Here is a 72,089-nt window from a genome sequence, read left to right as displayed (position 1 = left end):
CGGAGGGCACCACAACAGGTAAATAAATCATCTATCTATCTATATATAGAAGTATATAATAGCCGGTCTATAACGACACGTATACTTAAACTAAAGTCCGATCTCTAGTAGGGGATCGCTAACGTATAGCTATAATAATAGAAGATCGTCGCGTTAGATTATAAAATTATTGCGGATCGACTATACGTCGATAAAGCCTTATATATCCTAGCCTTTTAGAACCTCCGTACCCGGATAGTACGTAAATACTATAATAGTAGAGTAGCTAGCTACTAAGGTATAGCGAGGACTTTTAATCTACTATAACGGCAAAACCTCTTCTAGCCTAGTATAGTAAGTAACGTCGTAAGATATATACGATACTACCTAATATATAGGCGCTCGACTCTATTAAGACTAATAAAGTAAGGCACCCTATCCCTATACTATACGCCTAGTTACGAATAGAAGTATATCGTAGTAGACTTTATTGTCGACCTACCCGCTAGTAAAGATTCCGATACTAGACTAATCTATAAATATATTATAATAGTTACCGATATACTAACTAAACGCGTACGGCTACTCCCTACTAATGACTTAAATGCTAAGTACGCCGCTACCTTGTTCTATAAGTATATATTCCCCGTATATAGCCTACCGGAGATAGTCGTAAGCGATAGAGGTACGTAATTTGTTAGTACGCTCTTCCGTAGACTCTACGTAAGGCTTAGTATCTACTAAAATCTTTCTATAGCCTTCTATCTAGAAACGGACGGGCAATTAGAACGTACGAACTAAGTACTCGAATAGTATATCCGCGCCTATACTAACTATTAATAAGATAACTAGGTCGAGTTACTACTAGACGCCGAGTTCGCCCTTAATAATTACGAGTCTATAAGTACCGGAATGACTCTAGTCTCCGTCGACTCTAGCCGCTACCCGCGGATAGAGTTTAGTAGCCTAGCTAAACTATAAGTTATAGCTCGGGAACTACCTAACGTCGAGGCCGCTAACGCGTTAGTTAAAAATATATAAGACACTTAAGTATAAATACGGCGGGTACTCGAGTCTATACGCCGCGACCGCCTAGATAAGATACGCGACGTATATAGATAGATAGATAGATTTGTTATTCCCTTGTTCTAGGACCCTATCCGGCCTATATAGGTATATATCTATTGTTATGTACAAAGGGAAACCCGAATAGGTGAAAACCCTTCCCGCCCCCGACTACTCCTTATCTAGATTAGCTTTCCTCCTAAACGTACGTAGTCTATATCACTACCCCGTTAGCCCCCGCTCCTAGCCGGTCTTCTCGCGCTACGTCGTGTCCTCTCTTCCTATACTACTCCTACTAGGCGGTACTGTTCTAGCTAGCCCTTCTCTAGTATCTAGTTCGTAATACGCCGTAGGTCCTTAGCGTTGTTAAGAAGTGCCCTAATCGTCCGGTTCCTCGCCTTTACTATCTACTCCCCCCTTCCTAGCGACTACCTCGGACAGACGAGGAGTACGTGCCGTACGTTCTAGGAGCGATAGCCGTAGGGGTAGCTAGTATTCGTATATCCTAGAACCTTCCTCTATAATAGACGCGACGTATATACTTTTACGTAAGTACGAACGGCCGAAGCCGTAAATACTCGGCGAGCGCTAGCGCCTACCTACTAGCCTAACGATATAGTTCTACTAGATGCCCTAATATTAGGACTATACGCCTAAGTAAGAAACTCGATTATAAGTTCCTTAGGCCGTTTCGGGTCGTTAAGGCCGTAGGTAGATACTCGTATAAACTCGAACTTAGTAATAGGATACAAATTTATAACGTCTTCTATACGAGTAAGTTACGCCGCGTAGTAACCGAAGGGATGTCTAGATAACGTAAACTACTACTAGCGCCCGTAATTGTCGAACGCGAAGGTTAGGTATCGGAGGAGTACGAAGTAGAGGATCTAGTAGATTCTAAGATTAGGTATAATAATATATAGTATATAGTTATCTAGAAGGATCGTATACGGAGCTAGGCTAAGTAGTTAGCCGTACTACCTAGATATAAAGAACTCGCAATCGCGTTCTACTAGCAATACCTAGACAAACCTAAGCCTACCTTCGACGGACTCGATTAGCCGGTAACTTAATACGGGCTAGCGCTAATCCCCGGACCGTATATATAGACGCGGCATAACTATAGCTTCCTCGATAAAGCTCTTAAGACTAGTACCGGTATTAGTACTAGTAATAGCCCCCTATACGCTCCGAGTATTAAACGTAGAAGCGTCGTAGGAGCTCCTTATTTGAGGAGGGGGGGTACTATTACGAGACAGCTCTTTTCTACGAACTGCCTCGTAATATAGTATCGTCGGCTGTACGCCCGCGCGCTAGCGGCCGCTAGTACCCGCTAGCTCGATTAGCGCTACTTTATCTTCTCGCGCCTCTAGTGCTCTCTTAGATAGCTCGCGTAACTATATATGTCTTTGCCCGACCCTATTATAGTACTCTCGCCCGTAATACTTAAGGACGTAAAGAGGATATTATAAACAAGCTCCTCGACGAGAATAACTAGTACCGTAAGTAGTATAAGAAGGTGTTCGACTAACTTAAGGCGATTAGGAAAGAGGAGGTCGAGATAGAGCTAAACTTAGCTAACCTATATAGGGCGGAGTTTATCGAGGATAAGATAGAAGATAAGGGTACTAAGGTACTAAGGAAGAGGAGGGTTACTATTAATAACTTCTAGGAAGCCTTCGACTCGTTAAACGGGTTAAATATAGACAAGTTTAAGAAGACGGTCAATAACTATCCCTAGTAGATCTATAAGATCCTCGATAATATCGAGTCCGATTACTAACGTACGTATAAACTTAATACTACGCTCGATATAGCTAATTATATTAACCTCCGTAAGGCGTAAGATACTAAGGACTAGATAGACCGACTCGAGGATATAATCGATACGCAATAGGCGACTAGACAGTCCCTAGAAGAGGAGGTTACGCGACTAAAGGAGGAGATCGCTAAGCGCGATAATACTATCGTTATCGACCTAGACGAGCTTACGAGGGCTAAAGATATAAAGAAGGTATAATATACGTAGTATAAGGTAGCGGAGAGGAAGCTAGTAGAGACCGAGACTAAGCTCGTAGTAGCCGAGAAGCGTGTTACTAAGCTTAAGAAGTAAGAGAAGGACCGTAACTAGTCTAAGGAAAAGTAAGACCTACTACCTTAGCGGACCGAGTCTAAAGAGTTACTAGAGCGTCGGCAAAAAAGAGGTAAGCCTGATAAGAAGAAGTCGGACTAGGATTTATCGGACTTATTAGACGACGAGGACGACGGTAATAAGGGCCGTAAGAATAGCCGTAAGGACGGTAGTCGTAAGGGTAGGAAGAATCGCCCGAGTACCGACTTAGATAGCAACCCTATCTCCGTATATACGACTTACGACGCCGATATAACTACTAGTATCAAGTCCTCTAACGAGCCAAAGGCCCCTACTAAGTTCGATCTAAAGAGCGACGATATTAAGTTCTAAGAGTAGTAGCGTACTACCGAAGCTAAGCTCTAAGCCTCGAAGTACCGTACTATAAAGGACTCCCTTTAGAACGTCTAGAGCTAGTTAAAGAACGGTATATAGACCTATATCGACTTAAAGATCCTTAGTCTTACTAAGTCTATAGAAGGCACGACTACTTAGTACGCTTCTTTAGATAAGATAATAGAAGATCTAGCCCGGCGCTATAGTACCCGTAATACCTATACTAATACTATGACTAAGCTTAATAGTCTGTAGTAGGGTGACAAGAACAAGTTTAGTAACTTCTACCTATCCTTCCGTAAGAACGCCGATATCGTTAACCTTAATAACGGCGTAAAGGAAAAGAAACTCGAGAAGGACTTCCTACTCCGTAAGTTAAACTCGCGCTACGACAACCGTATTATAAACGAGGACATAGTCAATATAACCCTTAAGCAAGTCGTGTCTACGCTATATAACTACGAGGACAAGTTTGAGGCGTTCGACCTTAAGTACGGTAAGACCGGTAATAGTAATAAGACCTAAGGTAATAAGAAGACTACTAAGGGTAACGACGATAAGAAGGATACGGCTTCGGGTAGTAGCGGCAATAATACTAACCCGAACGCTAAGACTAAGTAGGCTAATCGACCTTAGGCATTTTAGTATATCTAACCTTTAGATACTACTCGCGCCTAGGGATATATCGATTAGAATTGGTACTTAAAATATAAATAAGAAGGTTACCGCCGTATCGATACTAATTAGTGCCCCCTTCGAGATGTCGCCCGCCGCCTATTTACGCTAGGCTATAACCTAAGTAATAACCGCCGTAACGGTAGTAATAGTAGTAACGCTAATAATACCGGCGGCGCGGGAAACGCCTAGTCTACTCCGTAAGCGTAATACGTAGTAGACTATACGAGTTAGAGTTACGAGAAAACGAGAAAAAGTATAAATATAAACATAGGCCTCCTAAGAGAGGCGAGGTTTTAAGTATATCGGTATACTCCCTACTAGCTATAAACTACTCTATAGATAAACACAATCCGGTAATAGCTTCTTATCTAGTTATACTATATATAGTGAGTAGAAAGATCCCTACTTAAACCCTTTATAATAATAGTACTAACTCTACGTACTTTAATATCGACTTTACGTATAAGAACAACCTTAATATAATATAGCTACCTAATCTATTAGGGCTAATATTAGTAGATAGCCGACCTACTAGTGACCTTATTACTTATAGAACAACGGTATAGATTTAGATCGGTAACTACGTAGAGACTAGGTCTAGCTACTACGTATTACTAGAATACGATATAGTCCTCGGCCGTCTCTAGTACGACGAGCATTAACCTACGTTCTACTATACGTTAGGAACTATAACCCTATTCTTACTATATTGTCGACAGAACTATATACTCGGAACTGAACTAGTATACGTATAGTCTATTAACGATAAGGGTATTATACTAAGAGGCGTTCTTTAGACCGAGATACTAGTACTAGAGAGTTCGCGACCTTAAGCTCTATCTAATTACGTCAAACCCTACGTAGAGGATAAAGACGAACCTATAGTAGTATAGGAGACGTACACGACGAAGGTAGTAATACGATATGCCGTCGACATCTACGATAAACCGGAACCGTCTTATTACGTCCGCTAGCTACTACCCGCCGATAGGGTTGAAATACTTAAGCGCCTAGCGCGTCGAACGAAGAAAAAACTAAAGGTCGAGACTAAGCCGGAGATCGATATCAAGCCTATTAATATAGAAGCACTTCGGCGTATTAGCCGGAGGAAGGGCTATAAAGTATATATAATATAGATGTTTAATCCGAAAGAAGATCTTAATAAGTAAGTCGCGCGAGACCCGCTATCCGCGTATATACTAAAGGCTTTCGGTATAAGAGCGAAGCTAGTACTAGGAGGTAGCGCGGCGATATTAGTAGATACTAACACTTAAGAAAACATAGTGTCATGGTCTCCCCACAGAGTGTACAGAAGGTGGGGACAGAAGAGCCTCAGAGTGCTCAGAAGTCGTCAAGAAGTGACAGTCCAGCTTGGTGTGTGAGCGCCAAGAATCACATGCCCCGCAACATTCGCTACGGGACCCTGGAAGAAGCACGTGGAAGACTCGGAACGTGGGGCAGGTTGGAATAAGGTTTTGAGCAAAGCTGCTGAGCGCGGCTTCGCACGGGTTAGCCCTGTTGATGCGGGGACACGCACTCGCGAGGGTCGCGTATAAATATCTGGCCTTCCCCAGGCCTCTCTTGCTTTCTTCGTCTTTTGTTTTGTGTAGCAATCATACCATACCCTTTTGCATCTGCACTTCGCACCTGCATTCTCGCTTTCACCCTTGCATCTCACAGGCCAGGCTCTCGCCCTGACATCACAAAAGACCAACAAACCGTCAACCACTCGAGTCATCCTCATGGGTGACCACGCCACCGATGGAGGTGTCAACCTCGACAACCAAGACACTCCATTCCACTTCAGTGAGTGGACTGACATCCCCTTCTCGAACGCCGCTGCCTTCGGTGCCTGGGCAAACGCCAACCCCGACACCGCCTACGCTCTCATCAACCGCACCGTCTCCTCTTTCCGCGAGACCGCCCAGCAGGTCGAGCAAGCAAACAACCAAGCAACATACCTTCAAGGTATTGTGAACACCTTCCAGAACCTCGCCCCGCACGCCGACGACAACCGCCGCCAGCACTTCTCCAAGAAGGTCAACGACCCAGACGAGTTCGACGGCAACAAGAGCAAGTTTGAGGCATTTGAGACACAGCTCACCATCAAGCTGTTGGCTAATGCCGACCACTTTCCGCAAGAGAAGGACAAAGTCACGTACGTCTTCTCCCTCCTTCGGGGAGACGCCGCGGCTCAGGTACAACACTACATCGACAACGCCACGCAGACTATCGGCTGCCCGGACGTCCTCACCTTGATGCAGGACCTCCGTGCTGCCTTTGGTGATCCAGACCGTAGAGCCACCGCCCAGAACGCCATCCACAACCTCCTCCAGAAGAACAAGAGCTTCGCCGAGTACCTCGCGGCCTTCAACCGCGACATCGGGTTCACCGGCTACAACGAAGAGACCAAGAAGAGCACTCTCCGCCGTGGTTTGTCAGCAGAGCTTCTTCGAGCCCTCGAGGACAAGGACGTCGGTGCTATGAGCTTCCGTGAGCTCGTCGAGACCTGCCAGCGCCTCGACTCCAACATGAAACACACCGCCTCTCTCCTCGCTTCCCGTTCTCAAGGTCGTCAGCCTCGTGGTCCCGGAAGCCACTTCGCTGCTCCACTAGGCGCCGCCGCTCCTACGGCTCTCCCTCCCGTCTCTGTAGGTGACGCTATGGATCTCAGCGCTGGTGCCGCCGTCCCTCGAGTCCAGGGCCTCGTCAACGGTAAGCTCACTCCCGAAGAGAAGCTTCGCCGTCGCCAGGCCGGACTCTGCACCTACTGCGGCGGTCCAGGCCACATCGCAGCCAACTGTCCGCAGCTCGCTGCCCGTAACGCCCGCAACCCGGTTCGCGGCGCTGTCGGCGCTATCGAGCCTGCTCCTGCTGCTCCCGCTGAGCAGGAAAAAGCCTAGGTCTTCCTCATCGACGCGATGAAGACCAAGAACAACGTTTACCGAAAGTGAAGAGAGGAAAGAAGTTGAGGATCAATACAGCACAGCTAGACCTGTACGACGAGACGGGCAAGGACCACGCTTGCAAACCGTTCGTCACGAATGCAAATATCGGCTCAAAGAAACTCTCTTCTTCCAATCTCACTCTCATGGACACTGGCGCACTAGGCGAGTCTTTTATGGACTATAAACTCGCGACCTCTCTCAACCTCGAACCCCAGGAACTGAAGTACCCTCGCACCCTTGAACTCTTTGACGGCACGGAGACTACCACTGGTAAGATTACTCATGTTGTACACACGTCAATCACCCTCGGAGGCAAGCGTATGTCGATCACCAGCTTCCTTACGTCCCTACCGCATCAGAAGTTTATCCTCGGCCTCCCCTGGTTCAGACGACACCGACCTATCATCGACTGGACTTCCCTTACTGTCAGCTTCCCTCCAGAAGTTCCTCCGGCACCTCCGCCTTCTCCGCCGCCTCAGCGCGGTCCTGAGTATACCAAGATCTTCCAGGTGAACGCCGCTGCCTTCACCACTGCTGCTAAGCAGCCCAAAGCTCAAGTCTTCGCCGCCTCTCTCCGCGATATCGACATCGCCCTCGAGAAGCTCGACAAGAAGCGTACACCTACCGACCCTGCTACGAAGGTCCCTCCTTGGGCACACCACATCCTCCACGTATTCGATGCTAAAGCCGCAGACGAGCTACCTCCTCATCGCCCTCACGACCACAAGATTGAGCTAGAAGAAGGTGCAGAGACACCGTTCGGACCGTTATATTCCATGTCCCGAGAAGAGCTTATCGTCCTCAAGAGATACCTCGAAGAGAACCTAAAGAAGGGGTTCATTCGAGCGAGCCGTTCCAGCGCTGGCAGTCCCGTCATGTTCGTCAAGAAGCCCGGCGGTGGTCTACGCTTCTGCGTAGACTACCGAGGCTTGAACGCTGTTACAAAGAAGAACCGCTACCCAATACCGTTGATTCAGGAGACGCTCGAGCGCCTCTCTAAGGCCAAGTACTTCACCAAGCTCGATGTCATCGCTGCGTTCAACAAGTTACGAATGGCAGAAGGACACGAGTATCTCACAGCCTTCCGTACTCGCTACGGGCTGTTCGAGTCGCTCGTTATGCCCTTCGGCGTTTGTAACGGGCCTAGTACCTTCCAGAACTTCATTAACGACATCCTTCAGGAGTTCCTCGATCAGTTCTGCACTGCCTACATCGACGACATCCTAGTCTACAGCGAGACCAAGGAGGAGCACCGCGAGCACGTCTGTAAGGTCCTTCAGAAGCTCGCAGACGCCGGCTTGCAGCTCGACATCGACAAGTGCGAGTTTGAGAAGACCGAAGTCAAGTTCCTTGGTTTGATCATTACCGCAGACGGCATCAAGATGGACCAAGAGAAGATCGACGCTATCGTCGAATGGGATGCTCCTACGAACGTCAAAGAGGTCCAGGGTTTCCTAGGCTTTGCCAACTTCTACCGCCGCTTCATCCACGCATTTTCGGGCGTGGTACGCCCTTTGACGAAGCTCACGCGCAAGGGTGAGAAGTTCGCCTGGACCGACGAATGCCAGGAGGCTTTTGACTTGCTCAAAGCGAAGTTTGTTGAGAACCCGCTTCTACGGCACTTCGATTTCGAACTGGAGACCCGTGTAGAGACCGACGCATCCGACGGCGTGGTGGGCGGTGTCCTGCTACAACGCCGCTCGCCTGAATCCCCCTGGTTACCTGTCGCCTTCCTCTCCAAGAAGATGACCGCCACGGAGTGTAACTACGAGATCTACGACAAGGAGCTTCTCGCCATCGTCAAAGCTTTCGAAGAGTGGCGCCCCGAGCTCGAAGGCTCTGCTATGCCCGTCCAAGTAAGCTCCGACCATAAGAACCTCGTCTACTTTATGAAGAGCAAGCTGCTCAATCGTCGCCAGGCCCGCTGGAGCGAGTTCCTCTCCCGGTTCAACTTCGTGATCTCGTACACGCCCGGCAAGGCCAACTCGATGGCCGACGCCCTTACCCGCCGCCCTGGTGACTCTCCAGTTGATCGAAGAGGGGGCCGGCAAATCGCAGGGCAACAAGTCATCAAAGAGCACAACCTCTCTTCCGAGCTTCGAGAGTACCTATCGAACGGCCAGCCTACGCTCGCCGCTTCCTTTGCTACTCTCGTGCTCGCTCCTGCCTACCTTGACGAGAGTGACGATGAATCCGAGCCTGAAGAATACGCCTCGGACGCTGAGGACTTGAACGACGATGAAGAGGGCTCAGTAACGACCGACGGCTCATCCGAATCAGACTTTGAGGGGTTTGATAATGAGGAGCAGCCCGAAGGCATCATGGCACGAGTACGAACAGCGTACGATGCCGACATAGACGCCCAAGAGTTAGTTCAGGCCCTTGAATCTGGCGCGAGGACATTCCCGGGCTTCTCGCTGTCCGAGTGCGAGCTCCAGGGAGGTGTCGTCTACTTCCGTAAGAAGCTTTACGTACCGCAGCCCGAAGGCTCTAATATCCGAGCTGAGATTCTTCAAATCATCCACGACTCCGCCTCTGGGGGTCACCCAGGCGTAGCCAAGACCCACAAGCTCCTCGCTAGGTATTACTGGTGGCCGCATTCCTGGAAGGACGTCCGCCGCTACGTGCTGAACTGCGCTGCTTGCCGAAGAGCCAAAGCTAACCGCCACCGTCCCCACGGTCTCTTGCACCCTCTCCCGGCTCCTGATCGTCCGTGGAAGCACATCACTATGGACTTTATCACCGATCTTCCTCACGGCAAGACCTTCAGCGGCGTGAAAGCAAAGGCCCTTCTAGTGATCGTGGACCGTCACTCCAAGGACCGGTACATGATCCCGTGCTGGAGCATGACCGCAAAGGAGACTGCTCGCTTGTTCTACGAATTCGTCTGGCGCTTTCAAGGCCTCCCGGATAGCATCACCTCTGACAGAGGCACCCAGTTCATCTCGCACTTCTGGAAGCGTCTGTGTGCTATCCTAGGCATCAAGCATAACCTCTCGACCAGTTTTCAGCCACAGACCGACGGCCAGACCGAAATTACGAACGCTATCCTCGAGCAGGTCCTTCGTTGCTTCGTCGACTACCACCAGAAGGATTGGCCTCAGCATATCCCTGCGGTGGAGTTCGCTACTCGTAACTGGGACTCGGAGACTACTGGCTACTCTCCCTTCTATACTACGAGAGGTTACCACCCTCGTACAGGCATGGAACCAGAAGAACCTCTCCCGCCTACCGAAGACGCAAACGAGCAAGCAGCAGACGAGTTCGCTACTATGCTCTCACAGATCCATGAAGAAGTTCACGACGAGATGGTGTACGCACAAGCAATCTACGAGGATCAAGCCAATCGTCGTCGCCAGCCAGCTCCCGACTACCAAGTAGGCGATATGGTCTACCTCAACTCCAAGAACATCAAGACAGACCGCCCCTCCAAGAAGCTGAACTGGAAGAACCTAGGTCCTTTTGAGATCACCGAGCGTATCAGTTCACACGCCTACCGTCTAGCTCTTCCTGCGAACATAAAGATCCACGACGTCTTCCATCCCGTACGCCTTCGGCCGTCGGCTGAGGACCCATTCCCGAACCAAAACCAAGACATGCCAGGTCCTCCCGATGAAGTAGAAGTCGACGAGCCTGTTAACCTACCTTCTGACGACTATGCCGTCCGCAAGATCCGGGGAATCCGCGTAGAGCCCAACGACGTTGAAGGACTACCGCCGATCAAGTATGAAGTCGAATGGCAAGGTTGCCCTGAGTGGGATACCTCATGGGAACCTATCCAACATATCATCTTCAATCGTCAAGCAATCGAAGAATACCACGCCCGCGCAGACGGCCCAGAAGTCAACATCGGCAGGCTCTTCGAATCTGAGCTTTTCGACGGGGCTTACCAATGGTGTATCGACCATGACATCAGGCCTAGGCCTGGTACTGAAGCTGAACATCCTCGATATGTGGAACTACTACGGCTTCGTAGGAACTCAGCTTTGTTCGGGGGGGCTACTGTCATGGTCTCCCCACAGAGTGTACAGAAGGTGGGGACAGAAGAGCCTCAGAGTGCTCAGAAGTCGTCAAGAAGTGACAGTCCAGCTTGGTGTGTGAGCGCCAAGAATCACATGCCCCGCAACATTCGCTACGGGACCCTGGAAGAAGCACGTGGAAGACTCGGAACGTGGGGCAGGTTGGAATAAGGTTTTGAGCAAAGCTGCTGAGCGCGGCTTCGCACGGGTTAGCCCTGTTGATGCGGGGACACGCACTCGCGAGGGTCGCGTATAAATATCTGGCCTTCCCCAGGCCTCTCTTGCTTTCTTCGTCTTTTGTTTTGTGTAGCAATCATACCATACCCTTTTGCATCTGCACTTCGCACCTGCATTCTCGCTTTCACCCTTGCATCTCACAGGCCAGGCTCTCGCCCTGACACATAGATAGATAGGAGGAGCCCTAGGGTAACTATACCTAGCGGTAACTTAACGCCTCTACTATATTAGCTAACGACTATTAACGTTTTATAAACGGTAAGGACAAAGACTAGGATCCTATCCCTTTATTACTAGTAAAGTTTAGGGAAATTGCTAGGCTGTTTAGCCGTAAGGAAGGAGATAAGGTCCTACCGCGACGGCCTAGCGTAGACTATAAGATCAAGCTAAAGAATAGTTAGATACCGCTATTTCGAAGACTATACTCCTTCTCTATACGAGAGAACGAGGTGATTAAGAAGTAGATCGACGACCAACTTAAGAAAGGTTTTATTTAGAGAAGCGTATTACTAGTAGTAGTACCTATTCTAATAGTTAAAAAGCCGGGTAGAGGGCTACGATTATACGTAGACTATAGAGCTCTAAACGCGCTTACGACAAAGAGTCGCTACCCGATTCCACTATTCTAAGAGACCTTAGATCGTATTACTAGCGCGTAATAGTTCACTAAGCTAGATGTCATCGCTACGTTTAATCGTATCCGTATTATAGTAGGAGACGAGTAGAAAACGGCCTTTACTACTAGATATAGGTAGTTTAAGTACGTAGTTATACCCTTTAGACTATATAATATACTAGGAACGTTTTAGTTATTTCTAAACAATATACTAAGGGAGTTTCTAGATAACTTTGTGTTATGTTACCTTAATAACGTACTTGTCTTTAGTAAGACAAGAGAAGAGTATGTCTAATATATTCTAAAGGTTCTACGAAAGCTATATACCGCCGGGCTCTAGTTAGATATTAACAAATACGAGTTCTTTAGACACGAGACTACTTATCTAGGTATTATCATTATAAATAAGGGCATTAAGATAGACCTAGCTAAGATTAAATACGTTAAGAATTAGCCTATACCCGTAAATATTATCGACATCTTATCGTTTATAGGGTTTACTAACTTCTACCGTAGGTTTATTAGAAATTTTAGTAAGATCTACTTGCCTATAACGAAGCTTACGAGGAAGAATGTCCTATAGGACTATTCTCTAGTATATTAATAGGCGTTCGAAGTATTAAAGTAAGCATTTATCGATACGCCTACCTTAAAACACTTCTACCTAGGGCGAGAGACTATTCTAGAAACAGATGCCTTAGATTACGTAATAGTAGTAGTACTTTTATAATGTAACGAGCGAGGAGTATTACATCCTATTGCTTATATATCTAAGAAGATAGATCCCTAGTAATATAACTATAATATCTATAATAAGGAGCTCCTAGCCGTTATATAAGCTTTCGAGGAATAGCGACCGGAGCTAACTATTAACGAATACGGTACCGACGATTATAAGAATCTACTAGACCCGGAATCTAAGGACAAGCCGACGCTTATATACTTCGATTATAAGAACCTCGAATAGTTTATAAGTACGAAGCAATTGAACCGTAGATAAGCTCGCTAGGCCGAGTTTCTCTCGTAGTTCTTCTTTAAGATTGTCTATAGGCTAGGAGTTTAAGGTACTAAGCTAGATAGCTTAACCCGACGTTTATAGGACTTACCGAAGCCTAGACACCTAGATAACCTACAAAACTAACAGTAGTATTAGGTATTACTAGGCCTAGATTATATCCTAAACCTATCGTCTACTAGAGTGTTATCGTTATATACTAATAACGTTATAACCCCGCTTACGACCGCTATTCGAGGACTCTATATATGTCTAGAGGCTACGGAAGCCGTTTAATAGCTAGAACTAGATGAACTATATACCTTACTAAGGAAGTACCGTATCGATAATCGTTATATAGTCTTAGTCGGAGGCATAATATATATTAAGAATATATATAGTAGTTATAGCCTATTCGTTCCTCCGGAGTTAGAAGACAATCTAGATAAGGGTGAAATCCCGGTACGTACTCGTATCGTATAGGCTTTCTACGACTATATAGATAGATAGATATTTCATTAAGCTGTTATAGTGCCCTTTGGCCTATATAGCTATACTATCTTGTTTTCGTATATATAGAGGGGAAACCGTATTAGTAAAAACCCCTCCTCCTTCCCGCCTATCTTTTCCTCCTAGTTATTGTCTTAATTTTCTCTTATTAGGGGTACGCTAGTGTTATAGGCCTGCCCTAATGACTGCCCTATCTACAACCCCCCTAGCTTCCGCCTCTTGTCTATCTACTCCTCCGTCTCGCTAGCGAGGCTAAACTACTAGAGGTATCCCTACTATAGTATCTACCGAGAGATTCGGCGAATGTTACCTTTGTCCCTAATAATTAACTTATAGTCTCTCCTTCCCGCTTAGTACCTCTAATTTCCCCTACCTTTCGCCTACTACGGGTATTGTAGTAGCATATGTTCTAGGTTTTACGATAGGTAGCTACACTAGTAGGCTAGGCTATAGATCTCTAGTACGCGTCTTCTAAATAGGTAGGCCCTTAACCTAATATGTTCGGACCTAATTTGGATCGCTATGCTTGCCTCGGCCCTTGTCAGGTCCCTATATAGCTAGTAATTGTGTCTCTAGAAGGCTCGGAGCGCTATCGGGCCTGTTGTCTTAGGGGGCTTCCTTTTCCAGTCCTGCTCCCATAGGCAGCTCGCTATCTGTTCCGCTAGGTTTTGGGTCTTAGCCTTGCTCCCGCCGGCCTGGCGAGTCCTACGCTCCTCCTCCTTTCGTGCTAGCCATTCGGTGCTTGTCTGTACGGCCGTAAAGGTCGTAAGGTCATCCTCTTTTTGGCTTGTCCTATATCCTGCCCCTCTCCGGTAGCGGCTTTCTATCTTATTCTTTGCCTCCTGGATCGTGGTTTGTGCTAGGTAACCTGTCGTCTTTGCCGCGTATTGAATTCTCATTCCCCGGATATACTGGCCGATTGGTGGTATTCCTGTCTCCATTTCTACCGTGCTTGTTGACGTTGTCTTGTATGCGCCTAGTACCCTACGTAGGTTGCCTGCCTGTGTCCTGTTTAGGGGTTGCTCTATCCGTTTCGGGATCGGCTTGCCTGCGCCTCCTGTTCCCCAAATCTGTGCCCCGTACAACATAGCTGGTCTGACGATCGCCTTATACATTACTCTTGCCTTGTCGAATGTTGCTCCCCATGTAGATGCCGTAAGCCTCTTTATCGAGGCTTCATTGACTTGCGCTCGACTCTGGGCTTTCTTAATCTGTACATTCCAGCTTAGCTTCGGGTCGAGCCAGATCCCTAGTACTCGTAGCTCCGCTGATGGCTTGGTCTCGTAGCCTTGGATTCTTACCGCCGCCTTCATATTATGGTGTGTTCTCGCTTTACTGAAGTGTATAAGTTGGTACTTTTCAGGGGCGAACCGGGCACCATGCTTCTTTGCCCACTCCTCGCATTTCTTGTGCCTATCTTCAAGGAGGCGACAGTTCTCTTCTGTCGAGTCTGACCAGGCTAGGATGTTTGTATCGTCTACGAACCCCGATGCTGAGGTTTGCGGAGAGGTGAGTAGGGGGATTAGATCCGACATAAATATTAGAAACAGGATAGGGGAGAGAGTAGATCCCTGAGGTATTCCAGTCTCTGCCTTCACCGGGTCGGACGTGTACCTTCCTAGGACTAGGTATGTCGTCCGTTCCTAGAGAAAGGAGTAGACGAACGTCGTTACCTACTAGGGGATGCCTTTCTACTATAGGATATATATTAGCCTTTAGTATAAGACGTTGTCGAAGGCTCCTACGATGTCGAGGGATAGTAAGAACGCCGCTCGGTTCCTACCGTAGTACTAGAGGGTCTGAATTTACTCCGTAATTAGCTCTATTACTATTAGTGTCGATCGCTAGCTTCTTCCCCCTATCTATATTACTAGGAGTACGTAGTTGTCCTCGGCTAGCTACGTAAGTCTCTAGGCTACTATCTTTTCTAGGACCTTCCCTATCGTGTTTAGAAGTACGATTAGTCTATACGACTTGGGCTAAGTATAGTCCTCCTTCTATAGCTTACGTAGCACTACTGTTATAGACTCTCTATACGGCTTCGGGTGATACCCTAGCCGTAGGCGCGCGGTAAATAGGTTTACTAGGCTCGGCGTAATCTCTTCTCTTTACTCTTTTAGCAGTATGTTTAGTATCCTATCTAGGCCTAGGGCTTTCCGACCTTTTAGCTTACTTATAACTCCTATTACTATATTAGAGCTAACCGCCCAATCTATGTCTAGGGGTTCCGGGTATATACTCGGGTCGGTATCCGTAAGGTCTACCTCTACTTACGTCGAGAAGAAATAGTCGGCCAATAGTATATTAGATTATATAGTTTAGTAGACCTTAATAGCGATCCGCCTAATATTAGAGGTAGATACTATCTAAATTTAGGGTCCAGTTCTTAGGCTTAGGGAGAGCTAGCGTAATAGAAGGTATCCGATAGTACTGTCCGATCCTCGATACTTCCGTTCCCTCTAGATCGCCGCCTTCCCCCTAGTAATAACCCACGATATATAATATACGTAGTATAGCGTATTTGCGCCTATATCGTATACTTAGCATCATTATCACTTCGCTATAAGGAGCATATTAGAATAAGGCTAAGAAAAGGTATTATTACTACTATCTACTTAGGGCCTATTAGCTTCTACCCTATAGCCCTATATCTACGCGCTATATATACTAGTTTATACTAATTAAGCTGTCGTTACTACTACTAGATATAATAGGCCTATTATTACTGTTGCTAATATTAATACTTACCTAGCTATTGCTACGACTATTAGAAGTGCTATTACTAGACGGTACTATAGTATAGAGGCCTTACCGGCTAAGTCGATAGATAAACTATCCGTTGCTACTATAACTACTATAATTAGTATTGGTATAGCGTAACCTATCGACGGTATTACTTAGCTAATATTGTTTACTATTGATAGTAGTTAGCCTATAATCTTACTCGCTCCTCTTTAGTATATTGTCGCTACTACTTATAAGCCTCTATCTTAGCGAGTCGTTAGCGTAGTATATCGACCTCACTTAGCTACTTCGGCGGAGCTAGTCATAAGGACTCCTACCGAAGGTTATAGTACTCGTATCTAGTAGCCTAATAGGTAGGACTATATACTCGATTGTCTCGTTAGTAAGGGCATTACTAAGTACGGCATTAGCTACCCTTATAGCTATAATTAGGTCCTGTCTTCTTCAATTAAGTAAGTAATACTCTAGGCTTAAGAACGAAGGTAGTAGTCGTTACTATAGCCGGCTTCGCTCTCTTAATAGTAGCCTTAATCAAGTCGTCTAAATTATAAGTAGTAAGTGCTCGCTTCGTCGAATATAACGTTATACTACCTATTATAGGCTTGCGGTTACTAAAGTAGATATTAGGCTCTCGTATTCGAGGTAGTAGCTACACCTTCTTAAGTAGCCTTATCTTATTAAACTTAACGAACTAATAGAGGTCGAAGCGCTATAGTAGTGTTATAGTCTCCCTATAGAGTGTATAGAAGGTAGGGATAGAAGAGCCTTAGAGTGCTTAGAAGTCGTCAAGAAGTGAAAGTCTAGCTTAGTATATAAGCGCTAAGAATTATATACCCCGTAATATTCACTACGGGACCTAGCCCTCTAAATTTACTACTCTACTAAACCTTAATAGATTTACTTCGGCTCGTAACTATATAACTTACGGCACTCCCGCGAGGACCCGCGACTACGCTAGACCCTAGAAGAAGCACGTAGAAGACTCGGAACGTAGGGCAGGTTAGAATAAGGTTTTGAGCAAAGCTACTAAGCGCGGCTTTGTACGGGTTAGCCCTATTAATACGGGAACACGTACTCGCGAGAGTCGCGTATAAATATCTAGCCTTCCCTAGGCCTCTCTTACTTTCTTCGTCTTTCGTTTTATATAGCGATTATACTATACCCTTTATATCTGTACTTCGTACCTATATTCTCGCTTTTACTCTTATATCTTATAGGCTAGGCTCTCGCCCTAATATTACGAAAGACTAACAAACCGTTAACTACTCGAGTCATCCTTATAGGTGACCACGCTACCGATAGAGGTGTTAACCTCGACAACTAAGACACTCTATTCTACTTTAGTAAGTAGGCTAATATCCCCTTCTCGAACGCCGCTACCTTCGGTACCTAGGTAAACGCTAACCCCGATACCGCCTACGCTCTTATTAACCGTACCGTCTCCTCTTTCCGCGAGACCGCCTAGTAGGTCGAGTAAGTAAACAACTAAGCAATATACCTTTAAGGTATTATAAACACCTTCTAGAACCTCGCCCCGTACGCCGACGATAATCGCCGCTAGTACTTCTCTAAGAAGGTTAACGACCTAGACGAGTTCGACGGTAATAAGAGCAAGTTTAAGGCATTTAAGACATAGCTTACTATTAAGCTATTAGCCAATACCGACTACTTTCCGTAAGAGAAGGATAAGGTTACGTACGTCTTCTCCCTCCTTTAGGGAGACGCCGCGGCTTAGGTATAACACTATATCGATAATGCTACGTAGACTATCGGCTGCCCGGACGTCCTTACCTTAATATAGGACCTCCGTACCGCCTTTAGTGATCTAGACCGTAGAGCTACCGCCTAGAACGCTATCTATAACCTCCTCTAGAAGAACAAGAGCTTCGCCGAGTACCTCGCGGCCTTTAACCGCGATATCGGGTTTACCGGCTATAACGAAGAGACTAAGAAGAGCACTCTCCGCCGTAGTTTGTTAGTAGAGCTTCTTCGAGCCCTCGAGGACAAGGACGTCGGTACTATAAGCTTCCGTAAGCTCGTCGAGACCTACTAGCGCCTCGACTCTAATATAAAACATACCGCCTCTCTCCTCGCTTCCCGTTCTTAAGGTCGTTAGCCTCGTAGTCCCGGAAGCCACTTCGCTACTCTACTAGGCGCCGCCGCTCCTACGGCTCTCCCTCCCGTCTCTATAGGTAACGCTATAGATCTTAGCGCTAGTACCGCCGTCCCTCGAGTCTAGGGCCTCGTTAACGGTAAGCTTACTCCTAAAGAGAAGCTTCGCCGTCGCTAGGCCGGACTCTATACCTACTACGGCGGTCTAGGCTATATCGTAGCTAACTGTCCGTAGCTCGCTACCCGTAATGCCCGTAACCCGGTTCGCGGCGCTATCGGCGCTATCGAGCCTACTCCTACTACTCCCGCTAAGTAGGAAAAAGCCTAGGTCTTCCTTATCGACGCGATAAAGACTAAGAATAACGTTTACCGAAAGTAAAGAGAGGAAGGAAGTTAAGGATCAATACAGTATAGCTAGACCTATACGACGAGACGGGTAAGGACTACGCTTATAAACCGTTCGTTACGAATATAAATATCGGCTTAAAGAAACTCTCTTCTTCTAATCTCACTCTTATAGACACTAGCGTACTAGGCGAGTCTTTTATAGACTATAAACTCGCGACCTCTCTTAACCTCGAACCCTAGGAACTAAAGTACCCTCGTACCCTTAAACTCTTTAACGGTAGGGAGACTACTACTAGTAAGATTACTTATGTTATATATACGTTAATCACCCTCGGAGGTAAGCGTATATCGATCACTAGCTTCCTTACGTCCCTACCGTATTAGAAGTTTATCCTCGGCCTCCCCTAGTTTAGACGATACCGACCTATTATCGACTAGACTTCCCTTACTATTAGCTTCCCTCTAGAAGTTCCTCCGGCACCTCCGCCTTCTCCGCCGCCTTAGCGCGGTCCTAAGTATACTAAGATCTTCTAGGTAAACGCCGCTACCTTTACTACTACTACTAAGTAGCCTAAAGCTTAAGTCTTCGCCGCCTCTCTCCGCGATATCGACATCGCCCTCGAGAAGCTCGATAAGAAGCGTATACCTACCGACCCTACTACGAAGGTCCCTCTTTAGGCATACTATATCCTCTACGTATTCGATACTAAAGCCGTAGACGAGCTACCTCCTTATTGCCCTTACGACCACAAGATTAAGCTAGAAGAAGGTATAGAGACACCGTTCGGACCGCTATATTCTATGTCCCGAGAAGAGCTTATCGTCCTTAAGAGATACCTCGAAGAGAACCTAAAGAAGGGGTTTATTCGAGCGAGCCGTTCTAGCGCTAGTAGTCCCGTTATATTCGTTAAGAAGCCCGGCGGTAGCCTACGCTTCTACGTAGACTACCGAGGCTTAAACGCTATTATAAAGAAGAACCGCTACCTAATACCGTTGATTTAGGAGACGCTCGAGCGCCTCTCTAAGGCCAAGTACTTCACTCAGCTCGATGTTATCGCTACGTTTAATAAGTTACGAATAGTAGAAGGATACGAGTATCTTATAGCCTTCCGTACTCGCTACGGGCTATTCGAGTCGCTCGTTATGCCCTTCGGCGTTTATAACGGGCCTAGTACCTTCTAGAACTTTATTAACAACATCTTTTAAGAGTTCCTCGATCAGTTCTATACTACCTATATCGACGACATCCTAGTCTATAGCGAGACTAAGGAGGAGCACCGCGAGCACGTCTATAAGGTCCTTTAGAAGCTCGTAGACGCCGGCTTATAGCTCGACATTAATAAGTACGAGTTTAAGAAGACCGAAGTCAAGTTCCTTAGTTTAATTATTACCGTAGACGGTATTAAGATAGACTAAGAGAAGATCGACGCTATCGTCGAATAGGATACTCCTACGAACGTTAAAGAGGTCTAGGGTTTCCTAGGCTTTACTAACTTCTACCGCCGCTTTATCTACGTATTCTCGGGCGTAGTACGCCCTTTGACGAAGCTTACGCGTAAGGGTAAGAAGTTCGCCTAGACCGACGAATACTAGGAGGCTTTTGACTTACTTAAAGCAAAGTTTATTAAGAACCCGCTTCTATAGCACTTCGATTTCGAACTAGAGACCCGTATAGAGACCGACGTATTAGACGGCGTAGTAGGCGGTGTCCTACTATAACGCCGCTCGCCTAAATCCCCCTAGTTACCTATCGCCTTCCTCTCTAAGAAGATGACCGCTACGGAGTATAACTACGAGATCTACGACAAGGAGCTTCTCGCTATCGTCAAAGCTTTCGAAGAGTAGCGCCCCGAGCTCGAAGGCTCTACTATACCCGTCTAAGTAAGCTCCGACTATAAGAACCTCGTCTACTTTATAAAGAGCAAGCTACTTAATTGTCGCTAGGCCCGCTAGAGCGAGTTCCTCTCCCGGTTCAACTTTATAATCTCGTATACGCCCGGTAAGGCCAACTCGATAGCCGACGCCCTTACCCGCCGCCCTAGTAACTCTCTAGTTAATCGAAGAGGGGGCCGGCAAATCGTAGAGCAACAAGTTATTAAAGAGTACAACCTCTCTTCCGAGCTTCGAGAGTACCTATCGAACGGCTAGCCTACGCTCGCCGCTTTCTTTGCTACTCTCGTACTCGCTCCTACCTACCTTAACAAGAGTAACGATAAATCCGAGCCTAAAGAATACTCCTCGGACGCTAAGGACTTGAACGACGATAAAGAGGGCTTAGTAACGACCGACGGCTTATCCAAATTAGACTTTAAGGGGTTTAATAATAAGGAGTAGCCCGAAGGTATTATAGCACGAGTACGAATAGCGTACGATACCGACCTAGACGCCTAAGAGTTAGTTCAGGCCCTTAAATCTAGCGCGAGGATATTTCCGGGCTTCTCGCTATCCGAGTACGAGCTCTAGGAAGGTGTCGTCTACTTCTATAAGAAGCTTTACGTACCGTAGCCCGAAGGCTCTAATATCTAAGCTAAGATTCTTTAAATCGTCTAAGACTCCGCCTCTAGGGGTCACCTAGGCGTAGCTAAGACCTATAAGCTCCTCGCTAGGTATTACTAGTAGCCGTATTCCTAGAAGGACGTCCGCCGCTACGTACTAAACTACGCTACTTACCGAAGAGCTAAAGCTAACCGCTACCGCCCCTACGGTCTCTTATACCCTCTCCCGGCTCCTAATCGTCCGTAGAAGTACATCACGATAGACTTTATTACCGATCCTCCTTACGGTAAGACCTTTAGCGGCGTAAAAGTAAAGGCCCTTCTAGTAATCGTAGACCGTTACTCTAAGGACCGGTATATAATCCCGTACTAGAGTATGACCGTAAAGGAGACTACTCGCTTGTTCTACGAATTCGTCTAGCGCTTTTAAGGCCTCCCGGATAGCATTACCTCTAATAGAGGCACCTAGTTTATCTCGTACTTCTAGAAGCGTCTATATACTATCCTAGGCATTAAGTATAACCTCTCGACCAGTTTTTAGCTATAGACCGACGGCTAGACCGAAATTACGAACGCTATCCTCGAGTAGGTCCTTCGTTACTTCGTCGACTACTACTAGAAGGATTGGCCTTAGTATATCCCTACGGTAGAATTCGCTACTCGTAACTAGGACTCGGAGACTACTAGCTACTCTCCCTTCTATACTACGAGAGGTTACTACCCTTATATAGGTATAGAACTAGAAGAACCTCTCCCGCCTACCGAAGACGTAAACGAGTAAGTAGTAGACGAGTTTACTACTATGCTCTTACAGATCTATAAAGAAGTTTACGACGAGATAGTATACGTATAAGCAATCTACGAGGATCAAGCTAATCGTCGTCGCTAGCTAGCTCCCGACTACTAAGTAGGCGATATAGTCTACCTTAACTCTAAGAACATCAAGACGGACCGCCCCTCTAAGAAGCTAAGCTAGAAGAACCTAGGTCCTTTTGAGATCACCGAGCGTATTAGTTTATACGCCTACCGTCTAGCTCTTCCTACGAATATAAAGATCTACGACGTCTTCTATCCCGTACGCCTTCGGCCGTTAGCTAAGGACCTATTCCCGGACTAAAACTAAGACATACTAGGTCCTCCCGATGAAGTAGAAGTCGACGAGCCTATTAACCTACCTTCTAACGACTATACCGTCCGTAAGATCCGGGGAATCTACGTAGAGCCTAACGACGTTAAAGGACTACTACCGATTAAGTATAAAGTCGAATAGTAAGGTTACCCTAAGTAGGATACCTTATAGGAACCTATCTAATATATTATCTTTAATCGTTAAGCAATCGAAGAATACTACGCCCGCGTAGACGGCCTAGAAGTTAATATCGGTAGGCTCTTCGAATCTAAGCTCTTCGACGGGGCTTACTAATAGTGTATCGACTATAATATTAGGCCTAGGCCTAGTACTAAAGCTAAACATCCTCGATATATAGAACTACTACGGCTTCGTAGGAACTTAGCTTTGTTCGGGGGGGCTACTATTATAGTCTCTCTATAGAGTATATAGAAGGTAGGGATAGAAGAGCCTTAGAGTACTTAGAAGTCGTTAAGAAGTAAAATTCTAGCTTAGTGTATAAGCACTAAGAATTATATACCCCGTAATATTCACTACGGGACCTAGCCCTCTAAATTTACTACTCTACTAAACCTTAACAGATTTACTTCGGCTCGTAACTATATGACTTACGGCACTCCCGTAAGTACCCGCGACTACGCTAGACCCTAGAAGAAACACGTAGAAGACTCGGAACGTAGGGCAGGTTAGAATAAGGTTTTGAGCAAAGCTACTAAGCGCGGCTTCGTACGGGTTAGCCCTATTAACACGGGGACACGTACTCGCGAGGGTCGCGTATAAATATCTAGCCTTTCCTAGGCCTCTCTTACTTTCTTTGTCTTTCGTTTTATGTAGCAATTATACTATACCCTTTGTATCTATACTTCGTACCTATATTTTCGCTTTTACTCTTATATCTTATAGGCTAGGCTCTCGCCCTAACAAGTAGTAGCTTCGTAGATCGTCGTCTATTTACCTTAAGAAGCTTTATAATATTATAAACGTATAGCTAGCCTAGAGTCTTAGTAGTGTAGTCGTTATACTAATACTACTTATAGCCGTAGCTATACGTAGAGTGCTTAATCTTATTGCTAGTATCGTCAACCCTGTAGTTATTATAGAGCAATGCTTCTACGCGCTTATATAGCTTAAGTACTTCGAGTAGTACGTAGTTACTAATATAGCGAGTTACGCTCTACTAGAAGTGACCGGTTAACACCTTATAATAACGCTTACGGTTATTAGCGAGTTCACTACGTCGACGGTTATAGCCTTAGTTCTACTAATTTAGTAACGACTTAAAGAGTATAAAGATATCGTAGCGGCTACTATAGTTAAGCTACTCCTTAATACGGCCGTGATATACTTTAACTCGTAATGTTGTCTTCTCGCCGAAGTGCTTGATCTCGTTTATCTAGTAATAGACAATACGTGTCTTAAAGCGCTACTAGTTAACGTATAAGTACTGCTTAAATATTAGATATACTATATTAAGCTTCGTAACGTTGCTATTAAACTCGTCTTCAGACTGACTCCGTACGGTATAAGTAAATAGCTTTAAGAATTGAGTAGTAGATAGACAGTCCGTCTAATAGCCGTCTTGCCTAACCTGTCCGAATTCACCTCTCTCCTTCCGTATACGTATAAGGATGTCTTACTATAGATGCTAATCGCACACAATATTCGTACTTTCTAGAAAGACCTCGTCGACGGCGAATATAAGTGCCTCTTTACGGTTAGTACCGAAGACCGTAGGCATTAGACAACTAGTCTATTCAAGGCCCTTACGAAGAGAGCGTAGCAATTCGACAAAGTGTGACTTATTAGGCTTAGGTCGAATCAAGCTAACGCCCAGCTCGATTGTATCGTTTATAGGACTAGCAGATACAATGTTAACAAGCTCTATATTATATAGGTTTGTGCTATAGGTTAAGTTAATATAGATCGTATACGGCGTATTCTTAAAGGCTTTAAGGCTCTTCGGATAAAGGGCTATTATACTTCGAATTGAGCCTGTCTCGGAGTCCGTATAGATGTTATGATATGAAGACTTACTGCTAAGCAGATTGACCATCCTCTCTACTTGATTATGCTCACGCCGAGCGTTGATATTACGAGCCTAAGCAATGTTATGAATGTCGTAAGGCTTTAGTAACACACGCCCCCTGAAATAGGCCATAATCTTCGCTGTCGACATACGTGTTTCCTAAAGGCGTTTAAGCTCCTCTAAGAACGTAGCAGTCCTTGAACGTTAGCGGTGTGTAACAAGCGCTATTACATCGTCCGGCTTATGATTGTGTCGACAGTGTTCAGGCTTGTTCGAATGCCGTATCTCCCACTCCCCTTCAGGCTCGTCTAGCATAGCAGCAACAGCGTAGAAGTAGAAAGGGCAACCACATCGCTTAGACTTCTTCTTCGCCTTGTTCTTATCGGTCTTAGCAAAGCCAGCACAGCAACACACTACCTTGTAGCGATACCGCTGTCCAGCACGGTTGCAATCCTTAGAGCCCTTCGGATCTGGTCTGTATTCGAAGCCCTCCTCTTTTCCAAACGCGTAGTAGTAATCGGTCAATTCCTTCTCGCTAGAGAACGTGTCTTCTCGCGGTATAGGACCATCTGGCACCGGCTTCATAATGAACGCGTGCTTCTGAGGCCGTGGTGATACAGAGCGTGTCGAATATTGAGGTCGTATGAAGGTGTGAGAGGTGATAGACCGCGTTCTTCGACGCCCACGCGCATCTGAGTCGGAGCGGTCAAAACAAGGTGTTTCTGGCAGCACAGGCAGGTCGGCGGCGGCGGTGAGGTCGATAGCAGGTGGCTGTGATGCTGACAGCACCGTCTCGTAATCGTCCATGTCGCTATTGAGGTGGTAGTGTTGCAATGGATGAGATTAGGCTTGAGAAAGTGCGAAAAATGAGGTCCTGGGAGGGCGGATTTCGAGATCACCTCCCAGTGCCGCTGCGAGCCCACAACAACCTAACAACGCGATTAGACGCGATAACATTAGCTTGAATTGATGCGATATTGAATGCCATTTGATACAGGAGCCTATATGGCTATATCTGAAGTGTGGGTATTGCTGGGGGGAAGGCGGCGATCTTGGGGGAACGGAAGTATCGAGGCTGTCCGATAGCACTGCCCCTAGACACTGGGGAAGCCATGGCTATGTCCCGACAAGCAATGGCGCCGAAGAAGGAACTGGAAGAAGCGTAGAAGGCAAGAACCATGGTCATGAAGCCAGAGAAGCTACCGCCGAAGCCTTCGGAAGATAAGGATGAGGCTCGGCGTGAAATTAGGAAGCCGAAGAGTAAGCTGAGAAGTGATAGAAGTCTTGTGGAGAAAGATATGATGCATTGTGCACTCTCTTATGGACGGATATAGGACCAGTCAGCCCTGAGCAGCACCACCCCATTACCCCTCCAACTCCTCCCTCCTCTCCCTAAAACTCTGCTGCGCCTCCCTCTCCCTCCTCGCCACCAACGCAACCTCATCCCTCAACCTCTCCAGTCTTCCCTGAATCCCCGCCTCCTCAGCAACCTGCGCCTGCCTCGCCACATCAACATCAAGCCTCGTCTTCTCCAGCGCCTCACTCGCCTCCTGAATTTTGTTTTTCAAAGTCTTCTGTCTGGTGATATAACCACCATGATGCTTCGCCAGTTTCTTCTCCAGTGCGTTGCCCTTGTCGCTAGTCTTTGTGATAGCATCCTGGATGGTACCGAAGGCTTCAATGAGGACTTGGTCTTGGTCGAATTCGTCTTCGGCGTAGCCCGCGAGGCCGGGGAGAATGGTGGAGGCGTGAGCTTTTTCCCATTCGAGTTCGAAGGCTTGGCCGAATTGGGCACGGTCGGAGTCTTGGCCCATTTCGAGGATGACTTCCATTTGGGCTTTTTGGAGAGCTTCTTCTTCGGGGTGTTGGTAGGGCTTGGTCTTGCTTCTTGTCTTTGCGCCGCCGAAATTGCTGGCATCGTGAACCATGAGGTGAGCGGCTTCTTCGGCTATGCTGCGCTGGACCGGGTCTTTGATGGCACGGGCGTTCTTAAGCATGGCGTCGATGTTGACCACATTCGGTCTAGGGAGGCCTTTCTGCACGACCTTTGTTTGTCGTCTGAAGTCAGCTAGGGCTGCAGCTTTTGCAAGCTCGGCATTGCGCCTGTCACGCTCAGCTGCGTCTTCTTCGCTCAGGTCCATTGCTGATGATGATGACTCTGCTTGCTCTTCTGGCATAGCTTCAAGCTCCCACTCAGTCTGTTGTGGCTTCGGCAGACTGGCAAGTTTGCCACGCAGGCTGCTTCGTGTAGCTTGTTCGCGTAATCTGATGTCTCGCGGCGTTTGACCCACGAGCTCCATCGCACCAGTCTCCTGATTTAGGCGAAAGTTGTCTCGTGGTGTGCGCATGGGTGTTGCTACAACGCCGTTTGTAGCACCATTCTGTCGGAGAGGAGTCGCCATCGGATTTGGTGTTGCCATTGCTGTCTTTGAGGGAGCGACGCCACCATAGCCAGTGGTCGCGTCATCTTCTGCCAAGTCTGTGTTCTCGCCTCCAAGGAGTGCAGATTGTGTAGCCGTTCGAGCTCTGGCGTTGCGAAGCTCATTTGCAATCCTGTCTTCTTCTTGGGGGGCACGAGGTGTTCGGACGGGTGTTGCTCCCACTGTGTTCTCGTACCTGCTAACAAGACCGCCCTCTCCAGCTTGTGAGTGTAGTCGCTCGCCGGATAGTCCCATCTTGACGATATCCTCAAGCTCGCCTTCGCTGACTTGAGGCGCAGGCAGAACCAGACCTCGTCGCTTACTGCTCTGCTCCGCCTCGCGTAGTCGCTGCTGTTGTCCTGCCTTGGCAGCTGCGGCAAATGCCGAAGCACCACTGTCGCTCTTGTCGTTCTTCTTTCGCTTCGCTTCTTGACCTTGATCGTCCTGTCCGTCGGCTTTGCGCTTGTTGGCTAGTTGCTGCTTGCGGGGATCAAACATTTCGCGGTCATGCTCATTCTGCTTCTTCTCATCCTGAGTATCGTAGAAGCCGGCAGCGGGCGCATGTTCGAAAGGAATATCGGCGTTGTAGTCCATCTGACCCTTCTTCTTGGTCGTGACTTTGACGTTGATGCCGGCGCTCTTCAGCTCCCGCCTCTTCTGCAGCACCGCCATTCGCCTGCTCTCCTCCAGCTGCCTCTCTCTCGCCTTCCGCTTGGCCTTCTTTCCCTGTGTGTTGGCCAGACGTGCGCGAGCCTCTGACAGCATTTCCTTCTCGTCCTCGTCCATGTCGATCGTGTCGGGTCTGGCAGGCTTGCTCTCGGGGTCGGGGTCCAGCTCGCCCGGGCGCAGTCTCCGCACATCATCTGCGGACGGCGCCTGTGTCTCGCCGCCCTCTGGACCAGCCAGACCAAGCTCTGCAGCAGTCTCCCGCGCTTCGGCCTCGTCCAGCAGTTTCTGGTACCGCTCCAGACATTGCGTGGCTGTGCGTCCGACGATGGGTGCGATGGTGCGCCATTGGGTGGGCATCAACTTGGCCAGATGCAGCACTTTCTCGTCCTCTTCGCGACTCCACTCGATCTTGCGAATGCCCGGGTCCAGCCATTCTGCCCATCGCGCCTTGCACTGTTTCGCCGTCTTGCGCGCGAGCAGCGACGACACTCGCGCCCACTGGTTGAGGCCATATTTGGAGACGGCGGCCTTGAGGATCTCGTCCTCGATGTTGGTCCAGACGCCTCCTTTGACGACGGGCATCTTGGCGGTATGAATGTGGGGCGGTGAAGTGTGCGTGTTCATGGACTTTGTGAAATCTTGACGTTGACAGTCCGGTGCGTGGCTCGTGTTCCTCAGCCACATGCCCGCACATGGCACATGGCACATGATTCGCGCCTCCAGCTGCATCTCGAGATTTTGTTCCCCACCACATCTTCTTCACTGCAAACCGGCCCAGCGCAGTGCTACCACCACAATGCATGACCTAGAACAGCTCGAGCTGCTCTCGCTGGTGAGCAAAATCACCAGCGAAATCAGCCAGCACATGGGCATGAGCGACAAAACCATCGCCGAGTTCATCATCGCCGAGCACGAGAATTGCGCCAGCGTCGATGACTTCGCGAAGAAGCTGGGGGACTTTGATTTCTCACCATCTCTGGCCGAGAACATCGATCGCCTCATCCGGACTATGCATCCGAAGTACAAGGGACGTGGTGGAGGCAAGGACATCATGGACGAGCTGGAAGCGCTTGCGCCGAAGGACAGTAAGAAGGACAAGTTCCGTGGTCTCGCGATTCCGGACAAGGAGATCGAAGAGGATGCGCTGGATGATACGTTTGCGCTGCTGGAGGGCATGGCTGGTGGGCCCAAGAAGGAAACGAATGGGCGCAAGAGGATCATTGATGCGGAACGGCCTGTGGAGAGCGAGGCGCCTAGGAAACGCACGAGACGATCACGATCGAGATCGAGGAGTCCCAAAAGGAACGACGACTACGTCTTTGAGGACGAATTTGGACGAACGCGAACGCATCGACCTTCAGAACGCAAGAGGAGGGAGGATCGAGACAGGTCCCCGCGCCGAGAGGAGAGATCACATAAGAGGAAGCGTCGGAGGGACTCGTTTGATCGAAAACCCGAACCCGAGCTGGACGACGAGCCTGTACTGCACAAAGTCTACGATGGCTGGGTCACTGGCGTGAAAGACTTTGGAGTGTTTGTGCAGCTTCGGGGTGTGAAGGGGAAGCAGGATGGCTTGGTCCATGTCTCTGCGATGGCGCATCACAAAGTCAATCATCCGAGTGATCTTGTCAGTAGAGGGCAAGAAGTGAAGGTGAAGATTATGAAAGTGCAGGACAAGCGCATAAGTCTGAGCATGTCAGAAGTGGATCAGGTCTCCGGGCAGGATCTCAATGCTGGGCGCGGATTAGCAGGGACGGGGGCGAATGCTATGGCTCTGAATGGCAACGGTCTAGAAGCTGAGCTGAAGACTGTTGTGCCTGTAATAGAGGGCAAGGGGACTGGCAGGAAACACCGGAAACGCATGACCAGTCCGGAAAGGTGGGAGATTCGGCAGTTGATAGCATCCGGTGTGATCAAGGCCGCCGACTTCCCCGACCTGGACGAGGACTACAACGCCACGATCAATGGCGAGCAGATCGAGGAAGAGGAGAACGTGGATATCGAGGTCAAAGACGACGAGCCGCCATTCTTGGCTGGTCAGACGAAGCAGTCCCTAGAACTCTCGCCGATACGTGTCATCAAGGCTCCTGATGGCAGCATGAACCGAGCAGCGATGCAGGGTGACGTGCTTGCGAAGGAACGAAGAGATCTGAAGCAACAGGAGGCACAGGACAAAGCTAAGCAGGAGGCTGCGAAGACAGATCTGAATCAGGAATGGAACGACCCCATGGTGAACCCAAGTGAACGAAGATTCGCGAGTGACTTGAGGCAACCGAAGCAGGGCAGTGGTGCCTCGCAAGAAGTGCCAGAGTGGAAGAAAATCGCCACGAACAAGGCCGCCACTGGCAAGAGGACCGACATGTCGATCAAGGAGCAGCGAGAGAGTTTGCCTGCGTACAAGATGCGAAAGCAGTTCTTAGACGCTGTCAGGCAATACCAGCTCATGATTGTGGTCGGCGATACTGGTTCGGGTAAAACGACACAGCTTACGCAATACTTGGCTGAAGACGGATTCGGGAACAATGGCATGATTGGCTGCACTCAACCTCGTCGAGTAGCAGCCATGTCAGTCGCAGCTCGTGTGAGCGATGAAGTCGGCTGCAGACTAGGCGAAGAAGTGGGATACACGATTCGATTCGAGGACAAGACGTCTGAGAACACCAAGATCAAGTACATGACAGACGGTATCATGCAGCGTGAGATCCTGCTTGATCCGGAGCTCAACAAGTACAGTGTCATCATGCTGGACGAAGCTCACGAGCGTACGATCGCTACCGATGTGCTTTTTGGTCTGCTTAAGAAGACCTTAAAGAGGCGACCGGACATGAAGCTAATCGTTACTTCTGCGACTTTGGATGCTGAGAAGTTCTCGACATACTTCAACGAGTGTCCAATCTTGACAATTCCGGGCCGCACCTTCCCTGTCGAAATCATGTACAGCAGGGAGCCAGAAAGCGATTACCTCGACGCCGCACTTACTACTGTCATGCAGATACACCTCACGGAGAAGCCTGGAGACATCCTGCTCTTCTTGACAGGAAAAGAAGAGATTGACACCAGCTGTGAGATACTGTACGAGCGCATGAAAGCGCTAGGTCCATCTGTTCCTGAGCTGATGATATTGCCCATCTATGGTGCACTTCCATCTGAGATTGCAAGTCGCATCTTCGAGCCGGCGCCGGATGGAATGAGGAAGGTAGTCATCGCTACCAACATTGCCGAGACAAGTATCACGATTGACGGAATTTACTTCGTGGTCGATCCGGGCTTCGTGAAGCAAACTGCATACGACGCTAAGCTTGGCATGGACCGATTGCAAGTCACACCCATTTCCCAGGCGCAAGCCAAGCAACGTGCAGGACGTGCTGGCAGAACAGGTCCTGGCAAATGCTTCAGGCTGTATACTGAGACCGCATTTCAGAGTGAGATGTTGCCTACGACAATACCAGAGATCCAAAGGCAAAATTTGTCCAACACAATTCTGATGCTGAAAGCCATGGGCATCAACGATCTTCTTGGCTTCGACTTCATGGACCCGCCTCCCACAAACACTATGCTTACAGCCCTGGAAGAACTCTATGCATTAGGCGCTCTCGACGACGAAGGCCTTCTAACACGTCTCGGGCGCCGCATGGCCGACTTCCCCATGGATCCCACCCTCGGCAAGTCCCTCATCATGTCCGTCGAACTCGGCTGCAGCGAAGAAATGCTGTCCATCGTCGCCATGATCTCCGCCGTGCAAACCGTCTTCCACCGGCCCAAAGAAAAGCAACAACAAGCCGACCAGAAAAAAGCGCGCTTCCACGACCCCGCCGGTGACCACCTCACCCTACTCAACGTCTACCAAGGCTGGAAGAACGCAGGTCGCAACGACGCCTGGTGTTTCGAAAACTTCATCCAACCCCGCAGCATCAAACGCGCCGAAGACGTCCGCAAACAACTCGTCCAAATCCTCGAACGGCACCGCCTCACCATCGTCTCCTGCGGTCGTGACACCACACGTGTACGACAGGCCCTCTGCTCCGGCTTCTTCCGCAACTCCGCTCGCAAAGATCCGCAAGAGGGATACAAGACTCTCGTCGAGCAAACTCCAGTATACATGCACCCTGCATCAGCACTCTTCGGAAAAGCCGCCGAGCATGTTATATATCATAGCTTGGTGGAGACGACGAGGGAGTATATGCATAACGTTACGGCGATTGAGCCCAAGTGGCTGGTCGAGGCGGCGCCGACGTTCTTCAAGGTTGCGGGTAAGGATGGGATGGGCATGAGTCGACGGCAGAAGGCAGAGAGGATTCAGCCGTTGCATAATAGGTTTGCTAATGAGGATGATTGGAGGTTGAGTGCGCAGAAGAGGCAGGGGAGGGCGGGTGGTGGAACTTGGGGTTAGGGATGATGAAATGTTTGGGTATCTACGTATGTGCAAACAATACCGATGCCAATCCAATATTCATTACGCTACTGATGATGTAGGCCGAGCACATCTGAAGTAAGGATCACACCATGAATAAAAACATGCCAAACGCCCAAATTCCGCCTACCATGCTCCATCACTTCCGATCGCCGTGCCGACGTTTGAAGGCCACCGAGCCGCTGTGAGTGCTTCAGCCATTGCCCAAGCCTCGCGCCTTCTACACTCTCGCGCGTCGCTGAAAGCACAGACAGCAACACAAAGTACAGGACAGAACGCCCAGACCCTCCACCGCCTCGCAAGCCCTCACCACTCTAGTCCCTCAATCAACCCTCGACGCCTCCAACAGCCTACGCATAACCCTAGACTCTCGCTTCGACCTCCCAGCACCACCACTCCCACCCGCCTTGGGTCCAGCCTCGGGCTCCGGTTCTGTCCTCGCGTAACCACTAGCCCAATGGATATCCCTCCAATACATCGCCGCGCCAAAGTACGCCAGATTATCTGGCGACTTAGCGATGTCGTCTGGCTTTGCATGCTTGGCATAGTCGACGACTTTCTCCCACCCATAGACTCGTTTGGTTTTGCCGGATGGATCCTTGTCAAGTGGCTTACCACTTGCGTCTACGGCGTCGGGATCGCGGACTAGCAAAGAAGCAAGGAGTTAGCAAGAATAAATTGGACGTGGTACGCCAGGACATGAACATACAGTGCGTCAACAGATGTCCCCATTCATGCACCCACAGCATAGCCCATCGTCCATGCGCTTCCTGCCCCAACCCCTTGTCCTTCGTCTTCGGATCCGCAGGCGGGAACATATCACCGACGATATCAGAGATAAACCCGCCAATCTTCGGCTTCTGGCCCATTGACCATGGCTTCTTCGCGTCGCGGTCCAGGATCCTAGGGCAGAAGAGAATGTGCTGTTGGCGGTTGTGAACCTCCAAAGGTAAGCGTAGCGGAGTGTAGCTCTCTACCAACCCTTATAGACTACAAAGTAGCGTGCGATCCACGCTACCGCTACCCGACGTACAGTGCTTATCATACGACGACATAGGCGTTAGCGACGAGTATATGTTTGCGAGTTCGCCAAAAGGCACAGTGGGGTAGGTCACGTGACCCTAAAACTTGAAAGTTGACCAATCAGAGCGGGCGCCAAGGCTAGTTGAGGGCTGGTATAGAGCTTCACTCCCTCGCTGACGCCTCACCTACGTACTCGCAAGCTCGTACTCCGGTGTGGCTAGCGCTCGGTCGCTACGCTTAATTACGAGGTTTAGCGGCAGGATAGTTGTGGCTCGTTTTCCATCTGCGGAGTTCTCGCACAGGCGGGTGTTCTGGCGGTTCTCGCCGCCGTACCATAGGTTGTTCGCTGCTGGGAGGCTTGGGAAGTGGAAGGCGCCCTTTGGGAAGGGGGTTTGGCCTGGTCGAGCTGGAGGGTGTGGTAGTTTATAGCTGGTGGGGCTAGGGGAAGGGGTAAAATGGTGTTGCGCGGTACTGCCGTGCAATGGAATAGCAAAGTGACGAGCTGAGCGTGCAATATTCAACCTCGGTTGTGCTACACTGCCAAGACTATTCTACTTGTACACAATCGTCTACGCTATTGCTGTTGACTACTACAGTCGCTATTGCTGTTAACTGCTGCAGTCACTGTTCTTCTAAGCCTTCTCTAGGTTGTCCTTCGCCCATTGTGCCCTACGCCTAGCATCAGCAGCAGACCCATCACGCTCTGCCTGTTCGATAGTGCGACGACGAGACTCTTGTGCTCTTGTTAAGTCCAAGTTTGGATACAACCAATCTCTCTCTACGCGTGGACGAACACCGTAGTAGGTGTTCAGCTATAGATCAGTAAGTAGCGTCTACTACGGATTGCTAGCAGTGCTCTCCTTCATCATTTCCTAGATATCGCGTTCACTAAACGGCAAAGTAGTAGCTTCATCACGTTCACGTTGTAGCCTATTAAGCTCGGCCTTATTAAGCAACACCTACTATAGTGCTAGGTCTTCATTCTCCCACTCCTCGAAGACCTTACCCTCAACGAGCTGCTTGAACCTAGCTCTGTCGGCTTCACGACGGTCGTAGTCCGCTTGTCTCATCTTCGCGAGACCGGACTTCGGAGCACTGAAGTGGTCCTTATCGAAACCCTCGTCGAATAGTAGTCCCTTTAGTGATGTAACACGAGATGCTATAACGTAGGATAGCCTATTAGCGAAGTCCTTCTTGCTAAAGTTAAGGACAGCTTTCTCTATAGTAAGGCCTTGAGCCTTATAGATAGTGACCGCGTACGTAATAGTAATAGGAAATTAAGTACGTAAGCAAGTGGTCCGCCTAACCTTATATTCACGGCGTACCCTAAAGATAGGCACAACCTTACGTGTTCTTCCTAGCTATTTAGTTTCACGGACTAAAGGACTATCTCTATTACTAGCGGCAATATAGGCTTTACGGTCAAAGTCGTACTTATTAAAGCGGACAAGTAGACATAATAGAGGATTAGTGGCCGGATCGTTACTATCGGCCTATACTACGTCGTCTAAGTAGCTAGTAGCTCTATTTATAAGTCTACGCTCGACCTATATATTAGTTACTAATATAATACGATAGCCGAGTAAGATAGGTATAGCTATATAAAGATTACTACCTTACTCGAATATAAATAGATAGATTTGTTATTCCCCTATTCTAGGTATTACGTTAGAAGTATAGGAAGTTATTATACGGGCTTATATAGGGTGTATTAAAAGCAGGTTATGTATTATATATATCTATCTAGAATAGACAAGTATTACTCTTAAAGAGGCTATAGTTGACTAATTAGTTACCTAATTCTTAGCGTACGTAGCCTTAAGTTTAAATAATAGGATGTTACCTATATACACGCTCGGATCACGGCACTAGGACCCTATTCGGCCTATATAGGTATATATCTATTATTATATATAAAGGGAAACCTAAATAGGTAAAAATCCTTTCCGCGCCCGACCTCTCCTTATCTAGATTAGCTTTCCCTCTAAACGTACGTAGTCTATATTACTACCCCGTTAGCCCCTACTCCTAGCCGGTCTCGTCGCGCTACGCCGTGTCCTCTCCTCCTATACTACTCCTACTAGGCGGTACTACTCTAGCTAGCCTTCTCTAGTATCTAGTTCGTAATACGCCGTATGTCCTTAACGTTATTAAGAAGTGCCCTAATCGTCCGGTTCCTCGCCTTTACTATCTACTCCCCCCTTCCTAGCGACTACCTCGGATAGACGAGGAGTACGTACCGTATATTCTAGGAGTAATAGCCGTAGGAGTAGCGAGTATTCGTATATTCTAGAACCTTCCTCTATAATAGGTACCCCTAGAGACCGATATGTTTACTTCGTAGTTAGGTTGCTATACTACTCTATACCCTCGTAAGGCGGTAGTAGATAAGCTTCGGGGGGTACTTAACCGCGGATTTCGTAGCTAACTATTCCTTAGGTTGTCCCGCTAGCTAAGGGCGTCTACTATACCCTATAACCTAGTTGTTCTACCTCTCTTTCTATAGTTGCTCTATAAACGATTTCTTACCTTCCTACCGTATTACTAGCTATTCGTCCCTTACCCGGTAGTTCGGCTCGTTTCCGGGTCGAATGCCCTTATACGCTAGTACCGATTCGCGGGCCCTTATAACTATACTAGCGATGACCTTCTATACTAGGTACTATACCGACTTAGCTAAGTAGGAGGTCTATAGTCCCTAGATATATAGGTCGATCGGCGGTATAGCGGTCTCGTACTTAAGTATCCTTATTAGTATCGACTTATATACCCCGGTAACCTTCCTTAGGCATTAGTTTTAGATCTTTACTAACGGCGCGACGAGTCCCTTTAATAGGTAGGCCCTCTCGCCTAAGGACTATACTTAGCTACTATAGGTAAGGACTAGCCGTATAATAGCTATATATAGAAGTCGTAACTACTAAAAGTCGGCCCTCTATATAGACGTAGTGAGCCTCTAGTATAATACTATATTCTATTTAGCTTTCCGTAATATTACCTATACGTACTACCTCTACCGTAGCGCCGGGTCTACCTATAGTCCGAGGATCCTAAGCTAATTTACCGGGTTAGTCGTATACCCCTATATCTAGATAGAAGCTTATATATTATAGAACCGTAGCCGGCGCGTAAAGTGTATTAGATTGTACTTTTCTAGGGTAAACCGAGCCCTATACCTCCTAGCCTAGTCCTCGTAGATCTTATACTTCTCTTCTAGTATAATAGTTTATAGTCGTATTAATATAAAGTAGCTAGGTACGTAGGAAAGAGGAGCGCGAGGTGCGCCGAGGCTATATATAAGCCGAGGTGCCACGCTAGTACGCGCGGTCACGTGACCTACGTACTAGCTAGACATTTACTAGGCCTAGGGCCGTAACACTACCCCCCCCTTTAAAATCGCGCTTAGTCCCTTAAGCTCGTAGTATAGCCGCTATAAACGCGGCGTTATCCCCTATATTATTCTCTATACCGTCTATCTTATCTATCTTTATTAGTCCGGTATTGTATTTATTAATCTTAGTATTATCGTATCCTCCGCGGTAGCTAACCTAGCCTATACGAGTCGTAATTTCGTTTCTATCGTAGCGATATATAAACTCCGCGAAGGAGTTCGTTATAGTAGCTATTACTTAAGTCGAGGAAGAGCTACGGTACCTATTACTAGCTTAAGCTAGCGGTATATCCGTAGTTACCGAGTTAAGGGAAGTATACTACTTATATTAACGTATATCCGGTACTTACCTACTAACGGTCATCTTTCTTAAAGTAGCTACCTACGGGCTATTATAAGTACTAGTATTAGGTTTATAAAACGTAACTACCGGAAGAGCTATAGGCACCTACGCGAATAACTTACGTAGCCTACCTATAGTTACCGGGTTAGACGTAACTATTAACGAAGCGTTTACGGCTAAAGCGTTTATTACTTCGCCGATTATAACGTCTTCGGGTATATCCTTATTAGGAATCTACTCTAGTAGCGGCGTAAAGCTAGCTAGCCTATTCTTTATAGGATAGTTATAGTCGAAGTCCGCGATAGAGGCGGTAGTAGTATCTATTAACTCCTTAGCGGGCTCCTAAGTAGGCTTACTATAACCTACCTATTATATAAGGTATTTATACCTTCGTTCCTTCCTCCTACCGCGTAGCGCTAGGCCTAGCGGCAATATACTCTTTACGTTAAGCACTATATCTAGAAGCTAATCCGTGCTTATATCTCCGTTATTATCTTCTACCTCGATCGGGGCCGGAGGTAGCTATAATTGTCCTAGTATTAGTACGTATATAGGTATTAGTAAGTTAGCGTAAAAGCCGCTATAGAGGTTACTTAGGGACCGAGAGAGGTCTAGACGGTACGTGTCGTGTAGTAGCACTTTAGTAATTACGTATAGTCTAGTATAGCGGTAATTAAGTTTCTTTAATAGGCGCTTAGTACGCTAGTTACGTATACTAAGGTATACTAGGTCTCCGACTTCGTACCGTAGTATAATCGTTCTATACTTATTACTATACTTAGCTTACGATACTTATACTATTACTATAGAGTCTCGTAGCTTATACCTAAGGTCTATTATACGTTATACGAATACATTTATAGACTCTACGTCTAATCGCTATTTATACGGAAGTAGTTATATAGGGAGATTAAGTTTAGTATCTATATAATATAGGTTCTTACTAATGTTCGCTATAAAAGGACTTACGCTAGTCGTTTCGGAGACGTAGTCGTTTATAGTAAACTCTATAAGTAGGAGCTAATCTAGCTAGTTATCCTAAGCGTAACTAGTAAACCTACGTAGGTACTGTTCTATTATCTTATTAGTATTCTCGCTTTGACTATTAGTCTTAGGGTAATAGCCGGTTAAGATCTTGCGCTTAATTTGTAGTAACTCGTAGAGGCGTCCCTAGAAGGCTAATACCTATTAAGGACTACGATCCGACGTAATTGTCTTTAGTAGACTATGTCGGGAGAAGATATACTTTACATAGATATATACGATATACTCCGCTATCATTTATAATACTAGGATATAATGCCGCTCCTTACCTAAACGGTCTATAACTATAAGTACGTTCTTATAGTACTAACTATCTACCCTATACTTAGCCCTTAGTAGTTCAATAACGAAGTCTAAGGCAACGTCGTCCTACGTATCGAATAGGACTAGTAGTAGAGTAAGTAGTCTATATTAAGGTTCGTTAATGCTACGGCTATTACGGTATATACGGTATACTCGTACGAAAGATCTAATAAACCGTGTTATTCGTAGCTATATATAGATAGATAGATGATTCATTTACCCGTTGTGGTGCCCTCCGGCCCATGCGGGTTTATGTCTATATATGTTACTGTATAAGGTAGGAAACCTATTCCTAGGTAAAAACCTCCTCTCCTTCTCTAATAGCTTCCTTGCCATGAGTTCTCAGTTTTCCTTCCATTAGGGTGCACTAGTGTCATGGTGGTTAGCCTCTGACTACCTTGTCTGCAACCCTAGAGTTGTCCCCCTCTTCCTGCTCTCCTCCTCCTTCTTTCTCTCCTCAATCCATCTCTCTGTTTCCCTAGTAAGAGAGAACTGCTCCAAAAATCCTTGGTGGATGATCCACCTTGTAATTCTCTGGAGGTCTCCCTTATTGCTGATCATGGCTTGGAAGTTTCTGTTCCTTGCCCTTGCCCTCCATTCACCTCTCCCTGTACTCCATTCTTTGCAAACCAGAAGTCTATGTTCGACATTCTGGGACAGGTAGCCGCATGGGCAACTCTTGTCTTCGATACCTGGGACTTTTCTCTGATGCAGGTATGCCCTGACTCCGATGTGTTCAGAGCGGATTTGTATTGCTATGCTTGCTTCTGACCTGGTCAGGTCTGAGTACAGTAGGTAGTTGTGGCTACCAAACTGTTGGAGTGCCTTTGGGGTTCCTGGCCTCTGTGGGGTTCTTGTCCATTCAGTCTTCCAGAGGAGTCCTGCCATCCTTTCAGCTAGAGACTGTTGCTTCTTCCCTTGGCTGGCTGCTGATCCTCTCCCTTGAGCCCTTCTGTCCTGTTCCTGCTGGGCTAGGTGCAGCTGTTCTGCTAGTTCTTTGAACTTCTGCAGGTCCTGCTGCTTCTGTGGGGCTGGATTGGGTCTTGCTTGTCTGTGCCTTCTTGTGCACTGGCTCCTGATTTTGTTGACTGCCTTCTGGATTACTAGCTGGGCTGGGTATGCAGACGTCTTTCCTGCATACTGGTATCTCAACCCTTGAAGGTAGAGCTTGGCTGGTGGGGAGCCAGACTCCATTTCGACCACCCTTGTTGGAGTTGACTTGTATGCTCCAAGCACCTTTTTCAGACAGGAGGCTTGGGCTCTGCTGATGGGATCTGCAATTCTCTTTGGGATCTTGTCTTGGGCTGACCAGATCTGGGCTCCATATAGCATGGCTGGCTTCACAATGGCCTTGTACATAACCTTTGCTTTCGCAAATGTGGCTCCCCATGTGGAGGCTGTAAGCCTGTCAATTGATTGCCTGTTGTTGTCTGCTCTTGCCTGTGCTTTCTTGACCTGTGGTCCCCAGCTGAGCTTTGGATCCATCCATATTCCTAGCACCCTTAATTCACTTGAGGGTTCTGTTGTGTGTCCCTGAATAGTGATTGGGGCTTGCATATTGTGTCTGTTTCTGGCTCTACTGAAGTGGATGAGTTGATACTTCTCTGGGGCAAATCTGGCTCCATGTTTCCTGGCCCATTCCTCACATTCCTTGTGTTTCTTCTGCAAGATTCTGCAGTTCTCTTCTGTGCTGTCTGACCAGGCTAGGATGTTTGTGTCATCTACAAACCCTGAGGCTGATGTGTTTCTGGAGTTTAGCTTTGCTGGCAGGTCTGCCATAAAGAGGAGAAACAGGATTGGAGACATTGTTGATCCCTGTGGGATTCCTGTCTCTGTAGGCATGCTGTCAGATTTGTATCTGCCCAGTCTTAGTCTTGTGGTTCTGCCTCTGAGGAAGGACTGGATAAACTGGACTGTCCAGTTAGGGATAGCCTTCTGTTTCAGGATGTGGATCAGCCTCTGGTGTGAGACATTGTCAAAGGCTCCTGATATGTCTAGTGAGAGGAGTGTGGCTGCTTTGTTGTTCCCAAAGTGCCATAGGGTCTTGATCTGCTCTGTGATAAGTTCCACAGCTGTTAGTGTTGATCTTTGTTTCCTGCCTCCCATCTGTTCTTCAGGAAGGATTCCATGTTCTTCAGCTAGGTTTGTCAGCCTTTCTGCTATGATCTTTTCCAGGAGTTTGCCTAGTGTGTTGAGCAAGGCAATAGGTCTGTATGCCTTTAGCTTTGTGTAGTCCTCTTTCTGTGGTTTTCTCAAGACCACAGTCAGTGACTCCTTGAAGTGTTTAGGGCAGTGTCCTTGGGCCATGCACTGTGAAAAGATGTTTGACAGTGCAGGGGAGATCTGGTCCTTGCATGTCTTAATGAACAAGTTTGGAATCCCATCTGGTCCTGGGGCCTTGTTTCCTGAGAGTCTCTTAATGATGCTCTTGATCTCTCCCTCTCCCACTGTGCAGGATTGCTCTAGTGGTGTTGGATACACACTGCCCTCCAGATCCTGCAGGTCAGCTTCTACCTGTGTGCCAAAGAAATGTTTCCCCAATGCCTGTGCCTTTCCTGGGAGAGTGTGTTGGATTACTCCTTCCTGGTCTTCAATGTTTGGAAACTGGGGCAGCATGTTTCTGTCCTGTGTGGGTTGTCTTGCCCACTTTGCTAGTTTCCACATCTTCTCAGGATTCTGGGTAATGGATCCAACTGTTGACCTCCACTCCAGCATCTTGTCCCTCTTGATCTGGGCCTTCTTGTCTCTGGTTGCCTGGTTGTATCTGTCCCATGCTTCCTGGGAGTGGCTCTGGGTAAGGGCTCTCCTGGCCTGCCTGGCTGCCTTGACCTTCTCTGAGCATTCCTTTGTCCAGAATGGCTTCTGGTACAGTGACTGTTTCTTTTCTCTGGTGTGGGCTGCCGCAGTTTCCTGCATTGTTCTAACCAGTTCTGCCACTGCTTGGTCTATGTCTAAGGCTGTTTCCAGTCTCCTGGTCTCTAGTCCAGCTAGCTTCTGTTCCAGGTCTTGTCTGATCTGTTCCCAGTTGGCTGCCTTCCAGGCCAGCTGAGGTTCTAGGTCTCCTTCCTGCTGTGTCTGTGTTTCAAACTCCACCTGAATTGGGAGGTGATCTGATGAGGACTCCAAGTCCTGGTTAACCCAGCATCTGGTGACCTTCTGCTGCAGGTCATGTGATGCAAAGCACAGGTCAATGGTGCTTGAGCTTGCTCTCTGTGACCAGGTAGTTAGGCCCTTTGGGGTAACTAGGTGCATGTTGTTGCTTTGGGTAGTGGAGAGGAGTCTGTTAGCTAGGAAGTGATGGGCAGGTGCAAAGTCTGATCCCCATGTAGGATGGTGCAAGTTGAAGTCTCCCAGCACGATGTGTTGGGAGTCACTCTGCAGGATGTCTGGCAGCTGTTGTAGTGTGCCCAGCTGGGTGCTGCTTCTGGAGCTGGGGGGTGGGTTGTATACACTGTGGATGTGGATGCTGCCTTGGTTGGTGTTGAGTCTGACTGAGGTGATGTCTCCCCCTTCCTGTTGGATTTGTTCCCAGCTGTCTGTTGCCATCTCTTTGCTGATGTACATGCATGTTCTAGGGGTGCCTTGTTTGGCTAGGAGTGTGTGATACCTTGGGTCGTTAGCAGTAGATGGTCTGTTAGATTTGCTGTTGATCCAAGGTTCCTGGACTGCAATAACTAGGTGTTTCTTTGGGTCCAGTGCTTGGAGAAAGCTTCTCTGGACCTTGTGCTGGCTTTTGTTGACGTTGTACTGGATAGTGGTAAGATTAGGTGTCTCAATCATGACTCATCTATGCTGGTCTCCTGCTGGTCTTCTCGTGCTTCCTGCTGCTGGCTGCTATTTGGGATTGTGGTAAGGTTGAGCCTGCTTTGTGACGGGTCTCTTCCTGCAACCACAATTGATTTTGGTCTACCCATAGCAGGGTGGCCTTGGGCCTGTGTGGTCTCTTCTGTTCTGCCTCTTTTCAGAGGGTTGTAGACAGTCCTTAGGGGTTCTTGGGTGATTGTCCCTGTCTGGAATCTGATAGGGGTGTTGATCCTGGCTTCTCTTGCCCTCCTCTTTGCCTCAATCCTAGCTGTGCAGTCTTGGGACCAGGAAGGGTGTTTCTTTCCACAGCATGCACATCTGGCTTCACTCTTTGGGGCTGTGCAATTCTGTACTTTGTGGCTACCAGCACAGTGGGAACAAGTGTCCTTTTGGCTTGGGCATCTAGTAGAGATATGACCATACTGTTGGCACTTGAAGCATTGCAGTAGTCTGTGGGTGCTTCTATAGATTTCTGTGTCCATTCTTTCACATTCCCAGAAGATGCCCTTGTCAAGCACGGTGTTTGCCTGTTCTGCAGTGCCTATCCAGAGCACTAGAGAAGACTCTCTCTTTGTGTCCTTTGTCTTTCTGTTGACCCATGCTGCTTTTGTGATCTGTAGCCCTGGGCATACAGCCTGGTTCTGGTCCTGCAGCCTCTTAAGGTCTCCTTCAATGTCAAACTTTGTGGTCATTCCATGGGCAATAACCATATTTTGTTGGTGTGAGACCTTAGCCGTCTTGCCTAGTTTGACTGTCCACTCCTTCTGTGTCTCTAGCCTCTTCCTGTCTTGCTCCTGTGCTGTGAACAGCTTAAGGACACCTCCCTTCTCTTTCCTGGCTCCAATGATGCCTTGTATCCCAATCTTCTGTATGATCTCCTTGCCTGACAGGCCCTCAATCTCTTTCTGCTCTTGCTGGTCGGAAATGTAGACCTTGATAGCTGTTTTCTGGGGGGGAGGGTTTTGGGATGCAACTGCTGCCCAGGTTGGTTGGCTTAGTTTCTGGCCTTCCTGTGTCCTCTTCTTTGCTGCTGCTGCTCCTGTCCTGTTAATGATCTGTCCTGTTTGGCTCCTTAGTGCCTTTAGCCCTCCAAGGAGCTCCAAAATCATCCCCTTAAGTGCTCTTTCTGGGTGCTCGCCATCTCCTGCCATTGCCATTGTTTCTGCCTTCCTGCAGACCTCCTTCCACTCGTTACTCTCCTGCTCCTGGTCGTTTCCTGCGATCGCTATCATCGTGTCACGCCTCTTCGAGGCCCTTGTAGGTCTAGTATATAGGTTCTATATTATATATACTTTATAGCCCTTCCTCCGGCTTATACGCCGAAGTGCTTCTATATTAATAGGCTTAATGTCGATCTCCGGCTCAGTCTCGACCTTTAGTTCTTTCTTCGTTCGACGCGCTAGGCGCTTAAGTATTTCAACCCTATTAGCGGGTAATAGCTAGCGGACATAGTAAGACCGTAGCTATATATAGTAACGTAATACTAACCGGCTCGTAGTTATCTTACCGGAGTGTCCTATAGTAGGTATATCGTAGAAGGCCTTAACGATACGTATACGTATAGTGCTTTCCTTATCTTTAGTAGATAGGATAAAGAGACTATAACCGCTATATCTATTCTTAATATAGATTATCCTATCGACTAGTATCGCGTACTTATCGTCAATCTTATTCTTTCGTAGTAGTTTAATAGGTTCGCCTACTACTAACTAGGTCGTAGCTTCGATTATATCGTCCTGTTCGTATAGCTTACTAATGTCGGCTAATAGCGCTTCGTCTACTACTACTCCTTCGACTTCGGATACGCTTAGCCGTAGGATTTAGCTAGCGCTAATAGATAAGAAGTGTTCTAGTTTAAGCAGTATACGATCCTACTATACGTACCGCGGATCTAATTTATTATATAGAATCGCGTCCTATAAACGTCTAGTAAGGCTATCTAGTTTAGCTCCTTAAACACCTAGACGATATATAATCTTAAAGAAGAATTATAAGAGGAACTCGGCTTATCTTACTTGTCGTCTATTTAGTTACTTAGAAGTTATAAAGTATTCGAGGTTCTTATAGTCGCTATATACTAGTACTAGGTAGCCGCTTAGATCAGTGAAGTTCTTAAAGTCTAGTTCGTCGATATCGCTAGCTATAAGTTCGGGCTTCTACTCTTTAAATGCTTTAAGGATAGCAAGTAGTTCCTTGTTATAAATGTCGTAATTATACTCCTACGGGCTTATCTTCTTAGATAGGTATACAATTGGCCTTAGGATGTTGTCCTTATAATATTACGATAGGACCGTAGCCGTAATAAAGTTACTCGTATCCGTTTTAAGTACTATTCTACGTCCTAGGACAAACATCGCTAATATAGTGCCTTTAGTATCGGTGAAAGCTTACTTTAGTCCGTCGAATACCTTCTAACATTCCTCTATTTATTACTAAGGGCAGTCCTTCTTAGTCAGCTTTACTATAGGTAATACTATCTTGCTATAGTCCTTAATAAAGCGCCGATAGAACCCGGAGAACCTATTAAACATAAGGACATCTTTTACGTTTACTAGTGTTTCCTATTCCCTTATAGCTTATACCTTAGCTAGGTCTATTAAGACTCCGTCCTTACCAATAATAAGGCCTAGGTATTTAGTAGATTAGGTATAAAACTTATATTTAGTAATGTCGAGTTATAGGCCGGCTTTACTATATTTACGAAGTACCTTCTTAACATACTCTATATACTCCTTAAGAGTGTCGCTGAAGATAAGTATATTATCTAGGTATACCGACGTAAAGTCGTTAAGGAACTCTCGTAGTATGTCGTTAATATAAGACTAGAAAGTACTAGGGGAATTGTATAACCCAAATAGTATTACTAGGCATTTAAACTGTCTATATCGTGTTATAAATGCGGTCAGCTATTCGGAGCCCTCTACTATTCTAATACGATTAAAAGCGGCAATAATATCTAGCTTAGTAAAGTACTTCTTACTAGTAATACGATTAAGTATATCTTGTATTAAGGGTATAGAATACCTAGACTTGATCGTACGTTCGTTTACTTATCTATAGTCAATATAGACTCTTAGTCTACCTCCTAGTTTCTTAATAATAAGCACGGGTGATAAAGTATCTACTCTGCCTTCGTATCTACGAATGCCCTTCTAGGCTAACTACTCTTAGACCTTATATACGATAACTTCGTCCTCCTAGTTTCACATCCGGTAGGGCCTACTAAAAGGCGGTATAGTTCCTAGCTTTAGCTTGATCTCGTAGTTAATACTAGGCCTATATAGTAGAAGCTCCTTCGTATCTTGTTTAGAGAAGTAATATGTAAATTCGTAATATATAGGGAGAAGGTGGTCCTTTAGATCGATAGTCTCCTCCTTCTTACGTATAAATTTGTCTATATCGGCTTGTATATACATCTTGTAGGTAGAGAGAGTCGAACTAATGCGTTACGCTACTAGTACGAACGCCGCTATACGTATATCAAGTCGCTCGATAGTCTTGTTATTAGAAAGCATCCTATAGCCGGTATTAGGCGAGCATATCGCTACATTACGTATATTACGGGCGCTTATAGCGTAGGTAGTAAGTAGGTCTATAGTACGTATATCGCTAGGTTATTATAGCTCGTTCTTATTAAAGATAAACATTATATATACCTCTACTCCTTTCCGCCTTACTATCTTCTTAATTACCTCTACGCTGACTTCCTAGATATTAATATCCGGTAGTGTCGGCGTAGCTAGTTTCCTTTCGAATAATAGTTTAGCGGTTCGCGGGCGTTCCTTTATAATTATGTTAGAGGTTATAGTCTAGACAAAATCTCTATCGTCGTCTTCTTTAATAGTAGCTTAATACGCTAGTCGGGTCTTTAGGGCAGGTTCGAAGGTCTACTTAGCAATTACCGGTTCCTACTTATCGTTAATACTCTATACCTAGACTAGCTCGCTATCCTATAGGTAATACTCCTTTCTTATAGTACTCCGAGTCGAGGGTTATAGTGCCTAACGTAAAGTAGATACCTAGCTAGTGTTCATTATACTAGGGCCTATCTAGCACGATATTATACTCTAGATATATAACCTAGAAGGTTCTAGTCTCCTTGTGACTATTGCCGAGTATAAGTTCTAGACTTATACGGTATTCTATTATTTCCGCGGCTATCGAGCCGTTTACTAACCTAAGGGCTAGTAGGTTATTAAGCTTAATTAAGGGTAGATTTTGTTTTTACGTATAGGAGAAGTCGATATACTTAGGATTAGTACCGTCATTAAGGAAAGTAAATGCATTTTGCCTATTAGCTATCCCTAGTATTACGAGGTATAAGCCGATAATAGGGTTGTGTTCTATTTCTACTATCCTAAGAATATATAATAATAGCTTAAGCCCTTCGGGTAGCTTTGCTAGTAGTACCTCTTCGTTATGTCTTATATTCTCCTTTTTATGTCTACTAGTTATTACGCTTAAGTAGTAGACTAGGTATTTTCCGCCGGTAGTATAACGGTAGTACCGCTAGCGTTAGTACCTAGACGTACTAGTATCTCGTACTCGAACAGCTCGTAAGTACGTTACTATAGGCGGTAACCGGGCTTACGACACTTCTTATAGAGGCTCTTACGTATATAGCGAGTGTTCTTAGCTTCGTCTATAGTCTTACTAAGGCCACTCTTAAATAGTTTAGGTCGGGTAGACTAAGCCTTACGGGTCGGCTTATTAGAGCCTAAACCTACTAGCTTGTCGTCCTTATTATCCTTATTACCGTCCTTCTTATCGTCCTTCTTGCTATTCTTTAGCTTCTTAGAGCGTAGGTAGAGAGCGTCGAGGATCCTAAAGTCCTTATCTACCTAATAGAGATTATTGTTAAATAGGTACGAGTTGCGTAGTAGTAGAAGACGGCGGATTATACGAAAGACGAAGAAGGACCTAATAGGATAGCGTGTATCTATATACAGTATCGCTAGTATTAGTGTAGGTAGATGCTAGGTGTCCGGATGTTTACTAGCCTATAGGCTAGCAAACCCTAGTCACGTGATCTAGTTATATAACACACCTATACCTATATACTTGTCCTACGGCCTATATGTTCTTAACACTCCTACTTAGGCTATATAGTCTCCTATAATCCCTTTACGTAAGCTAGAGCTACCTTATAAAGTTTTGGAACTACTAGCTATTAAGGGGCTTTATTAACCTATTAGTAGCTATGTCCTTTATATAGCAGTAGTCTACTATAATCTTCTTCTACTACTAGAGATGTCTAATATACTTATATACAACATCAATACTTTGACCTTTTATATATATAGGCATCTTTAATAAGTGTCAAAGCGGCTTAGTTGTTACCTATAAGCTTAACTAGCCTTAGCTCGTTAATAGTGCCCTTGCTTACCCTTATACTCGGCTAGAAAGAGCTCTTTCCTACTAGTTCTAGGCACCCTATTTCCCTAAGGACAGTAGTAAGAAATTATGACTACTTTACGGCTACGTTTATAGCTATGAACTTAGCTTCTATTATTAATGTTGTAATAGACTTCTGCTTCCTACTTATCTAGGACATAGGTAATCTATAAAGGAACTACACGTATCCTAGAATTAAGACTCTATCCACTTTGTCTATAGCGTAGTCAGAGTCCGAGTATCCCTATAGATTGCCCCCTCCCTTTCTATATATAAGACCTAGGTCTAGGTACGACCGTAGGTATCGGGAGAGCTTCTTCAAAGCCTTTATATACTACTACGAGGGATCAGTAACAAATAAGCTAATTCTTCTAAGGGGGAATACTAAGTCTGGCCTTGTCATTATTATTAGCCACATCTAGGTACTATTATAGCTCTAGTAATCCTGTTTGTTACACCTCTTATCTATAGGTACCGTAGGCACTAAATGCTCGTAGCTCTCTATAGATGAGTAGGTTAGCGTAGCCTTCTCTCTAGCTATGTTTATCTTGGCTAAGTTAGCGTAGACATAGTGTCCTTGATCAAGCTTCAAAGTGCCTTAGGACCTATCTCTTATAATCCTTATTCTAGGGATCTTCGTAGGTTCACTAAGATCTTTAATCTTAAACACTTTTCTAAGCTTAGCCTTAAACTACTGAACATCTAATAGCTTCGGAGCTATAATAGGTATGTCATCCACATAGGTAAGGACTATAAGGTCTCTATCCGTATAGATAAGTAGGTATAGATCTACCTAAAACTAGGTAAATCTAATCTTCTCTAGCTTCATAACACAGAGCTTGTTCTAGTCTCTAGCTGCTTGCTTAAGCCTATAAAGGCTTTGTAGGACCTTGAACACTATGTTTAGAGGTGCTTTAACTCCTAGGGGTGGGATTATATAGATGTCTTTAAGAAGGCTACTTTAGGTAAAAGCATTATTTATATCTACTAGGTGCATCTCGAGATCTCTCTTATATACTACTACTATGAATACTCGGAGAGTATTATGTCTAATAGTAGGTATAAAGGTCTCTTCGAAGTCAACCCTATACTTCTATAAAAACCCTCTTATAACTAGTCTTGCCTTGAACTTCTTAATAGCTCTACTAATCATTCTTTTCATATCAAAGACCTACCTAGAAGTAATTAGATTCGCACCCTTTGGCGGTATAACTACTTCCTAGGTGTTATTGCTTACTAAGGCAATAAGTTTGTTCTCGATTACCTCTCTCTATATATGTCCCTATTCGGGGTCTCCTACGGCTACCTTATAGGACTTTGGGATTGGCACTTCCTACTAATAGGCTATAGCCTGCCTAATAGTAGCGAATGTATGTTCTTCTACGTCGTTTAGAATCTCCTCTACCTAGCTCATTATAGGGTCTAGATAGAACATCTAGGCGACAAGAGCCTTATAGTGTTTAGCCTTATACTCTTTAGAGTTATTATCTCCGTCCCCCCTTGACCTCTTATTGCCTACAACCTAAGGTAGCGCTAGGTGTTCGAATAGGTCGAACTGAACGACATCTTCTTTTTCTTTTATTAGAGTACCCTAATCTCTAAACTTCTCGTATTCCCTAATGTCCTTTAGGGAAGGGGGAAGTTATATAAACAGCGGTTACTATAGTATTAATGACTTAGGTATGTTCTATATAGATCTACCGTTATTGGCCTTCGATAGTATTGAAACCGCCTTAATATTTTCTCCTAGCCTTTGTAACGGTGTCTCTAATAATCCCCTATCGGAAAATTTCGCCCTAAAGGGCTTCCTCCTAATAGGATTACGCTATAGCGCTCGACTCGGCTAGTTAGTAAAGGTGATACCAAGATCTATATCGCCCCCCTTCTTATTCTTAAACTAGTCGACGTGACTATACGCTTTTATTGCTTATATGTCGGAATCCTAGAATAGCTATTGTTTTGTAGTGTTTTCTAAGTAGCCTATAAACACGGCTTCTTTTCCTCGGTTCATTAACTTGTCTCTCCTTAAGCCTTAAGGTTGGGCTCTTAGGTCTATATAGACTATAGCTTTATATCCCTAGACGCGGAAATAGTCGACTAACGGTACTTAGCTAGTAAAGGCTTCTTCTAGTGAAAGAGCAATACTATCAATGATCGGACTATTAGGCAGTCTGTTTCTGATCATAGTCTATGCTTATAAAGCTTCTGGCCAGAACTTAACTAGTATACTAGAGTCTTTAAGCATAGCCCGGACTGTGTTCTTAGAGGCTTAAATTGACCTTTCTACAGGTCCATTCTAAAGAGAGTTGTAGGCATCAGTTGTGTCTATCTAAGTGCTAAACTCCTTCTCCTACTCTTTTAGTTAGGCGAGAATTTCCTTTGTACTATTACTACGGATCGTAGACAGAAAGCACCTTGACTACCGTTCTGCCTAGACCTTCCAATCCCGTAGGGCTATAGGAGCGTCGCTCCTAGCCTTCAAAGGGATTACCTACTTCTTCCTAGAGAAGTTGTCTACAATCTCAAGCCAATATTTGTATCCTAGCCTAGAGACTACGCCCTGAAAAGGCCTATAGATGTCAATAGAGATGAGGGCTAGCCTCTCCCCTTTCCTCTCTATAGTAGGTCCTTTGAACTTCCTTATGTTTATAAGGGAGCAGACCTTGTAATTCTGGTATTTAGAAGGAATAGGAATAGGATCTTTCTTATTAGTGACTCTATATAGGTTTCTTAGCAGTCCCTTGCTAAGGTGTGTATATCTTCTATACTATAGCTCCTACTGATCTTCGGACTTAGTATTAGCTATAGCGGTACCGTCACGTTCTTAAGAGAGTATACTACTATACTATAGCTTAAGAATTTCTGAGATCGAGTAGATAAACGGTACTCCTCCTCGAAGTTTGGTCTAGACAACGGGTTTACTAGACAAGGATTTTAGGGTGAAACTAGGTAGTTAGATAGCAAACTGTTAGCTAAACTGATTCTACGAAACAAGACTAACTCTAAGGCTAGGAACAAATAGGACATTTTCTAAGACAATTTGCTTTCTAGAAGGACTACCTATTACTACACTTCCTATATATATAGCTTATAGATAGCCACCCCTAACCTTGATCCACTTCCTCTTTTAAAGAGGCTTTAGTGTCCTAAATAGTGAATCTTAGTCAGTCATATATAATGATGTATAAGAGTTAAGTAACCACTCGGACGAGGGGTACTTGCCTTTAGCTTCTATAGTAGAATAGGCAACCTTATCAACATCATTATCTTCTGATAGTATCTTAGGGTCTAATGCGTCTTCCTAGGTCGTATAGGCCTTTATAGGCTTACTAGAGGAGGCCTTTGGCTTACGGCTCTCCGTTATCTACTTTATAAGATCCGTTATTACCTTAAGGACATTACGAAGGTTTAGTAATAATGACCTCCTACGAGGTAGTAACAGTTGTCTCTTAGTAGGGTAGGTAACCCTAGCTAGTTTGTCCTTGTTCCTAATAGCCTACTAAGCTGTAGAAAGGTGTAGGCACTTGCTTATAAAATGGTCACTACCGTAGAGATAGTACGTAAGCTTGCCCTAGAAACCCTTCTTAGCGAACATAGCTACCCCTTAATAAATTATTGATTCTTGCTTCTCCCTAAGAATTGTAAGAATGTCTTATAGCGAGAGATTCACCTAGGCATTAATTATATCGCGAATTGAGCCAAATGAGTCTAGTAGAGCTACTAAGAGTTGCTAGATCTTTCTGTCCTTAGTCTTAATGTCTTAGAACTAAGGCGAGATTGAAATAGCCCTCCTTATAATTACGCTAAGCTCCTACTAGGCGTTATCTATTGACTAGTCCTCTGTTATCACGGAATTAGTATATTACTAAAGCAAACTTCTTCTAGTAGCGAGAAGTCTTCTCTTATATTTAGCTTTAGCCTATTCCTATAACTCCTTCGTATACCGGATCCCGTATATTATCTCTTAGTTATCTATCGACAGATAGATATACATCTTATATAGGGCCGTTACATTATGCCGTCTATACGATACCTTCCTTATCGCTTGATCTAAAGGAAGGGATGACTCCGATAATATAGAGGGTGTCGCTATAGATAGGGTTGTAGCGGGAATGTCCGTAATAATGTCTTCGAGGACCTAGTTAACCTACTTTAATACTAGGTATATTCTTATCAGCTTGAACTATGTTTCGTGGTTCTCTCTTATTAGAATAGGTGCTACTCTCTTTCTTATAAACCTAGTCTCGTTCTCTATTTTCTTTTATAAGTTAAGGGACAGGTTAGCTGCCCTTAGGTAAAAGGATATATTCGGTCGTACGCGATCGGATCGAAATGGGATAAAACGAACGCGAGGTTAATAGCGGAGAGGATAGCTATCCGTCGGGAAGGGGAGGAAAGTCGAAGGATCGTATTAGTACTAAGACACTATAGCGTAACTCTCTTAGTAGAGGGGGTTTCTAAGACACTACGGCTCTCTTAGAATAAACAGTTAGTCGATACGAACGCGATGTCCGGAGAGCGACTCTTCTTAGTAAGCTCGCCTACTTGTCTAAGGTATTAGTATAGGCTCCCTAACTCGGAGTCTAATAGTGTCTTACTAGGCTCTTTTACGTCTTATATACACCTATAGCACGGCTATAGCTTCCTATATAAGGCGGGTACGGCCTCTAGTCTACCTTCCTTTTGTTTTAAAGAGGAATAACTCTAATACGACTTTGTCGAGGGTAAAACACCGAGTTACTAACCCGGGCTTAGAACCTATTAGATAGGTACGAGTTACGTAGTAGTAGAAGACGGCGGATTATACGAAAGCCGAAGAAGGACCTAATAGGATAGCGTGTATCTATATATAGTATTGCTAGTGTTAGTATAGGTAGATACTAGGTGTCCGGATGTTTACTAGCCTATAGGCTAGCAAACCCTAGTTACGTGATCTAGTCACATGACACACCTATACCTACATGCTTGTCCTACGGCCTATATGTTCTTAATAATCATCGATTATCTCTTATAACGATTCGGGACGGAAGTTAAGATACTTATTAAGATAGCGAATAGTTAGCTTACGTTATAGGTTATCTATCGTATCTTTACCCTTAAGGTCTAGGATATTAGTATTCTAGCGCTACTTAGGGAAGAAGGTCTAGAAGCTATCCTTATTATCTATCTTAAGGTTGCTTAGGCAATTACAAGCCCTACTAATTAGGTTACGGTCTCCGTATCGCTTAGCGAGTTCCTTAATAAGGTCGTTAATACCCTTATACGTCTTCTTACTACTAGTTAGGCTACCCGAGATAGTAGGGATCTTTAGTCTAACTAGTTTCTAAGTATTACCTAGTAAGGCTAGTAAGTCGTATACGAACTTAAGTACTACCTTCTTATTATAAAAGGCCGTATAGTCGATAATAGTCTCTAACTCGGAGAAGAACTTCTCGGGGGAGGGTCTAGATAGCTTACTATCGATAGTACCGACGAACTTCTCTAGCTTATCTATACTACGCTAAGTCTTAAAGGGCTAGCTAAGGTCTAGATCGTACTTAACTAGAGACTCGAAGTCGTAGACTAGCTTCTTCTTCTTAGAAGAGCGGCGATAAGCACGAGTATTACTATCTGACTCCGAGTCCTCCTCTAACTCCTTAGATAATAGATCGGAGTCGTTACTATTATCCTTACGTATAGACTTCTTAGCCTTCTTTCTAGTAGTACGGTAAGCTACCTTGTCCTCCTCGTCCTTATTACTAGCTCTATCTTTATTCTTATTGTTATCCTTAGATAGGGTTCGGCCGTTCTATAGGGTACGACGCTATAATATAGCGCGAGATAGTAAGGATCGTACTCGAGAGCGGCCTCGGCGGTCTTCGAGTTACTTCTTAAGATTATCTACCTAAGTCTACTACGACTTATTAAGCTACTTTATGTCGTTCTAGTAGGTTTAAGCTTCTATCTTATACGTATCGAGATCGAATTCGAGGATCTTAATCTTTAAGTCATTATTAGACAACTACTAAAGTACCTCCTTAGCTTACTTCTTTAGGGTATCGTTCTTTACGGTAAGTATACTAATCTCTACGGACATTACTATATTCGATAATACCTTAGGTCGGACCTTTAGGTTATCGAGTTCCTACTAAACCTAGATAAGCTATTACTTAGCCTAATCCATTTCTCCTCGTACCGTACTAAGGTCCTTCTAATAAGTATCGTAGTACTTAGTAGTATTATCCTTCTATACCTTTAGCGTATCGCGGTCCTTAACTAGGGTGTCGTATTTATTACGTATCTATTAGTCGTAACTCTTCTATCTCCTAAGCTCTTACCCTAATTTGCCTAACTACTCGTAGAGGATAGTCGCTATCTATATTAAGTTCCTATACTCTTACTCGGCGCGTCGTAGGATAAAGTAGATAGCCGCGGCGGTCTGAGCCTCTACTAGGAGCTTAATAAGCTAGTCGATATCGAGTTAAAGGAGGTTGTTTACGGGAATTCGGAGGGTTTTCGCGACTTATTATATATCCTCGCCCTTACCTTCCTCGGTCGCGCCGTTGTCGTCGTAGTCGACTACCGCTATAGTAACGCCGTTCTCGTCTTAGATCTCGTCGTTATTTAGAAGGTCGGTCGACGACGAGAATCACCTGTACGTGGTGTCGGCTACGAACCTCTCGTCTAGCTACGAGAGAGCCAAGTATTCTCACGCTGGAGCGTCGTGGGCGCGACGGGCGCGCAACGTAGGCGAAGCCGCGGCGAACAGAGGACTACCAGCAAAACGGGTATGAAAACCATCCGACGAGCGTGTACTCGTGTCGGGAGCGAGTCCCTCTTCTTTCTACGTGTAAGAAGGGCGCGGAACCGTGGCCTATACGCTCGACAGGACACCTCTGGTATGAGTGCAGAATTTTCACCTCCGGAGACCGCAAACCGAGCGGGCTGAGCGACGAACATTGGACGAGCGGACTACAGAACAACAACTGAGCGGACTATGCAACGGCGTCGAGCGGACTACGAAACAATCTGGTGTTTGCCAGCGGGCAATGCGGTGGGTAGGTGGACACGCGACGAAGCCTGTAAGGGCCTGTTGAACACCCGGTATGGGAACGAGGGTTTTGCCTGAGGCACTGCCTGTCCCGCTACACAACGCACCTAGTCTGACATGGTAGATTGCGACGAGGAAAAGACGATAGCCTGAGCAAGGAAAAGACGGCTGTTAGGACGGGGAAAAGACGTACAATGCAAGTGGATTAGTTCTGTGATCGGGGAGGATCGAGGGCAGGGTGATAAGGAACTTCATATTGGTTAGTAGGTGGAAACGCAAGGAGTACGCTGCCCGGCGTGGTGTGTGCCCCGAGCAAACCTGCGAGGCATGGACGGCCGCTTTCTAGAGATAGGCTGCGGTAACGCGAAGGGCGTCAAAACCTGGGGCGTGGTGTACACTGGCAGCGACGGCTGACACTGTCTGTACAGCCCGAGAGGACGGATGCGCATGTCGGTCAATAGAGAGCACTAAAGGGCTTAGGCCTATGGAGGTGGATATTGGCTTAAGGAGCAAACAGGGAGGGAGGGCGTAGAGGGAAGCTTTTGCTCCGGGCTAACCTCTCGAAACGAGGCTACACGGTGGTGCTAGATGAGTGGGAAAGCGCGGTTAAGACTTGTCACCTTATCTCGTAGCTAGCTTGCTAAATACGATTCCTTCCTTGCCCTCGACATCGCAGGGGCCTTCGACAACGTCTCACACCAAAGGCTAATACATATCCTACAGCAGAAAGGCATCCCCCAGTGGGCAACGTCGTTCGTCTTCTCCTTTCTCCAGGAACGGACGACATACCTAGTCCTAGGAAGGTACACGTCCGACCCGGTGAAGGCAGAGACTGGAATACCTCAGGGATCTACTCTCTCCCCTATCCTGTTTCTAATATTAATGTCGGATCTAATCCCCCTACTCACCTCTCCGCAAACCTCAGCATCGGGGTTCGTAGACGATACAAACATCCTAGCCTGGTCAGACTCGACAGAAGAGAACTGTCGCCTCCTTGAAGATAGGCACAAGAAATGCGAGGAGTGGGCAAAGAAGCATGGTGCCCGGTTCGCCCCTGAAAAGTACCAACTTATACACTTCAGTAAAGCGAGAACACACCATAATATGAAGGCGGCGGTAAGAATCCAAGGCTACGAGACCAAGCCATCAGCGGAGCTACGAGTACTAGGGATCTGGCTCGACCCGAAGCTAAGCTGGAATGTACAGATTAAGAAAGCCCAGAGTCGAGCGCAAGTCAATGAAGCCTCGATAAAGAGGCTTACGGCATCTACATGGGGAGCAACATTCGACAAGGCAAGAGTAATGTATAAGGCGATCGTCAGACCAGCTATGTTGTACGGGGCACAGATTTGGGGAACAGGAGGCGCAGGCAAGCCGATCCCGAAACGGATAGAGCAACCCCTAAACAGGACACAGGCAGGCAACCTACGTAGGGTACTAGGCGCATACAAGACAACGTCAACAAGCACGGTAGAAATGGAGACAGGAATACCACCAATCGGCCAGTACATCCGGGGAATGAGAATTCAATACGCGGCAAAGACGACAGGTTACCTAGCACAAACCACGATCCAGGAGGCAAAGAATAAGATAGAAAGCCGCTACCGGAGAGGGGCAGGATATAGGACAAGCCAAAAAGAGGATGACCTTACGACCTTTACGGCCGTACAGACAAGCACCGAATGGCTAGCACGAAAGGAGGAGGAGCGTAGGACTCGCCAGGCCGGCGGGAGCAAGGCTAAGACCCAAAACCTAGCGGAACAGATAGCGAGCTGCCTATGGGAGCAGGACTGGAAAAGGAAGCCCCCTAAGACAACAGGCCCGATAGCGCTCCGAGCCTTCCAGAGACACAATTACCAGCTATATAGGGACCTGACAAGGGCCGAAGCAAGCATAGCGATCCAAATCAGGTCCGAACACATTGGATTAAGGGCCTACCTGTTCAGAAGACGCGCACTAGACATCTATAGCCCAGCCTGCCAGTGTGGCTACCCATCGCAAAACCCAGAACATATGCTACTACGATGCCCGCAGTGGGCGAGAGGCAGGGGAAATTGGAGGCACCAAGCGGGAAGGAGAGACTACAAGTCAATTATTAGGGACAAAGGCAACATTCGCCGAATCTCTCGGTGGATACTACAGCAGGGATACCTCCAGCAGTTTAGCCTCGCGAGCGAGACGGAGGAGTGGATAGACAAGAGGCGGAAGCGAGGGGGGTTGCAGATAGGGTAGTCATCAGGGCAGGCCCATGACACTAGCGTACCCCTAACAAGGGAAATTTAAGACGACAACGAGGAGGAAAAGACAGGCGGGAAGGAGGAGGGGTTTTCACCAACACGGTTTCCCCTCTATATATACAAAAACAAGATAGCATAGCTGCATAGGCCAAAGGGCACTACAACAGCTTAATGAAATATCTATCTATCTATCTATTTAGAAGGTCGTATAAGTTAAACTTACTAGGTAGGTTAGTGACTAGGCGCTATAAGTTCTTAAGTTTCTACTATATAGCGTCGTCGGTAGTCTACTACTACTCTTACGTTTGTCCTTAAGTCTATATATTAAATATAGACTCGCGCTATACTACTAGTTGTATAGCTAGTAGCGAGCCTCGCTATTCTTAGGGTCGTACTATATTAGGTGCTACTTAGCCTATAGTAGTCTCTTATACCGAGTCACGCGTTTTTTTGTCGTATACCGTAATCTCTTATTACGGTTATTATTAATAATCTATAGCTACTTAGATAGTTCGGATTAAATATAGACTAGAGAGAGAGCGGAACATCGACGAGGACTACTTATTCGATAGCCCTTATTAAGACGAGCAATCTACTTAAGTAGTAGCGACCCGCCTACGCTAGCGGCGGCGTAATCGTAGTATAAAGAACCCTAAAACTAAGGTTCCGTTCCCCTAAAGGTAGACCCTAGAGTTACGGAGTTACGGAGGACAACTGCCTAATTAGGAAGCGCGACCCTAAATAGTAGCGAAGGATAGTAACTAACGAGAGCTATAGCCTTATAAACATTCTATACTAAGAGCTAAACCGGGGAATAAACTAAGAAAAAACCTAGGACATAAGCTAAGGCCTACTATATAGAAAGCAGAGGCTAACGACAAATAATATAGTATAGACTATTAAGAATATATAGGTCATAGGGTCAACATTAGGTGCTTAGGGGGATTAGTAATCAGGGCTTGCTAGTCAAGTCCTAAGTATAGCTGTCCCTCCTAAAACACCTATACTAATACCGGCGATACTATATATAGATATATACTATCCTATTAGGTCCTTCTTCGTCTTTCGTATGATCCGCCGTCTTCTACTACTACGCAACTCGTACCTATTTAACAGGTTATGAGCCCGAGTTAGTAACTCGGTGTTTTACCCTCGATAAAGTCGTATTAGAGTTATTCCTCTTTAGAACAAAAGGAAGGCAGACTAGAGGCCGCACCCGCCTTGTATAGGAAGCTATAGCCGTGCTATAGGTGTATATAAGACGTGAAAGAGCCTAGTAAGGCACTGTTAGACTCCGAGTTAGGGAGCCTATACTAATACCTTAGACAAGTAGGCGAGCTTACTAAGAAGAGTCGCTCTCCGGACATCGCGTTCGTATCGACTAACTGTTTATTCTAAGAGAGCCGTAGTGTCTTAGAAACTCCCTCTACTAAGAGAGTTACGCTATAGTGTCTTAGTACTAATACGATCCTTCGACTTTCCTCCCCTTCCCGACGGATAGCTATCCTCTCCGCTATTAACCTCGCGTTCGGTTTATCCTATTTCGATCCGATCGCGTACGACCTAATATATCCTTCTACCTAAGGGCAGCCAACCTATCCCTTAACTTACAAAAAAAAAGAGAACGAGACTAGGTTCTTAAGAAAGAGAGCAGCACCTGTTCTAATAAGAGAGAACTACGAAACATAGTTCAAGCTGATGAGAATACACCTAGTATCAAAGCAGGTTGACTAGGTCCTCGAAGACATCATTACGGACATTCCCGCTACAACCCTATCTATAGCGACACCCTCTACATTATCGGAGTCATCCCTTCCTTTAGATCAAGCGATAAGGAAGGCATCGTACAGACGGCACAATGCAACGGCCCTATATAAGATGTACATCTGTCTGTCGACAGATGATCAAGAGATGATATACGAGATCCGGCATGCGAAGGAGTTGTAGGAATAGGCTGAAGCCAAATATAAGAGAAGACTTCTGGCTACTAGAAGAAGTTTGCTTCAGCAATATACCAATTTCGTGATGACAGAGTACTAGTCAATAGTTGACGCCTAGCAGGAGCTTAGCTCAATTGCAAGGAGGGCTGTTTCAATCTCGCCTTAGTTCTAAGACATCAAGACTGAGGACAGAAAGATCTAGCAACTCTTAGCAGCTCTGCCAGACTCATTTGGCTCAATTCGCGATGCAATTGATGCCTAGGTGAATCTCTCACCACAAGACATTCTTGCAATTCTTAGGGAGAAGCAAGAATCAATGATTCATCAAGGGACAGCTATGTTCGCTAAGAAGGGTTTCCAGGGCAAGCTCACGTGCCATCTCTGTAATAGTGACCATTTTATGAGCAAGTGCCCACACCTTTCTACAGCTCAGCAGGCTGTTAGGAACAAGGACAAACTAGCTAGGGTTACCTACCCTGCTAAGAGACAACCGTCACCACCTCGTAGGAGGTCATCATCACCAAACCTTCGTGATGTCCTCAAGGTGATAACGGACCTTGCAAAGCAGATGAAGGAGAGCCGCAAGCCAAAGGCCTCCTCTAGTAAGAAGCCTGCAAGGGCCCGTGCGACCCAGGAAGACGCATCAGACTCTGAGATACTATCAGAAGATGATGATGTTGATGAGGTTGCCTATTCCACTGTGGAAGCCAAGGGCAAGTACCCCTCGTCCGAGTGGTTGCTTGACTCTTGTGCTTCATCACATATGACTGACCAAGATTCACTATTCAGGACACTGAAGCCTCTTCAAAAGAGGAAGTGGATCAAGGTTGGGGGTGGCTATCTACAAGCTACACATATAGGAAGTGCAGTAATGGGTGGTCCTTCTAGAAAGCAAATTGTCTTAGAAAATGTCTTGTTTGTTCCTGGCCTTGGAGTTAGTCTTGTTTCTTGGAATCAGTTCAGCCAACAATTTGCTGTCCAACCACCCAGTTTCACCCTTAAATCCCTTTCTGGAAAACCTGTTGTCTAGACAAAGCTGAGAGGGGGTGTTCTATTCATTCAAAGTGTTTCAGAGCAGCTTGAAGCTATGCCTCAAGCATATGCCTCTCTACAGGAGCATGACTTGGATCTGTCCAAGTTAGGTACACATTTTGAGTGTGAATTGGAACAGGCTATGACTGCCACTGAGTCCCAGGACCAGTAGGAGCTATAGCATAGAAGATGTGCACACCTTAGCAAGGGACTGCTAAGAAACCTATATAGAGTCACTAACAAGAAAGATCCCATTCCTGTTCCTTCTGAACACCAGAACTGTAAGGTCTGCTCCCTTACAAACATGAGGAAGTTCAAAGGACCTGCCACAGAGAGGAAAGGAGAGAGGCTGGCCCTCATCTCTATTGACATCTGTGGGCCTTTTCAAGGGGCAGTCTCAAGACTTGGCTTCAAGTACTGGCTTGAGATTGTAGACAACTTCTTGAGGAAGAAGTGGGTAATCCCTTTGAAGGCTAGGAGTGATGCTCCTACAGCTCTAAAGGAATGGAAGGTTCAGGTAGAGAACAGCTCAAGGTGTTTTCTATCTGCAATCCGTAGTGATGGTGCAAGGGAAATTCTTTCCTTGCTAAAACAGTGGGAGAAGGAGTTTGGCATTCAGATGGACACAACTGATGCCTACAACTCACTTCAGGATGGACCTGTGGAAAGGTCAATCCAAGCCTCTAAGAATACAGTGAGAGCTATGCTTGAGGACTCGAGTATACTAGTTGAATTCTGGCTAGAGGCCCTTATTGCTCAAACTGTGGTCAGAAACAGACTTCCAAATGGACCAATAATAGATGGTACTACTCTTTCACTAGAAGAAGCCTTCACTGGCTAGGTACCAACAGTTGACCATTTGAGAGTCTAGGGATGTAAAGCAGTGGTCTGTGTAGACCCGAGATCCCAACCTCAAGGCTTGAGAAGTGACGAGCTCATGAATAGGGGTAAAGAAGTTGTCTTTGTTGGCTATATAGAGAACACCACAAAGCAATGGCTCTTCTAGGAGCCTGACATGAAAGCCATCAAAACACACGGGCAAGTTGACTGGTTTGAGAATGAGAAGGGGGGTGATATGGATCTTGGCATCACCTTCACAAACCAGTCAAGCAGAGCCCTGAAGAGAAACCCCGTTGGAAGACCTCCTGCTCAGGTCTCCAGTTCATCAATGCAGCCACAGCAGCTCCAGGCAAAGCCTCTGTTTGTGCAACTTCCCTAACCTCCAAAAGACATTAGAGTGTACCAGAAGAGTGGAGTAGAGGGGACTCCAAGAAAAGAAAAGGAAGAGGAACTTGTTCAGGAGGATCAACCTCAACAGCCACCTCAGCTTACAGGCAACAAGAGGTCAAGGGGGGATGAAGATGATGGCTTTGCTGAGCATGAAGCCAAGCATTATAGGGCATTGATTGCTCAGATGTTTCATCTTGATCCAACTATGAGCTGGGTTGAGGAAATCCTGAATGATGTGGAGGGATATGCATTTGCTGCTGTTAGGCAGGCTATAGCCTACCAGCAGGAAGTGCCAATCCTAAAGTCCTATAAGGAGGCAGTGGGAGACCCCAATTGGGGACATATGTGGAAAGAGGCAATCCAGAAAGAACTTATTGCCTTAGGAAGCAACAACACCTTGGATCCAGTTGTACCACCAAGGGGTGCAAGCCTGGTTACATCTAAGTGGGTTTTTGATGTGAAAAGAATGATCAGTGGAGCCATTGAAGAGTTCAAGGCAAGACTGGTTGCAAGAGGGTTTTCACAAAAATATGGTGTTGACTTTGAAGAGACCTTTGCACCTACTGTTAGGCATGATACCCTTAGGGTCTTCATGGCTGTAGTATGTGAGAGAGATCTTGAGATGCACCAGGTGGATGTGAACAATGCTTTCACCGAAAGCAGCCTTCTTGAAGACATCTACATGATCCCACCCCTAGGTGTTGAAATTCCACCAAATATAGTCTTCAAGGTCCTTAGAAGCCTGTATGGACTGAAGCAAGCAGCTAGAGATTAGAACAAGCTCTGTGTTGCCAAGCTAGAACAGATTAGATCCACCTAGTCCCAGGTGGATCCATGCCTACTCATCTACAGAGGAAGAGACCTCATGGTCCTCACCTATGTGGATGACATCCCCATTGCAGCTCCAAAGCTGTCAGATGTTCAGTGGTTTAAGGCTGAGCTTGGAAAAGTGTTTAAGATTAAAGATCTTGGTGAACCTACGAAGATCCTTAGAATGAGGATTACAAGAGACAGGTCCTAAGGCACTGTAAAGCTTGATCAAGGACACTACATCCAAACTAACCTTGCCAAGATGGGCATCTCTCCAGAGAAGGCCACACCCACACTCTCACCTATGGACAGCTATAAGGATCTGAGACCTTCAGCTACTATAGATGAGAGGTGTAACAAACAGGAGTACCAGGGTTGCAATAGTACCTGGATGTGGCCAATGACAATGACAAGGCCAGACCTTGCTTTCCCCCTTAGAAGAATCAGCTCATATGTTGCTGACCCTCCAAAGCAACATCTTAGAGCTTTGAAGAAACTCTCCAGGTATCTGAGATCATACCCGGACCTAGGCTTGATGTACAGAAGAGGAGGAGGTATTCTCCAGGGATACCCAGATTCTGGTTATGCCATGGACAAGGCAGACAGAGTCTCAATCCTTAGACATGTGTGGTTCCTTTATAGATCACCTGTGTCCTAGATAAGTAGGAAGCAGAAGTCTGTTGCCACATCAACAATGGAGGCTAAGTTCATAGCCATAAATGCAGCAGCCAAGCAGTCACAGTTTCTTGCTGTAGTCCTTAGGGAGATGAGGTGTCCTGACCTGGTTAGAGAGTGTTCATTCCAACCTAGGATCAAGGCAAGCAGTACTGTTGATGAGCTGAGACCCGTAGAGCTTATAGGTGACAACCAAGCAGCTTTGACCTTTGTTAAAGATGCCCATGTCTATGACAGGTCAAAGTATATTGATGTTGCATACCACTATGTCAGGAATCTCTCGTAGTAAAGGAAGATTGTAGTGGATTACTGCCACATAAAGGACATAGTTGCTGATGGGCTGGCTAAGCCCCTTAATGGCCAGCAGTTTCAAAACTTTGTAAGGCAGCTCCAGCTTGTATAAGGGATTGTTTGAGACCTTCTGACCTGAGTGGGAGTGTTGAGAATATGCAGGTCATAGGGTCAACATTAGGTGCTTAGGGGGATTAGTAATCAGGGCTTGCTAGTCAAGTCCTGAGTACAGCTGTCCCTCCTGAAACACCTACACTAACACCGGCGATACTGTATATAGATACATGCTATCCTATTAGGTCCTTCTTCGTCTTTCGTGTGATCCGCCGTCTTCCACTGCTGCGCAACTCGTACCTGTTTAACATAGACGACCCTATATACGGAGGCGGAAAACTTACTAGGGGATAACGAACACCTAGCCCGGACATATAAGAACACTATAGTATAGCTACTAGGAGCGCTAAAAGCGCTATTATACCAAATCCCGAAGACAATCTAATAAGTAATATAGAAGGTAGCCTAGAGACTAACTATATAGGTAATAGTAGTAGTAGGTAAGAATTAACCCCCTCCGAAGGCAAGTAAGGCGGTACGCCTATATATTACTAAGCCGGCGGAGAAACAAGAAATCGTAGCCCTAATAAGTAAGGAGATTGTCGACAGAATCGGCCAAAAGGAGGTAGTTAGAGCGAGGGTAGAGGCAATAGGCGTAGTAAGACTCTTTACCGTATAAGAGTCTAATAGACGAAAGCTAGAGACCTATAAGGAGTGGACTACTAAAGTCGCGAAGTCGGCACGAGTCTCCTACTAATAGTATACCGTTATTACCTACGGGGTCCCTAGGACATTCAAGGTCGAAGACCTTCCCTACCTCTAAGTATAGAACTAGAACACCTCCCTAGGAGTACGACTAACGAAGGCGGTATAGCTATATAAGACAGTAGACCGAGAGAAGACGTATTTATCGCTTATTATCTAGGTAGAGACAGCGGAATAAGCTAACTAGATACTAGATAATAGGCTATTCTAGAACTACGAGAGAATAGACACGGAGATCTATTAGAGTAGCTATAGGGTACTATAATGCTTCTAATGCTAACAGTACGGTTATATAGCCCTAAAATATAGGGAGAAGACCCTAAGGTGTCCTTACTACGTAGGCCTATACTAGGGAAGGGAATGCCTAAAAAAGAAGAGTAGGTGTATATACTACGGTAGAAGGTACCTAGCGTATTCAAGCTAATACCTAGCTAGAATAGTAGTATAAGAACGAGCGAGACAAGCAAGGATCTCTATACTAGCTAGGTACCCCTAGTAATAGTAGGAGGGACCTACCGTATATAAGGGCTTCGAGCCGAGTAAAAGGGAGAGGGTAGAAGAGACGAATAAGGGAACCTAACCGTAAACGTATCTACCTCCCGGTAGGCCTCGACACCTTAACTAGGCCGCTAACGAACTAGACTAAATACGAATCTTTAGGGCGCCCTAGCGGCCCTAGGGCGAGCCGGATAGCGGGATATAGGCTTAGGAGACATAGTAGGTTAGTACGGAAATAGACCTTACGGATAACGAATAATACTATACGACGACATTACTATCGTATAGTATAACGTAAACAAAAGTAGGGACAAGGTCTAGCGCTACTTTCTATAAGAGCTAGACCCGCTACGGCACTACGTTATTACGGTATAGGAACTATAGATCAACCCCTACGTAGGACTCCTAGCTACTTATAATGACCGGAGATACTATACCGTAATCGCGGGCTAACGAGGCGTTATCCCGAGGATATATATATACGTAAGTAAGACTATAGACCTTAAGTTATAGAAGGTTATACTACCGTAGTAGGGTAACCTAGGAGACATAACATTAATCTAGATCGATACGACACAAGGCCCTATCTAGATCTATAACGTTTATAACCCGCTACCGCGGGGTCGGACGAGTAGGGAACTAGGAACCCTCGCCTACATAGAGCGGACCCTAAGCTAAGATACGAAGTAAGTACTCCTCGGCGACTTTAACCTCTACTACCTATAGTAGGGACTCGAATTCACTCCCCTGTACGCGTTTCTAGGGGGAAAGCTACTAGATATAACCGTACGCTACGGAATAGCCTTAGTAATACTAAAGGGAATAGAGACGTAGAAGGCCCGTATAAGTATAAGTATAATCGACCTATACTTTCTATTACGAGAACTTAAAGAGAGACTAGTCTAATGCCGACCGAACTACGCGCTAGAAGCCTCCCTAGACTATATCCCTATTTAAACGACGCTAAGGGGTGAAGGCGATAGAGGAGCTAGTAAGCGAACTACGCCGTAACTAGAAGAAGGCACGCTAGGACGATATAAGAGGCTTCCTAATAGCGAACCTACTATAGTATAGAGAACTCGAGACGATAGCTTAGCTAGATTAAGTAGCGGAACAGATTACCTCGGTTATATAGCAAGTAGCGGAACAATATACGCCGTTACTCCGGCCCTTAACGTAGTAGAAGGCCTTCTAGACCCCTAAATACTCTACGAAGGTAAAGGAGGCTAGAAGGGTAAGGCAATAGTAGACGAAGGAGTATACCTCAGAGACGTAGGAGCAATACTATCGCGCGATATAAGAGAAGAAGGCATAGATAAGACGCGATACGCTATAGGACTAGAGAGCGACGATCGGGCTCGTTATAGAAAACCCGGAACAGATATAGAGACTTACTAAATAGGTACGACTACCTAAAGAGTAACAAACCCCTCACTTCGCTCTAATCGTAGACCGTGAAGGGATTGCCTAGGCTACGCCCCGGGGTAAGGCAAAAGTATTAGCCGACTATTTCTTTTAACGTAAGTAGAGGTAGACCTTACGGACATCGACCCGAGTATATACCCGGAACCTCTAGATATAGATTAGGCGGTTAGCTCTAATATAGTAACAGGAGTTATAAGTAAGCTAAAAGGACGAAAAGCCCTAGGCCTAGATAGGATACTAAACATACTACTAAAAGAGTATAGAGAAGAGATCGCGCCGAGCCTTATAAACCTATTTACCGCGTACCTACGGCTAGGGTATCACCCGGAGCCGTATAGAGAGTCTATAATAGTAGTGCTACGTAAGCTATAGAAGGAGGACTATACTTAGCCTAAGTCGTATAGACCAATCGTACTTCTAAACACGATAGGGAAGGTCCTAGAAAAGATAGTAGCCTAGAGACTTACGTAGCTAGCCGAGGACAACTACGTACTCCTAGTAATACAGATAGGGGGAAGAAGCTAGCGATCGATACTAATAGTAATAGAGCTAATTACGGAGCAAATTCAGACCCTCTAGTACTACGGTAGGAACCGAGCGGCGTTCTTACTATCCCTCGACATCGTAGGAGCCTTCGATAACGTCTTATACTAAAGGCTAATACATATCCTATAGTAGAAAGGCATCCCCTAGTAGGTAACGAAGTTCGTCTACTCCTTTCTCTAGGAACGGACGACATACCTAGTCCTAGGAAGGTATACGTCCGACCCGGTAAAGGTAGAGGCTAGAATACCTTAGGGATCTACTCTCTCCCCTATCCTATTTCTAATATTTATGTCTGATCTAATCCCTCTACTTACCTCTCCGTAAACCTTAGTATCGGGGTTCGTAGACGACATAAACATTCTAGCCTAGTTAGACTCGACCGAAGAGAACTGTCGCCTCCTTAAAGATAGGTATAAGAAATACAAGGTATAGGTAAAGAAGTATAATACCCGGTTCGCCCCTAAAAAGTACTAACTTATACACTTTAGTAAAGCGAGAATATACTATAACATAAAGGCGGCGGTAAGAATCTAAGGCTACGAGACTAAGCTATTAGCGGAGCTACGAGTACTAGGGATCTAGCTCGACCTAAAGCTAAGCTAGAATATATAGATTAAGAAAGCCTAGAGTCGAGTATAAGTTAATGAAGCCTCGATAAAGAGGCTTACGGTATCTATATAGGGAGTAACATTCGATAAGGTAAGAGTAATATATAAGGCGATCATTAGACTAGCTATATTATACGGGGCATAGATTTAGGGAATAGGAGGTGTAGGTAAGCCGATCCCGAAACGGATAGAGCAACCCCTAAATAGGATATAGGTAGGTAACCTACGTAGGATACTAGGCGTATATAAGACAACGTTAATAAGTACGGTAGAAATAGAGACAGGAACACTACTAATCGGCTAGTATATCCGGGGAATAAGAATTTAATACGCGGCAAAGACGATAGATTACCTAGTATAAACTACGATCTAGGAGGTAAAGAATAAGATAGAAAGCCGCTACCGGAGAGGGGCCGGACATAGGACAAGCTAAAAAGAGGATGACCTTACTACCTTTACGGCCGTATAGATAAGCACCGAATAGCTAGTACAAAAAGAGGAGGAGCGTAGGACTCGCTAGGCCGGCGGGAGCAAGGCTAAGACCTAAAGCCTAGCGAAATAGATTACGGGCTACCTATAGGAGTAGGACTAGAAAAGGAAGCCCCCTAAGACAATAGGCCCGATAGTACTCCGAGCCTTCTAGAGACATAATTACTAGCTATATAGGGACCTTATAAGGGCCGAAGCAAGCATGGCGATCCAAATTAGGTCCGAATATATTAGATTAAGGGCCTACCTATTTAGGAGACTCGTACTAGACATCTATAGCCTAGTCTACTAGTGTAGCTACCTATCGCAAAACCTAGAACATATACTACTACGATACCCGTAGTAGGCGAGAGGTAGAGGAAATTAGAGGTACTAAGCGGGAAGGAGAGACTATAAGTTATTTATTAGGGACAAAGGTAACATTTGCCGAATCTCTCGGTAGATACTATAGTAGGGATACCTCTAGTAGTTTAGCCTCGCTAGCGAGACGGAGGAGTAGATAGATAAGAGGCGGAAGCTAGGGGGGTTATAGATAGGGTAGTTATTAGGGCAGGCCTATAACACTAGCGTACCCCTAATAAGGGAGATCTAAGACGACAACTAGGGGGAAAAGATAGGCGGGAAGGAGGAGGGGTTTTTACTAACACGGTTTCCCCTCTATATATACAAAAACAAGATAGTATAGCTATATAGGCTAAAGGGTACTATAATAGCTTAATGAAATATCTATCTATCTATTAATAATCTACGCTCTTATAGATCCTGTCGTAGCTCTTCTACGGATATAGAGACCTAGCTAAGTATAACGGTTTATAGTCGTGTTAATATAAAGTAGCTAGGTACGTAGGAAAGAGGAGCGTAAGGTACGCCGAGACTATATATAAGCCGAGGTGCTACGCTAGTACGCGCGGTCACGTGACCTACGTACTAGCTAGACATTCACTAGGCCTAGGGCCGTGATATCTAGTAGCCTATAGTTCTCCTTAGCGAGGACAACTACGCTAGAATGTTTATATCGTCTACGAAGCCGCTCGTAGTAGTATTCTAGGATTCTAGGGCTAGGAGTAGCGTCGCTATAAAGAAGAGGAATAGGATAGGTACTAGTATTAAGCCTTACGGCTATTACGGTTTACTACTACCGTAACGTCGCGCCGCGGCTCTTCCCCGCGTACTAGCGCCTTAGCGCTTCCTTATATATCTCGCGCGCTTCGCGCTTCTCTTTCGTAGCCTTACTAAATAACGCTTATTTTACGGTAACCCTATACTATTGTCTTATAGATTACTACCCGTAATAGTTTGTTCGGTCTTATAAGAGGCCTATCTAGTTAGGCTAGTAGTTATAATCAAATCGTACTAGTAAAGTACGCGTTAAGGTAGGTCAAGTTCACTATAGTTACTAACTATCGAGTCGCGCGTATAGGCGTATTAATAATAACTATAGTCGCGTAAACAAGCGTACTAGTTAAGTCAATAGATTACCTCTCTCCTTCGCGTAAAACGCGCGCCTCCCTACTCTTATAGGGCCCTTATATACCTACTAAGAGAGTAGTCTTATCTACTACGTAATAGTATAATATAGCTATACCCGGTAGTACTACTAGCGGGGCGCTCTTACCTAAGTAACCTCTTTATCTAGATCTTAGTAAGTATAAGCGTTAGTCGCTCGTACGCGCTAAGCTTTTCCTAACCGTATCTACTATAACGTAGATACTCGATAACCTAGGTACCGATACCGCCCTAGGTACCTTCTCTTCCGACGACGACTCGAACGTATTCGCCGCCGAATAATAAGAGATCGAGAAGGATCTACTACCTAAAGAATAGTAGTTTGCCTTAACCTCTGGCCCTATTATTTTCGTACAATTCCTTAACGAAGAATAGATCTTAGAAGAAGGAGGAATTAAGGTGTATAAGATTATAGAGTCAAGAGATAATATATCTATATAAGATAGTCAAATTAATAATATACGCTAACCTAAGGAGTAGGCAATCGCCTTAGAGTATACTACTATTAAGAGCCTAGCCGAGTTCGCGACTCGTACTATAGTATACCCGGAGATTATATTTCACCTCATGTTCTTAGGATTATTTATTATCGATCGATCTCTGCGCCAAAACACGACACATTCGAAAGCTCTTATCAAGGCCATTCCAACGATATAAAAAGCAGGCCACTGCCCCTAGGACTGAGGGAGTTCTACCCCATTCAATCTGGACAGCTTGAAGCTCTCTTCACCCTGTTTCTTCAGCTCCAAACGCCGCGGAGGTGCCTAGCTACATTAGGCAACTCCTAGGTAATGGCAGCCCAGGCTACGGTACTAACGGCGCCTACGGCCCTACAGGCGAAGCCCCCCCAAGACAACTGGCAGCAACTTATAGAGGACGCAAAAAGCATGGAAACTAACGATCAGCTCCCTTACCGGTCTCTACAGGTAATGATCACTCAGCTACGCACGGCGCTTGTACTGTCGTATCACCGAGGGCAACAAGAAATGAGGACGACGTCCTAGGCGATTAGCAAGGCCACCCGGAATTAACACCCCCATAGCTGGGCATCGGTCGCGGCATCGATACCAGGCCCCCGCCCAACGCACGATGCAGTTACGATCCGCATTGCAGCAAAGGAAGACCAGGCCGAAGTTGCGAAGCTATCGAACAAGGAGCTCGCCTAACGAATTAACCAACCAGGGGTGGTCGCAGTGAACCAACAGTCTAACGGCACTCTACAGATCTATACTAGCTCTGCTACTGCTAGGAGGCACCTAGAGGCACAGCCACAGTGGGCATCTAAGGTTGCGGCATCAGCGAAGGTCTCAACGAAACAATTCACGATCCTAGTCCACGACATGCCTAAGGAGTTTGACCCAACCAACCAGGGTCACCTACGCGCTCTCTAAGAGGACAACCCGGTCACTCTTAACTCTCCAATCCAGAAGGCGACTTGGCTCCATAGGAAATGGCTAGAAGGCAAGAAGGCCTCGGCGCTAATAGTATAGCTACAAGACGCGAAAGCGGCGGATCTAGCGATAGAACAAGGCCTGGTCTGGCAATACAGCCTCAAGACAGTAGAAAAGCACTCCTCATCCTTTCGTGTCCTCCAATGCTTCAAATGCCAACAGTATGGACACCAAACCTACACGTGCACAAACAAGTAGGCCTGCTCGAACTGTGCAGGAGACCATATGTCTAGGGACTGTACATCGACTACGAGACGGTGCGCGAACTGTCCGGGGCACCACCCATCGTATAGTACGGAATGCCCACAGCGGAAACTAGCGAAAAACAAGGCAATCACAAACAGAACCGTCGCCCTAAGATTCTACGGCGACCGTGAGGCTAGCCCACACCGGAACCAACTAGCGGCGGTCGGGCACAAGCGCCCTAGGGCCGAGAACGATGTAAAGGATGCGCAGCCTAGGGCGTACGGGAGGCCACGTGCTCTACTAGCTGCGGCGAGGGAATCTAACCAGGCCCGGCTCCCCTTTAGTATACAGCCGATAGGCGTAGACCAGGACGCACAGGGCAGTAGGACACAGGACGATACAGAGGAAATGATTGTCGATGCCGATGACTAGCCTCGACACGCTTAACATCATCCAGTATAACGTCAACTATAGCAAGGATATAGTCCAGAACCATTTCCTACACGAGGCGGACCCGCGCGTCTACCACGTCCTTGTAATCCAGGAGCTATAGATTAACCCGCACCATAAGAGACCAACGACCTGCAAGTCACCAGGCTACACGACATGCCTACGAGGCGACGGCAGACCCCGCACGTGCTTCTATGTCAGCAAGGACATACTAGAATCCGACTAGGAGGTAGTGTACTACGCAGACGAAGAAGGCGGGGGCGATATTACCTCCCTCCACGTGGGTAGCACCTGGATACACAACCTATACATGCAACCGCCAGCCTCGAGGTCTAGCCGCGACCTAGGGGTCTGCAGACACCTAGACAGTGCGCTCAAGAGACAAGGGTGCCACATCGTAGTAGGAGACTTCAACATACACCACCCTTCCTAGGAAAGCCTTATACAGCCGCACCCTATAGCCGACGAAGTACTCGACTTGATGGCGAGCAACGCAATTGCCCTCAATACCCCGAAGGACCTGGGCACCTAGAAGAGAGGGGGACTCCAAGGCACGATCGACCTCTCCTGGATCTCAGATAGCCACTACCACACGGTAACCTACTGTGGGATCGAACATAAACTCGAGGCGTCGTCAGACCACACGCCAGTCAGGACCTCTATTGCGACACAGATACAACGCACACCAGCGAGAACCCCTAAGCCAAACTGGGGAAAGGCCCACTGGGCCAACATCCAGGCGTACCTCGATGACTCTAAGAGGCTAGTCCAGATCGCGCAGCAGCAATACAACAGTAAAGACGAGATAGACGAAGCAGTCCAGGGGTTGACAGACGAAATAAGAAAAGCGACCTCACTTCACGTTCCGCTTGCCTAACCAACGATATAGTCCAAACCATACTGGACGCCGGAGTGCACTACGGTAGTAAGAGAAGCAAGGAGAGCCCGCCGGGTGTGGACGAGCAGCCATAGCGAGGAGGCCTGGAACGTATACAGGGAGGCATGCCAACAGAAGAAAGCCATAATACGGAGGGAGAAAGCAGTCGGCTAGAGGGCCACAGTGGAAGAAATCGCCGGCAAGCCAGAGAGGATGTGGAAGCTAGCGAAATGGGCCCGACAGGACCCTACACAGGGCCCCTCCTTCTCTATCCCAGCGCTACAATCGCCTAGTGGCCCGGTTAGCGACCCCGAGGCCAAGGCGCGTCTACTGGCTAGCAAGTTCTTCCCACCCCCAGTCGAGGCTGATCTAAGCGACATAAACAGCTCTACTCCCCTAGCCCCTAGCATCGCGGTCCAATAGGAGGTGTCCGAGGGAGAAGTTACCGCTGTGCTAAGGAAGTTGCCGGCGAAGAAAGCCCCGGGGCCGGATGGGATCCCAAACGAGCTACTAAAGAAGTGTAGAGATCAACTAGCCCCAGCAGTTGCAGCGATCTTCAACGCCTGCCTACAGACCGGATACCACCCGATAGCTTTTAAACAATCGACGACAGTGGTCCTACGCAAGCCGCAGAAGGAAGACTATACGCAGGTGAAGTCGTACCGCCCAATTGCGCTCCTTAACACTCTTGGGAAGGCGCTTGAGAAGCTGGTTACAACGAGACTCTCCGAGGCGGCAGAGGAACACTCCCTACTCCCGGACACCCAGATGGGTGCGCGCCCACAGCGATCGACGCTATCCGCGATGGAACTTATCACC

The 72,089-nt window shown here is 46.4% G+C and overlaps 3 protein-coding genes across 3 annotated transcripts; 1 reads left to right on the top strand and 2 right to left on the bottom strand.

The window, feature by feature from the left end:
- Positions 1–25,732: 25,732 nt before the first annotated feature.
- CLAFUR5_11233 (Pre-mRNA-splicing factor cef1) lies at positions 25,733–28,039 on the bottom strand (the record flags this gene model as incomplete). Its single annotated transcript, XM_047910381.1, has 1 exon — positions 25,733–28,039. One exon carries the CDS (start codon positions 28,037–28,039, stop codon positions 25,733–25,735), a length of 2,307 nt encoding a protein of 768 aa, XP_047765629.1.
- Positions 28,040–28,253: 214 nt separating this feature from the next.
- Positions 28,254–31,847, top strand: CLAFUR5_11232 (Pre-mRNA-splicing factor ATP-dependent RNA helicase prp22; the record flags this gene model as incomplete). The annotated part of the gene is made up of 1 exon (XM_047910380.1): positions 28,254–31,847. One exon carries the CDS (start codon positions 28,254–28,256, stop codon positions 31,845–31,847), a length of 3,594 nt encoding a protein of 1,197 aa, XP_047765630.1.
- Positions 31,848–32,190: 343 nt separating this feature from the next.
- On the bottom strand, positions 32,191–32,737 carry CLAFUR5_11231 (uncharacterized protein; the record flags this gene model as incomplete). Its single annotated transcript, XM_047910379.1, has 2 exons — positions 32,191–32,513; positions 32,578–32,737. 2 exons carry the CDS (start codon positions 32,735–32,737, stop codon positions 32,191–32,193), a joined length of 483 nt encoding a protein of 160 aa, XP_047765631.1.
- Between the last annotated feature and the right edge of the window lie 39,352 nt (positions 32,738–72,089).

This window comes from Fulvia fulva, chromosome 8 (genome assembly GCF_020509005.1).
Source record: "Fulvia fulva chromosome 8, complete sequence".
Taxonomy (NCBI): Eukaryota; Fungi; Ascomycota; class Dothideomycetes; order Mycosphaerellales; family Mycosphaerellaceae; genus Fulvia; species Fulvia fulva.
The sequence above is the reverse complement of the archived record's forward strand: the minus strand, read 5'-3'. Positions and strand labels throughout refer to the sequence as shown.